At 40.5% G+C, this 72,089-nt stretch overlaps 1 protein-coding gene across 2 annotated transcripts; it reads left to right on the top strand.

The window, feature by feature from the left end:
* The first annotated feature begins 18,653 nt into the window (after window positions 1–18,653).
* On the top strand, window positions 18,654–29,257 carry ZIC3 (Zic family member 3). 2 transcript variants are annotated; one of them, XM_045839408.1, is made up of 3 exons: window positions 18,654–19,722; window positions 20,818–20,981; window positions 28,945–29,257. In XM_045839408.1, the coding sequence occupies exons 1-3, from the start codon at window positions 18,654–18,656 to the stop codon at window positions 29,095–29,097; spliced, it is 1,386 nt and encodes a 461-aa protein (XP_045695364.1). In that variant the 3' UTR covers window positions 29,098–29,257. The 2 variants fall into 2 exon arrangements, with proteins under 2 accessions (XP_045695364.1, XP_045695363.1); XM_045839407.1 differs by lacking the exon at window positions 28,945–29,257 and adding an exon at window positions 21,799–22,260.
* Window positions 29,258–72,089: the final 42,832 nt, after the last annotated feature.

Raw genomic sequence — 72,089 nt, 5'->3', positions numbered from 1 at the left:
TCAAAGCTTGTGCACTGGCAGAAAACTGTACTTGAACAACAATTAAAATTTTTTAAAAATCCTGTGCACTGACCACAGGACATTTGAGACTGAAAGAATAAAGTGTGTGTGGGGGGGAGAGTGTGTGAAAGAGACAGGAAGACACACACACACACACACAGAGAGAGAGAGAGAGAGAGAGAGAGAGAGAGAGAGAGAGAGAGAGTGAGGAGGTAGAAAAGGAGAGATTGTTCTGGGATGGAGAGGTCAGACTGGAATCCCCATAATCTCAATTTGCACAGAGTATAGGAGCCAGTTAAAGCTAGCATTCTGAAGTGAGGGAGGCTGGGCCACTGACCCCCATGCCAGGTGGACTAACAGCAAAAGCTACTGCTTCCCCCAAAGCACCCTGAGTTCCCATCCCAAAGCCCCTCAGGATCTGTGCCAGATGTGTTTGTCAAGACTAACAGCAATATTTATTCACTTATTTACTCATTCCTCTGTACCCCATCCAGAGATACTACAATAATAAAAAAGTACCACAACTTTTTCTACTTTAACTTTTTCAAAGCAAAAACCTGTGCTCATTTCCCCACTTGAAGGTAAGAGCGCTCAAGGCTAGGTTGAGTGTTGTCTGCTTGGTTGGAAAGACTCTGTCACCGTGGTGCTATCATGCACCCAAATGTTTCCTGTGTACAAGTTTTCTGGAATGTCTACAAGAAACCATGTGTAGGAAGGCACTCCTGTTTACACCTGACGCCTCGCTTTACAGACCCAAACAGGTTATAGCCCCAAGTGAGTTTGAAATACTAAGCAGAGTAGTGGGGTGCTCTGCAAATCAAGGCATTTTCCAAACAACCTGTCTTACCAGGTGCACCCTGTAACTCTCCCACAGACTCTCTGTGTACTACAATAAGCTTTCAGATCACAGATTGTGCAGAGTCATGCTCCAGAGGCAGCTCCAAGAGGTCAGGGGACTTCCCAGCCAAGGTCTTTGCAAGCTCGCCTCAGGAGATGGAGACTACTGGTGTCAAGGCCAGCATCCAAAGTGAAAAAGAACCCTCAAATTCTGAATTAGTCCTCCAAGATCAGTGAATTTCAACAGTGCATTGTACAGGACAGTATCACAGACATATTCTCCTCTGATTCTGACATCAACCCAATGAAGTGGTAGGCGGCAGGGGGGCGGGGAGGAGATTAACATTACTCACAATTTAAAGATGAGGAAGAAACCGAGAGGTAATGTGAAGTCCTCAAGGACCATGACTGGTCAGCAGCATTGTAGACATGACTCCAGATCTTGAACGTCACACCAGGCTGTTGCTGAGGCTAGATGAGGTGAACAATTATTTCTCCCACCCAAAGCCTCTCCTTCAATTCTGGCACTTTCCAGCCTCAGGAGGTAAAGAGGTTAAGGGCCACAACCCAAGTTAAGAGAAGACTTCATATTTGGGTGAAGTTCAGTGGAGGAGGGGCCTACTAGATTCTAAACACTTGGAGGCAATACACTTCAGCCCTGTGCTTCAGTTTCTTTATATGTAGAGTGAGAGATAACAGTACCAACTTTGGAGAGCTGTGGAGGGAATTTCTTGAAACAATTTATCTTCAGCACCTTATATTTAATAGATGCTAAATATAATCACTGCTTTATTGCTCCCCCAGAGCACTCTTATTTTTTACAAAGTTGTGAAGTCATTTTCTAAATGAGTCCAAAGTCAAAGGTGAGGTAGAGAAGCGGATAGAGGAGGTAACTTTAATCTGGCTGGAAGCAGATGTTAATCGGGGGAAACTAATTCACATGGAAGTCTAAGAAAATTATAAATGTAAAAGGAAAAAGGCCAGTTGGTTGGTGCACTGGACAGACCAGAGGATGGTTTTTTGGAGGCCAAACTGGCATAGAGGAACCAGATTGGGAGCAGTTAGAGGAGGGGTGTTGGTGCCAGAGCCTTTCAGGTTCATCAGGCCTCCTGTGCAGAGCACCACATGTTTGCTCCAGGCTTGCTCGTTCCTGATCATTGACCCTGGGGAGAGCAAGGGACATGTTTCTCCCACCTGCCTCTTGGCCTGGAATGCAGTGCGCAACAAGGCAGGTGAAAGCAAAAGGAGAAGACGAAGTCTAGGAAACAGCGGCAGGGTCAGGATCTGAACATCTGGGTAGTGGGGAGCATTCCACGCCACACCAGCATCGTGTTTCGAGGGAATTCAGCAGACTGCGGGAATCTCTGTCTATTGCCTTTTCCTAGTGCATGAGGCACAACAGGTCCCACCGAAGAAATGGTCACATGGTGCAGGAAAGGTGCTATTTGTGTCTGATGTTCACCATTGCTGTGGTTTTATAACCAGACAGCAATCTGGCCCGACAGTGGAGAGGCAGCAGAATGTTGAATCTGCACGCTCTTGGACTGCTCAGAGTTGGTTGGGCCCAGTCTGAGATACACTGCATCTTTTTAGCAGGAGTTTGGATCGCTTTATTGTTATTATCCTTAAACTTACAAAGCCCCCACTTTTGGAGAGGCAGATCAGGAGCAAAGTGGCCCTCTGTCCCCCAGAGAGTGGGTGCGGTCAACCCCTTTAGGTCGAAGTCCAGGGAAGGAATGGCATGGCCAGATGAGCCAAATGAGCCCCCACTCCACCCCTGCTGCTGCGGAGAGGTTATCTCTGGCCTTCAGGATAGCCAGGCTCAGGAACTGAGGTGAGAGAGGTGCTGCACTGCCAAATTCCCAGCAACCCCTGGCTGCTGCAGTGAAAAACTACAGTCCTGCGGGCTGTGCTCTGAAGACAGAGGAGGTAGTAGAAGAGTAAGTCCATTTAGAGGACAAATGGGCTCAAAGAAAATTTTTAGAAAACCTTATGAGAGGGGAGTAAGGGGGACAGACTGGAGTCTATTCATTTGCTCAAATCTATGGCAAGATGTACACCCTTGAGAAAAGGACCCTTCCTTTTACATTTGGAGAAATTGAGGCCTGGACAGGGGTCAGGATTAGCCCAATGTCATTTAATTTATAGGAGCCTAAGTGAGGCTGGAAGCTAGCTCCTAATTGCAACTTGAATGATGTGTGACACTGTTCCTTCCCTCAAAATTTGATTTCACACACCTTGCCACACATACACCTTCCCCATCCTCCAAGAGAAGAGCTAGATCATCAATGGAGGCCACCTTGTTTGCCCAAGCAGCAGTAAATCTTAGCTCCATGGCTTGGGGCCTTCACTGCCAGCCACTCCTCTGGGTTTGTCCTAAGACAACAGCAGGCTCTGGAGAGGAAGTGGTGCAGGTGGCTGGCTTCTGCAAGCCAAGGTGAAAGCCAGCTGTGGGACGCAAACGCTAGGAGTGGCAGCTCAGGCAGGGTTCTGAGTTCTTTCCGGGCTTCCTGGCTTGGTCCCTGGGACTCTCAGCAAGAACTGGTCAAGTACTTAGGCAGTTGGAGAGAACCCAGGAAGGATGAGTGTGAGGGTGGGAGGGGCATTTGTCTGGGTCCCAGGTGGCTGGAGAGAGCAGCTGGGGAAAGATCCAATGCTAGCTTTTGTTTAGGCTCTTTTGCCAGTGTTCCGGTAGCCACAAGGCTTCCCTGAGGACCTTAGCTGGTCGCCCGCGTGCGTGTAAGTGCTTGTTTTCCTGTCATGGCTGTTGACAAACTGCCTATTACAGCCTCTAGTTCACACTTGAACTGCTTTGCGCCTGGAAATAGAAACCTAAATACTTGCCCCTATCTTCAGAGCCATGATGTAATATTTTAAAAAGGGTAATAACCTGTTAGAAGGAGGCAACACGTAGTTTCTCGCATTGAAAGAATCCATTTTCAGGTTTTTTGAAAGGAGATTATTATTATTATTATTCCTCATCTGAGGCAAGGTTCACTGATCTTAGAGAAGGGGAAAGGAGGGACAGAAAGAAAATTTGATGTGAGACGGGCACCTCTAGCAGGAGCCCTGACCAGGGACTGAACCACAACCCATGCATGTGCCCCTACTGTGAATCGAACCCGAGAGCATTCTATCCAGCGGACGATGCTCCAATCTACTGAGTCACGCGGGCTAGGGTCATTTTCAGGATTTTTTCATTTGAACATACCTGTATACCAAGAATTCACTCCGCTCCCCATTGCACCCAGCATTTCAGGAATTTCTGTGTGATCTGCCCGTCAGAAACTGCACCAGCATGGCCCGAGAGACACGGCAAAATCCCAATCCTGTCAATTTGCTAAACCAAGGCTGGCGAAAACCCTCGACCCTGCATCCCATTGTGGACAGTCTCCTGAGCACCCAGCAATGGGGCTACTTTCTGACTTGCAAACTTCGCCAAAAGCAAAACCCACCCTTTGTGTTACAAAGCTGGGAAGGGGAGCAAGCCCCAAGGCAGGCTTCCTGGCTGACTCCTCAGGCCTCCCCGGGTACACCAGGCAGCAGCAACTTTCCTCCTTACTGCTGCAGCGGAGGAAGGAGCGACCCTCTTCCACGCCGCGGCCTTACGTGCAAGGATACGGGGAAGAAACTCTAAAGAAGGTACCAACCAGCAGGGACTGCTCTTCGCGGATCAGGCCGTGGAGAAATGATGAGGGGAGCCCTTGGGAACCGTAAAGCGCCTGGCAGTGTTGGGCGAGGATTCTGGCTGATCAGCGTCCCAACCACCACCTGGGACCAGACCCAAAGGCGGGGCTGTAAGGGAGGCTGGGAGGTTCTTCTTTCCTTGTTTTTGGGTCAGCCTGAGGAGCTGACCGTCACTGAGAAGATCCCTGGAAAAGCACTGGGGTGGATTTCACTTCCAACGAGACAGAGCCTGGGAAATCAGCAAAAATTCGGGGGAGCTGAGCTCTCCCCTCTCCTCGTCATTGGCTCTTGGATGGACTCAGGCCCCTACCAACAAGTGATATGTCCTTTAGGAAATGCTAGAGAAAAAGATTGACAGAAGAGGGAAAGAGCTGCGCTGGGGCGCTGGAGCGAGGCGGTGTCCTATTCTCGTGGAAATCGAAAACGTGCGCAGAGTGTAATCGGAGACAAGGAGATAGAGAAGTAACAGCGGAGGGGTAGAACGGATGGATAGATAATACTGGATGACAATTTCGAAATTCAGAGTTTGGTCTATTCTACAGACGCGTAAGTATCACACAGCTTGCACTTGTTCATACCCTGAGACCTTAGCCAAACCGCAGTCTCCTGGTTCAATTTCGAAATGAAAGTGGAAACAAAAGCAGGCAACGATTCCCGGCGCTGCCGGAAAGGAGGACCACAAAGCCTCTTCCCGTGTCTCCCCTCCCGGAACGGGGGAGCCAACCAGAAGATCAAAAGCTTCCACATCACCACACTGGGGAGAGCTCCCAGCCCTAAAAGAGGCTGACTAAAGGGAGTGGAAGGGGGAGGAATGTGTGATACTCTGGAGCTGGGCGGCTCCTGACAACCTTTTCTTGCATGCAGGAGAGGCGCGGGCGTAGGCCCTTTCTCCCTTGAGTTCTCTCTTGGCAGTGGTTTACGAGTTTATACCTGGCCTTTCAGGGCCACCCGCACCTGCCCCACAGCTCTGTGGTCCCCAAGGCTCCGACTGGCAACTGTAGGCTTGGCCCCGCCCGGGGCCACCAATTGGGTCTCTAGCTGGGCCTCTCTTTCAGGGCTAGGATTCTTCAAGTACTGCCAGGGTCTACGGTTTTTCGTGGCCCCTCAAGGGAAGAATGGCCTTTCTTGGAAGGCTGGGGCAGGGAGAGAAGAAAACTGCTGTTTGCTAGAAACCAACGCCCTATAGCCTAAGCCTAGACAAGGCCATATAAAGACACCTCTTTCATGGGGGTGACTGTCCGTGATTCCTCCCCACCACTCCCCTGGGGAGTTAAGCACATCCCGAGGGGTCCCGCAAGCCCCCGTGGTCAAGGTGCAGCGCCAGGCTGAGCTGGGTCGTGGTTCCTTGGAGCAGACCGTTCAGAAGAGCGGCTATTAAGCCGATCAAGGCCAGTGATTGCCGAGTGGAAGCGATCCCATAGCCATAATAAGCCAGGTCCCCAGCCTCAACCCGAGTTGACGTCGGGATACCCCGCGAAGTTCCCGCCACGTGAGAAAACCTGGATCGTGCACAATGCGGTGGCGCCTGTTTAGGGCCGGGTGGGCACTCGAGCCAACCCTGCACAGTCCGCAGCCTCATCATTCATTCCCCTGGACGTGTCGGTAAAAATGCATCAAAACAGACTGCGGAGCGCGGTATAAAAGCACAGCGGGATGAGCTGCTTTCCAAAAAGGATCTCAGTGATTGGACCGGGCTCGGTGTGATTGACAAGAGCTTAGTTTGGTAAAGGGAAGACACGCAAGCTTTCACAGCGGGATAGCTTTTCTAAAATATATCACACTATCCTTTGAAAAGCGCCGCACACTATAAGGAAATAACGTTTCATGGCTTGCTTTACCGTGCGATGACATTTCTTTAAAACACAGCGAAGATCAAAAAAGGGAGAGAGAAATCAAATGTGTTGCAAACACAATGTTTTAATTAGTTTATTCAGCATGTTGCTTTTATCTGACGTATACATTGCGGGTTCCCGTTTAATTAAAGAGCCCCTCTCGAGCGGCAACGGGCAAGGAAAACTGCCGAGGCGCTGCGGCCCTAGGTTCCGTTTAGGAAAAACGGAAGGGCTGACCGGCCCCAGAGCCAAGCTCCCAGGCCCCGATGCCCTATGGGCCAAGATCAGCAGGCTGAGACTTTGGTGGTTCGGGAAGCAACGGGACCCGAGCGCCCCACGGAGGTAGTGAAGATGGAGGGAAAGAAGAAGAAAAGAAAGGGAAGGGGGTCTCCCCCTCCAGGGACCGCAATGTAAAGAAGGCTGTTGGAGTAGTTCGGCTCAGCGCCAACCTGTAATCCCATCCCCCACCAGGCTGCTCCTCCCCCCCCGCCACCCCCAGCCCTCCTCACCGCCTGGCCACAGCCAACAGCCCAAGTCCCTCCTCCCCAGGCCCTGTCTCTGGTCTCCAGGTTGGGGCGGGGAATAATAGGTACCAAAAGAGCTCTGGAGGTTCTGCCCTCTCCCCAGTTTTCGGACTCCAACTTCCGATACTTCGCCCTCTCTGGGTCCAAAAGTAACGAAGCTTTTGATTCCTGACCTACAGGAAAAGACTTCGCAAGCATCTGCTCACTGAAAGCGCCGGCGCCTGAGGCACTGTCATAAGTGGCACCTCAAGAACGGTGAGGGAGAAGTAATGGTAGTCCTGGAGGCCTAGTTTTACACACACGCAATACAAGCTTACTTCTTGAGAAGCTCTACAGATTTCATCTCCACGTATAACCAACCTCTTCCTCCCACACATGACAGCAGCCTGGCTTCAGTGTCATCATAGCCCTTAATCCTGGCACAGTGTCAGCCCATGCAGCACTCTCTCAACAGTATTCGCTGCCCAGGCTTGTAGGTAGTGGTGGTATGTATGTATATTGTAGCCTTAAACTCATAGGACATTGTTTGTCCATTCAGCTGGTAAGATCAGAAAACAATATATAAATCTGAGGAGTCTGTTGAAGAGAAGGATAAGTATAGATTTGGCTCTTTAGACAAACCCCAGAACACAGCTCAGTAAAATGAAGGACTGGCCATAAGACTTCCTCTCCTGTCCAAATTTGTTCCTTCCTCTGAAACTGGGAATGGACGTGAAGATATTCAACCTGAGAAAAAAAAATGCAAAAAAAAAAAAAAAAGATTTTCAGCCTGGGAGCAAGGATGGGGGTAAAGGCAGCTACCAAATGGCTGGCATGCCTCTTTTCCATCCTTTGCTCAGAAGAAAATTACCTTCTGACAACTTTCCACTCAAGTTGATGAGACAGAAATCAGGGTGAGCTGCAGATACCTTTGTCACTTGATTTGGTAAGCAAAGAGGTCTGAGATGTTTCCTCTCTTGGAGAAAGGGGAAAACTCATGATTTTTCTCACCAAATATTTTTAAGTATGGTGGTTAAAATATTGGGATTTGTGTAAATGTCTGAAATTTATGACCTTTATTATCAAGGATTCTTTTTAAAATTGTATGCACACTCTCCATGTAATAGTACACATAAGCAGCATATATGTTTGGATGGGACTTTTAAAACAACTGCAAGGATCACTTGATAATAAACAAAACAATTCTTTTAATATGTGGTTAGAAATCAGAATTCAGAGAATTCAGTATTACAGAGTATATGCACAAAATGCTTTCTCCATTGTAGTTTCCTTTAAAGGCTCTTTTCCCTCCATTAAATTATTTGGCATGGACTTACATTATAAAAAAATCAATAAAATTAAAGGCTATGTGATCACTGGTAGAGTAGTACCACACCAGCTTCTGGAGGAGTTTGCCTCCCAACTTTTCTGAGCATTACATTCAAAATAATGATTTTATCCTACCACAGCTATAGAATGACAACATAGCTCAAGAAACAAAACTCATATGTGGAACTCACCTATAAATCACTCTCATATAGCTAGTCTTCTGTGTCTGTGTGTCTGTGTGTTTACGGGGAGTTATGGAATTGTAAAATTAAGAATTATAATAAGCCTCAAATTGTTACCAAGTGATCTTTAAAATTGCTTTAAAGGGTCAGAATGTAAGCAGTATTAAATGGAGTCTTTGATTTGGGAGACTAAATATTGCAGAACAGGTCAAAAGTAGAATATGATGAAAGAGGCCATTCCCCAAATTGGGAAAATAACGAACTCAAGCTGATTTCTTTCTTGCTTACCAACAGATAAACTCTTCTAAAAAAGTTCCATTTGGGTATTCATCCCAGGAAACTGCAGTAACATATCAGGATTGGAAAAGATATAACATAGCATCGTGTTTTTTAAAAATAATAAAGAAGCTCTGATAGTTACTCCAAACATTCAAATAATCAATATAATATTCATGACAGATTTATTCTAAAACATTAAATCACGCATTTGTTTTCCTTGTGTTAAAATGTTTGTAGGTCTGTGTGCATGAGTCAGTCATGATATTATTTACTCATATTTATCCACAATACCTAAGACAGTGTCTTGAATATAGCAGGCAAGCTATAAATATTTTTTTTAAATAGAGGAAATCAGGTAAGTATTGCTCTTGTAAATAATTTTTTTGCTAAGAAAAAACAGGTTAAGTTTCAAATTACTCTGCAACTTCATTTTGTGCCTATTTCTTTCTGCTTTCCACAACTTCAGGGAATTGTCTCTGAAGCCTGACCAAACTGCATGATCCCTGAACAGCTCTGTTCCTTGTAATTATCTAGAACCTAAGAGGTATAATGTTCCCCCTCACCAGTCCTGGGAGTCCACCTAGGGTAAAAGGGGAAAGCAAAACATTTTTTTCCTGGAGAAAAATTCCAAGTGAGAAGAAATGTCTCCCCATTTCCATCCCCTTTTCCTTCTTTCTGGAAGGAGATCAAGACTAGACTGGGTAAGATGGAGAGAAGTGGGATCGGCAGAACACCTCTTTTGTTCCAGTGACTCTATCCCCTACTGTCTTCCAGTAGAAATTTTACTCTGTAACTGCAAGAGTGTAGCTCTTTAGTTGAAATAAAACAAATGGGACCATGCCCAGGGGCAAACCAGTTCTTGACTAGAAGCCCTTGGTTTCTTGCATCTCACACCAAGGCATGTCAAGGACATAGAAAGCAGAGGAGGCAGGAGTTGAAGGTGAGGTGTTTCTTCATGGGAACATCTGATGGGCAAAAGAAACAGATAGGGATAGCAGTCTGGAGCAGGGAACCAAAGTTTAATCTCAGAGCATACCAAAATGGTGTATCTTAGAATTGGATACTGATGCCAAAGCTAAAAATGTAAGCCTGGAGCTTTGGCTGGTGTGGCTCAGTGGACTGAATGACAGCCTGAGAACCAAATGGTTGCTGGTTGGATCACGCCTGGGTTGTGGGCCAGGTCTCTGGTTGGGGGTGCTTGAGAAGCAACCACATATCGATGTTTCTCTCCCTCTCTTTCTCCCTCCCTATCCCTCTCTCTAAAAATAAGTAAATAAAATCTTTTTTAAAAAATGTAAGCCTGGAAAGACTGCAGAGTAGGAGCAAAGGGGCTCCAGATATTGACCTACTCTAGCTTAGCTATTCCTTATTAGAACACCCTGAAGAGCTTTTTAAAATCATAATATGGCACCCCTCCTTAGATCAAATGAGTCAGAAGCTCTGGGGTGGGTCTCAGCATCTGAATATTTCAAAGATTTTCAGGAGATTCCAATGTGGATCCAAAGGAAATGGGTCCCCCTTCACTGCTAGGGGTGTCTTAGAAACTGTGGAGGACAAGCAAGTGTGTACAGATGTCACAGTGGTTAAGTAAGGGCTATATACACTACTGAGGCAGCTAGTTTGCATCAGTAGGAAGTATAGGCTCCCTTTGCTTCAGAAATACTTAGAGGCTAAAGCCACTTCAGGAAAAAAAAGGAAAAGGTAAAAAAAAAATCATGAGCTTTTTTGTAAAGTGGGAAAGACATATTTAGGTGGCAGTAGTAGAGGGGTCTTCTGGAGTGTTCTTGAGGCCACTGAAATGTGGTAGATTTGGCCCTTACAACTAGTGCTGAGGTAATAGGGAAAAAGGTGTTCTAGGCCTCATTTTTTTCACCTTCATTTAATAGGTAGATAGATGAAGGGCCTTTATGGGGTGGAGAAGGTGAAGGAGAAAAAAACAAATGTTTGCTGATAAAATGTGTTTCAAGAGGCCCTTGGTCCTAAGGAAATCTTGACCTTTAGCCTTGGATGCCTGCAGAGGGGCTTCTGCACAGCTAGTGTTGACTGAAGCCTGTATGTTGAGGTCAAGAGAAGGACATGTCTGGGAAGGGAAACCAAAGGCTCTGAGAACTCTTGTTGACTGTGCTCAAGGGCCCATGGGGGTGTTCTTGCTCAAATAAGGCTCTTCAATACTTAAAGGACTCTGTTAAAGTGAGAAAAAAGGGGAGAGAAAGCAAAGCACATAGGTGTTGGTGGGCTAGGTCAGCAGCATGGAACTTGGACTCTGTGGGAGGAAGGAAAGGTGTCCTTGGATGTACATAGTCTGAACAAATTAGCAAAGGATGCACACAGAAGACCCCAACCTCCAGTTTCTATGGGGGTGGCATGAGGTTAATACACTGGATTTCAACCTGCAATGCATGGGACCTCAAAGTCCCCAGTGAATTGGTCCTCAACTTCTGCAGTGTATTAGACCTTGTGGTAGTAGTACACACACAGGGCTTCCTTCAAAAGAAGTTAAGTGCCTGTTCTAAAGGGAGGGGCAGGAGCCCTAGGGGGTGGGGCTTGAGGGTGGGGCAGTACCAGAATGTGCTAATCCCTAAATTCTGCTGTCTTCTTCAACCTCCCAAGAGTTGAGGGTTTCTCTAGGCTGTGCCAGGAGAATACTCCCTTTAAATTTCATGTCCTCCACAACAATCTCACAAAAATGGTTCTGGCCCTATTGAAGAGAATAGAAATGTCACCTGGGCCTTTCTTGGGCTTGTCTTTTTTCTTGGCCTTGCTAGGATAATCCAATCCCCAAGCTGGTTTTCCACAAATGGCCCCTCTGGAAAAGCCTAGTTGAAGTGTAATCTACCAAAGCTGAGTTTGAGGGGGCAAGGGTTGAGGGCAGGGGGAATTTTAACCTTAAAGAGAAATTCCTGATAGGGCCAGAGTTGTAGAGGAAAGAGAAGGGAGGGGGAGCAAAATGCCTAAAAGGACAAAGGCAGTAGCTAACCAACTGGGTTGTTAGGAGCACTTTGGAACTTGTATATTAACCTACCCTTATAGTTTAAAGGAGGGCATTTAAGTAGGGATCCTAAAATTCTTGTCCAAGTGTACTGGCAGATGACATTTATGGGGGGGGGGAGGAGTGTTTCTGGGAGAGAAAGAAGAGATTGGTGAAATCCAAGCCCTCCCTGAGGAAGAGCAGTTAAATTGGGGAGGAGTCCACTCTTAGGCCTGGGGAATTAGGGTTACTTCCTTCCAGCTTCCTGAAGGCAGGCTGTTCATCTGCCTTAGCCTGGACTTAAAGGTCTTGCTTGGTTTGGCCCCTGAAGTTGCCCCTCAGGGCTCAGTCAAGCAGAAAGGGTCAATAAACTATGTATCTGTAGCCAAAGAAGAAAGACAATAAAACCAGCCTTGGGGTCAGAGGTCACCTAGTTGAGGATTGAGATATTCACAATTTTTTTTCCTCTCTCCTCCTTGTCTCTTCTTTCTCCCATGAGTTCATTTTCCCTTGATTCTTTATTTTTCACCTTTCTCCAAAGTCAAATTTATCCCTGGAAATAATTGAGGGGTAAGGCTGGAAAAAATTATGTCATGTAAAATGAAGCTTGAAAAATAGAGAGTGATGGTGGATAAAGCACACCACCGATTAAGAATACTTAGCCTGTGCTAAGGCTGTCATCCAATCTTAGTTGAGGGGTCTGCAAACTTTTTCTGTAATGGGTCAGATAGAAAATATTTCAGGCTTTGTGGGACACATTCAGTTACTGTAGCATAATCTCTCCCTGCCCCTTCCTTTTCCTCTTTCTTTTTCTACTTCTAACCATTTAAAGATTAAAACACACATTCTTGGCTCCTGGGGTCATACAAACATATCAGGCTATGGGCCAGATTTGGCCTGAAAGCTGTCAAAGCACATTCATACTAGGAGTTACTCTAATTCACCCCCACTATCTCTTGTTTGGGGTTAGAGGAAAGAAAAGGGGAAGAAATGAGGCATCATATTTTTAAATATGAAATCCCTTCCCCCATCTAGGAAAGAATTAAATGAGTGACTCCAAACCAAATGCAAAAACAACAGACAATTCAATTTTACAAAATGCCATTCCTGAACTATATGAAGTTCTTCAGGAGTTGAAAGAGCTGGGAAGAATATTTTTAGGTGTAACTCTCATTCTCAGTTTGGGCAAAAGAGAAGATATTCATGTGATGCAGGCTCTGCCCCAGGGAGGAAGGGAGGAAGAAGAGGGTATGGTGGGATAGGTCCCAACCAGGAAAATAAAGCTTGAGAACAGATAGCTTCGAGGGGCCCCAAACCTAGGCATCAGGGATGAGAGTCACTGCCAGAACACGTTGTGTGGTCCATAGGTAATTTTGGGTGCAGGATCCTGTCTCAAGGTAGAGGAATGAATGAGCAAAAATGTCTGGATAGTCAAATGCTTCTCTCTACTTGTTTTGGAGCTGAAATAACCTATATTTTAGAACACATGGAGAATTTAGCAGCTAGAAGGAACATGGATTCCTGGGTAAATGTGCTTCAGAATGTTAGGCAAGCTTCATACCCCAAATTCATTCTCCTTACCCCATCTCTTCAGATCTCTGGGGAAGAACTTGTAAACACAAATGAAATACATGATTGCATATTTCTTTCTCTGCCTTGATCTCCTTGCCTGGAAACTTCCCACCTGAAAGGGGTTCTGATCCTAAAGGAAAGGGAAGTACTCTTCCAATGTGACTTTTTCTTCTGGTACCCAGAGTTACTGCCAGTGTACCTTAGAGCCCCGGGGCTAATATCTAAGCACCCTCAGAGTAGTAAAGGTACTCACTGGTACAAGACCTGGCTGGCCACGACCACACCTCACCATGAGCCTTGCACCTAGACTTGGCTAGTTACCAAGTAATGTCCAAACCCCTATGATTTCACTCCATTTCCTGTATTTCCAGGCCTCTCTTCATTATCTGAAACTAAATTCTGGTAGCTTTAGTTCAACTCCTTGCTTTCCTTCTCCAGATTCAACCCTATTTACTTCGGATGGTGTCTCTGAAGTTTAACACACACACACACACACACACACACACACACACCCTTGATTGACAAGTACAATGAAAATGTCTCATTACTGACTTTTTTGCTTTTCATTACATTGGGCAGTGATATGCCTTGGACTACAAAAGACAAAGGCAAAACATATTTTTAATAGAGTTGATTAACAATGATTATTTGTTTATTCTATATTTACTTTTAAAGATATTTAGAGTTTATAAAATATTTGTGAAATGATGGGACTGTAGCAAAAACTGTAATGTAGCTGATAAAGCCTGGAGTCCAAATGAATGGTTGGTGAGTGTGTCTGAGGTCCCGGAGCTCTGGAGATAGATAGTTCAGCTCAGCCCCTGAAACCAGTTAAGAGCTTTATCTTAGCATAAAAATAAAGAGGAGTTTAAAACGCATTCCTTTCCCAGCTTTCTTCCCCCTTCATTTTTTAATTTCGATTGCAGTTTTTCCTTTTAAAAAGATTTGGGACTCTGAAGAGAGGGCGGGGGCTTATGTAAAGAAAGTGTCATTTACCAGAAAAAAAAAAAATCCAATAATGGAGAGTTTCAAAGACGTGTTTCAACGAGAAACACTTCGTGCTCCACTAAGGAGAGGTAGGGGCACCCAAATTCAGTGTCTTTGAATAATTCCCTTCCTGGATTCAAAGATTCATTTATTGAAATAAATCAGGAAGCATTGGCAGAACGGAAATCCGCTTGCTGGGTTTAAAGGGTCTTTAAAATGTTGCGAGTGTTAGATTGCAAGTCTTTTCTAAATAAAAAACAGAAGACTGCAGTGTTTCCCTTGGACTTAGAGAAAATTGCTAGGTCTCCGACTTAGGATTATTTCATGTTCGCCACAGAAAATGTGTTTAAGAAGAAATCCTGCCCGATAATAGAACTTGCTGTATGTGTTTTGTTTCTTAGGATGCTGGAGTGCAGAGATAAGTGCTGCAGAATGGGGCTTTGGGTTGTACAGAGAAACCATCTCTCTTGCCCCTCTGGACATTCTGTTTTCCTCCTGCTTCTCCAAGATGAATCTCAAAAACTAGGGCTCAAAGGTTTGCTAATTTGGCAATGATCAGTTTCTCTGATTTTATTTGTTGCTTCAGATTTGGACATAAAAATAAATCTTCTTCTTATTTACTGTTGGAGCTCAGCGTGAGGGAAAGGATCCCATTATATTTCCTATCCATGCAGACATGTGGATATTTAGACCAGACCACATACAACTGGGGGACGCATAAAACAGATTTATTGGTTAATTTACACCGCCTAACACACATGTAAACCCCAGTAAGCCAAAGCTGCCCAGAGAGCCTCGGTTACAGCGTAAAATAAGAACCACGACCCCTGGGTTCAAACTGCCCAGCCCTGCCCAGCCCAGCCCAGCCCAGCCCAGCCCAGCCCAGCCCAGCCCAGCCCAGCCCAGCCCAGCGAGTGCTTTCACCACCAGAGAAATGAAGAAACGGGAGTTTTCATTTGCCCCAGCCTATGTGCAAGAAAAACTTTTCTGTGCTCTCCTCTTTTAGTCACCACTCTGCTCTCAGATTAACTTCAACAAAGCCCCCTGTCCCCCGAAGTTGTTCCTAGGGTCTCCTCCGAAAAGAGAGTTGAGAGGTAGGGACTTCAGGTAATCAGGAAAACTTCGCATTATTATTATTACCTTACGGGAGTGGTTTGCTGGGGGAGGGCGTCTTTGTTTTCACATGCAGTAACTTGCTGTATCTGGAGATATTTCGATTTCTACTATGTTTCAAGGGTCAGGGTTCCCCTTCCCCCAAAAGGAAACCTCCACCCAAACCAACCTAAATAGAATTCGAAATAGCCTGCCTCTGCCTTGCTGTTCACAAAGCCGCCAGACTGTCCTTTCGGGGGCATCTGGATTCCCCGCAACACACGCAGCGACGACATCTCCTCAGAGTCGCACCCTCTGGCTGGGCCAGGCTGCCCTAGGAAAGGCTCCACCGCCCGCGGTTTTGGCCTGGCTGAACCGCCTCAGGTCGGCCCCTTAACAAGCATCTCCCCTCCCCACTTCGCGGTTGATGATCTAATTGAATTATGCCTTTTTTGTTCCTGTGACCACAGAGCACGTGCTGGAGGCAATTAATTATCGGAATGTGGCCATATCAAAACGGACCCTGGGCACGGTGTAGGTCATCCGCGGCAACATCCCCCTCTTCCCTGTGTTAGGGACCCTCCCCGCAAAGGGGCAGGTTGGGCTCCCTCCACCGCCCTCTGTCCTCAGCCTGACTCCCAAACTCTCAAGGTCCCTAGTACTAGGGATACCTGACGGGGCTTCCCGGAAACCCTTGGCCAAGCTAGAGCTCGACAGTCACCGCTTCCCTGCCCCCGAGCCTTGAGCCTTCAGAATCGCTCTCCTCAGGACAGGCACTGTGAGGAAATCCAAACTTTTTCAAACCAATTACCCCCGCCCAAGGTCCGTGGGGGTTGGTGGAAGGTGAAGAGAGGTAAAGGGGAAAGTGAATAGAGAGGAGAAAAAGAAAGAAAAGCAGTCCTCCCTTTTTGTAAACCTGACTCCAGGGAATTTATTTGCATGATTTAGGCGTATTGTTCTCCTCTGAACCCCACTCCCTCCTCCTACCCAAAGAAACACTCTGCTGAGCGACACTGAAACGATTAGTGTAGAGCCAGTTCTCAGTAAAGTAATAATTTAACTTAGCAGTGAACTCACCTTCTAACCTGGAGCGAGAGTTCGATGTAGAGGGAGAACTGGGGCGAATTTGATGGGAGGGGGTAAGTACTGTAAGTGTGCTACTGGCAGGTTCTCCTCCCAGCAAACGGGCAAAGAAAGAAGGTGAAGTGTTGGTCTGGCCAAGCAGACTGGGGAGCAGGAAGTGAAAGGCTGCTGTTATAAAGTGCTGCTTGAGGCGGTCTCTCCGAGCGCCTCTGAACTTGATCAGATGTTTCCTACAGAGAGATGGCGGCCAGGCTGTGAGGCTTTCTCAAGGCGCAGACTTTGGGGCTTGGCCCTGTTAGGGATGTGACTATCACAGCCATCTTTTTCCTGGCCTTTTCTTTCCACTCTCACTTGCCTGTATTCTTTGCAAATGCCCCACCAGACCAAAAAAAAAAAAAATGAGTGGATTTATAGCTTTGTCTGAACCTGTCATTATGTCTGGAAAGACTACACCAGATAGAAGTGGGGAGCGGTCCCATACACAACCCTGGAAAGTATATCCTTAATGGATAAGAATTCCCGTTCCTGCTCCGGATAGAAGTAGAAGATAGCAAAGCCTTGGCTGTTGGAGGGGTGTATGTGGGACGGGGGGAGGGATTCCATCTTACAGTGTTCATTCCACTCCCTCCTACAGTTGCTTTTGAAAATGTTGAAAATTCGAGGCTGATTAACCCCGTGGTTTGAAAACTGCGCGGATCCTGTTTGTGTCTAGTGAGTTTCCCATATAGTGCGTTTAGCTTTTTGTGTGCATGTTTTGTTTACACTGTCAAAGCTAAGTGCATTCTGTGCATATTTAGTATTTATGTTTGTGTGTGCATTTGCTGTTAATGTGTGCGTATTTACTCCCTTTTCTGTGAGGTTTGTTTTGTCACTGGCTTGTGCGCTTACTGTTATTTGGTTGTGTGCGTATTTAGTGTGGTGTGTTCGTTTTTACTGTGTTTCGTGCATGTTTCCTGCTGCGTGCATGTATCTACTGTGTTATAGGCTTGTTGTGTTGTGTCTAGTGTTCCATGGGGAAAGGGTGGACAGCGGCAACTTATAGCCACTACTCAAAACTAAAGATTCAACGCTTGGTTTAGAGGGGAGAGAAATCAGCTCTAATTGTAATCATTTCTCCTTTCTTGGGTGTCAAACAGCCGGCAGCAGCTCAGGCACAGACGGTGAGCTGGCCAACCTCATTCCGTGGTCTCTGGACCATCAGGGCCCACGGTGGCATGGAGGCAGGAGACAGCTAGTGAGCCGTGAGCGCGGAACTGCTGAGCTTGTCCGGGGATCGGCGCCCCGTGGCCGCCGAGGGGGCACATTCTCGGGATGGTGAGACGCCTCGCCGACAGAGGGAACGATCCTTGCGAGGCAAAGAGTTCATTTGGTGAAAGCGAGTACAGCGCACCCGAGGGGTGCTTGCCAGCTTCGGGACGGAGGGAAGTCGAGGAGAGGCCTGACTCTGCCCTGCCGGTTCCTGGCTGGAGCCTGGCTCCAGTTCTCTACAGCAGCGTGAACCCAACCGAGCCCACTCGCGGGCGCTCGGCCTCAGCCGCCTCACCTGCCAAGCGCTTGGTCACGGTCCAATCAGAGGTGGTCGCTGGACCGCGGCTGCCATGTTCCCCACTCCGCGCTGCCAATCAGTGTGGCGGTGGCCAATGGGCTGCAGGGCCGGGGGTCAGGTGACCGCGGGACAGCTGGCTTCCCATTGGCGCGCGCTGCCTGGCCTCCCGCTCTGTTTATGTGAAAGGAGTGAGTGATTGACTTTATCAGTCCAAGGACATTACTCAAGAGGCAAGAAGGCTGAGACTCGCGCGGTGAGCGGCGCGGACTGAGCCTGCCTCTTGCCTACTGCCCGCCCGGCGGTCGTGAACCGGCTCTGCCATTTAGCGTAGCCCAGGCTGCAGACCCGTGTGGAGAGAGCCTCCTGGACCCGCGGTTGTGCTCTCGGGGAGAGGAGGGGTGCTTGGGACAGGATTGACAAACTCCGCCCTCCACTTGTTATTTTGCTTATTTTTCTTTGTGCGCGCCTTTTACTTTGTTAAACCAGATCTAGTCCTAGAGTCTTTCTCATCCCTTTCCCTCCCATCCTTCTACCCCCCTCCTCCCTACTCCAGCTCCTTCTACTTCCCCTCCTCCCTCCTATCCCTCTGCAGGAGACTCGCAGCGACGGAAAGTTGCAGCCCCTGGTACTGCCTTGGGGGTCTCCCGGCAGTGTCCAACCGCCGCCACCCCTCTCCGATTACAGCACTTCGGAGGTCTCTTCACCCGCACCTTCGCTCTCTGCAGCCAGGTCGCCTGTACCCAGAACGCCCCACCCATGACGATGCTCCTGGATGGAGGTCCACAGTTCCCTGGGCTCGGAGTGGGCAGCTTCGGCGCGCCGCGCCACCACGAAATGCCCAACCGCGAGCCGGCGGGCATGGGGCTGAGTCCTTTCGGGGACTCGCCCCACGCCGCCGCCGCCGCCGCCGCCGCCGCCGCTGCCTTCAAGCTGAGCCCAGCCGCAGCTCACGATCTATCTTCTGGCCAGAGCTCTGCGTTCACGCCGCAGGGTTCCGGTTACGCAAATGCCCTGGGCCATCACCACCACCACCACCATCATCACCATCATCACCACACCAGCCAGGTGCCCAGCTACGGCGGTGCCGCCTCCGCCGCCTTCAATTCCACGCGCGACTTTCTGTTCCGCCAGCGTGGCTCCGGGCTCAGCGAGGCTGCCTCAGGTGGCGGGCAGCACGCGCTCTTCGCGGGTTCGGCGAGCAGTCTCCATGCTCCAGCTGGTATTCCAGAACCCCCAAGTTATCTACTCTTCCCCGGACTGCATGAGCAGAGCGCCGGGCACCCGTCACCTACAGGGCACGTGGACAACAACCAGGTCCACCTGGGTCTTCGCGGGGAGCTGTTTGGACGTGCGGATCCATACCGCACGGTGGCCAGCCCGCGCACGGATCCCTACACGACGGGCGCACAGTTTCCAAACTACAGCCCGATGAACATGAACATGGGCGTGAACGTGGCGGCCCACCACGGACCTGGCGCCTTCTTCCGTTATATGCGGCAGCCCATCAAGCAGGAGCTGTCGTGCAAGTGGATCGACGAGACTCAGATAAGCCGACCCAAGAAGAGCTGCGACCGGACCTTCAGCACCATGCATGAGTTGGTGACACACGTCACTATGGAGCATGTGGGGGGCCCGGAGCAGAACAACCACGTCTGCTACTGGGAGGAGTGCCCCCGCGAGGGAAAGTCATTCAAGGCGAAGTACAAACTGGTCAACCACATTCGAGTGCACACAGGCGAAAAGCCCTTCCCATGTCCCTTCCCGGGCTGCGGGAAGATCTTTGCCCGCTCCGAGAACCTCAAGATCCACAAGAGGACCCACACAGGTAAGGGAGAAGGGCAGGGATCGCGGGATTCACCGCGGCACAGCGCGGAGGAGCGGACCTTCAGCTTGAGGGCAAGAGAGAGGGGCAGCGTCTCCAGGGCCTTTTGGAAAGGAAGTGCTGTCAGTGTCCCTCTATCTCTCGCCTTTCTCGCCCTGTGGCGCTTTTGCCCACTTCTAACTTCCCGGGCACATTGCTCTGCCGTCTCAAAACCTAATTGGAAACTTCTGGCACCCAGAAACAAACTGGCGCCGCCTCTTCTTGTCCCCCTTTCTGGGTTACTATGAAGGGACTCCGATTGTGTTGAGAGCGTATTGCTTACAAGCGATTTAGCTTTCGGCACACATTCGGGAAAGGCAACCATAGAAATGCTAATGAAAGCTAACTTTCGGTTACTTCCGCTCTTTTTTAACCCATGATTGGCATATCTCCTAATTAAATGACTAATACCTTTGTCAAACTATTTTTATTTGGAGTTCCAGGTTCGATTCAGTCCTTCGGGAGGAAACCTAACGTAGAAAAGGCATCACAGTTTCGTGGCTTGCTCTGAACATCTTGTAAACTGTCTGGAGTCCCTGGATTTATATAGTTTTCTTTCTGAAGGTTAAGTACGACGACTCAAGATTTTTAATACTGGCTTAGCAAAATCGCTGCATTTGAAAGAGGCAAATTAACTGGTACAAAGAAGGAACTGAACCGGATTGTCCCGTCCTAGGTCCATTGTGCGGCCGGGGATTGGTTACATTGCCTAGGTAGTGGCAGAATGTGGCTGGGATTTGGGAACCGTGGACCGGGTAGAGTACAAGTACAATTTAGGGGGAACTTTGGAGGAGCCTGGGGCTTTCCCATCCTGCGCGAGAACAAAGGGTACGGCAGGTTATGAGCCAGCCCTGCCCCACCCCCGCCCATCACTCCCCAAAACCGAGAGCTTAACCAGCGCTCTCCATTTTTCTCCAGGGAAAAGAGATGTTGCAGCCGTTTCCACTCGGCACTCCCTCTCCAGGAAGATCCCGGGGCGCTCCGTTTTCCGCCGCTCGGCTCTAGGAAGCTCCTGGCCCTGACCATATTTCCCCCCCTTTGCGTTTTTGCCTTTTGCAGGTGAGAAACCTTTCAAATGTGAATTTGAAGGCTGTGACAGGCGCTTTGCCAACAGCAGCGACCGCAAGAAGCACATGCACGTGCATACCTCGGACAAGCCCTATATCTGCAAAGTGTGTGACAAGTCCTACACGCACCCGAGCTCTCTGCGCAAGCACATGAAGGTAATTACCTCTTTATTAGCGGTCGGCGGTTTATAAATACTCGGCCCAATATCGGGCCGCGGAACTGAAGCGCCCGTGCCGACCACCTGTATTCTCCACTTTAAATCCGATTTGCTCCAGCCGTGACACCTAGGACCCATTTTGGGGACCCGGAGTGGGGCGGGGGAGAATACTGTAGGGAGGAGGAGGGAGCGGAGGGAACAATTGGTTGTTTACTGGGAAGCTCTTGCCAAGCTCGCCTGGACTGGAGGTTGTAGGGGCTGCCTCTTCCCAGTTCAGTCCGGAGTAGGAAACTAGAGTGCCCGTGCCGAACCCGGGGGTGGGTGGTTCATTCGCTCTCCAGCTTCGCATAAAACAATAGAGCTGACAAGCGAGGTCTGATTCCCACGCATTTATGTCAGACCTAGCAGCGCCTAGGGTGCTCGTGCCATCTTTCTCTGTACCTGCTTTCCCAAGCCAAACCGGGCTTGGTGAAACCTGGGTCCGGAGTATTTTATACGGCCCCAAAAGACTAAGTGTTTGCCCCACTCCATCTGCGGAGAAAACATTTTTGAAGGGGCATGAATAATAAAAACAGTGCCTTATTCTTCTTCCATATGCCAATATTAGGATTGAAACTGTTTTGTTGGGGAACATCTCCGGATTTTCTAGACGTTGGTAATACGGAAATTAAAAACAAACAAAATCAGCAGCGTTTCTCTTTTAAGTGGGTCACTGGGCTGTTTTGTTCTTACAGTGCTCGGATTCTGCTCTTGTTTTTGCTTGCACAATGCCAGTTGGAATTATATTCATTATAATATATACATGTTAATTTTAGGTTCATGAATCTCAAGGGTCAGATTCCTCCCCTGCTGCCAGTTCAGGCTATGAATCTTCCACTCCACCCGCTATAGCTTCTGCAAACAGTAAAGATACCACTAAAACCCCTTCTGCAGTTCAAACTAGCACCAGCCACAACCCTGGACTTCCTCCCAATTTTAACGAATGGTACGTCTGAGGACAAATACAAACACAAACCCTGTTAACCATAGAATGGACCAAATGCATTTTTAAAAGAAAAGTGAGACCAGTCAAATGGAAATGGAGTTTTAAGGCAAGAGGCCATAAATAGGGCTATATCTTGTTAATTGCAATTGTCCAGGAAGGTTTCTGGGTAAGAGCCAAAAGTAGCCATGCCCTTTTCTCAGGATTAGGAAATATGTTTTCACATGTGAAGGATTAAAAAATATTTTCACTGCTTTTTCTTCCACTTTCTCTTGCTCTGCACATCCCATACCTAAACTCCTTCAGTTCATTTTAACATTTGTCCTATTTCCTGAGAGGAAGTTATAGAAGGATTGGTGGTAGAGATGTTAAACTGATGAAAATTCTTCTCCTTAGTGGTGATTGTTTAAACTCTCAGTCTTAAACCGTGCCAAAGTCCTGTTATGTCTTGAACTTTTCCTCAAAGCATTACTCTTGTGAATGTATTTTTGTCTAATGGGGTCAAAACTGTTGTTCAGTATTTTTCAGCCTGAGGATGTGATGTTACTCTACACAGATTGTGACATTTAGTATACAGTTGCCTTTGTAATAACTTTTTTTGTAAATACATATCCATTGATGCCATATTTATCGTTGTAATTTAATTATTGCTACAAGTGCCGGGAACTGAACAATATTTATGGATAAATGTTTTCTAACAAATTCTGTACAGCTTTTGATTATAACTGCTTTAGCGTTAAATTTTATTGTTTTGAAAGAAGAACAAAATTTACAATTTTTGAACCACTGACTCCTTTCTCTTGTTTTGTAACAGCCTCCTACAAAGAGGAGACGTGAGCAGATGAATCTTGTTTGTTGGTATTTATAACTCACTCAGATCCCTTTTTTAAATTGTTAAATTATTTTTCTACTATGGTATAGATTCCTTACATTGTCAGTTTTCACCTGGGAAGACCCTCCTTTCTTTATCTGTAGCTCAGATGGTTCTTTAACTGCAAGTTTAAATATGTTTGTCCCAGATTTTCGGCATGCAAGTCAAATATTACTGATCAATTCAGTTAGTGGCCATGACATCTCAATCTTGTACTTCAAAGACTGAGAACTGGATTTAATCATCCCTGTCCTGCATATATAAACATAAAGTTACCTAATGAGTTTTATGTCCCTTAGTTTTTTATTGCCTTACATAAAAATGAACATTGTAGCAGGATGAATGTCTGTCTATTCTGTCAAGAGATCACCCATATACCCACATATGTTTGTATCTATGATTTATCTAATCTATCAAATCTATTTAGCTATCTATATATTTTCAAAAGTAAGCATATGTCTGAAACAGTGGTGATGAATAAGGCCAGTTGAGCTGTGCTTACTATGGTTAAAGTGCTTAAAAAAACCATAGTCCATTTATAAATTTGGAAGGCAAAGGGATGTGTTTTGCTGTATATAATCAATAATTTTCACAATTATTCATAACATTTTATAGCAATGTGATAACTAAAGCAGTTCTGAAATTATATTATGGAAAGGAAAACATTTGCAAAATATGTATTTTTAAAGTTCATGGTTTGTAGGCAAAGATGTTAAGAGCATTGTTTCCATTAAAATCAATAACAATGAAAAATGGTTGTTTGCTTTGTGATAAAATATTAACAATCCATTTAATCTTCAGTGAAACAACTCATTTAGACAGACAGTTGTTTTACAGTTATATGAAAAAGAATCTTACTATTTTGGAGGGCTGGAGTGGGTATAGTATTAAGAGACTTTTTTAAATAAATGAGGGTGCTATTTAATATTGAGAGCCCAATTTCTGCATGAATAACCAGCTTGCAAATCAGTTAATAGAATGTTGGAGATAAGGAATTGTAAAGAATTTAGAAATGTAATGAATAGGCTTAAGTACCTTTTCTTGAAAGGACAATGCTCTAGGTTTTTCTGGTGGCAGTCAATTTGGTAATATAAATAATCATTTTGAATTCTAGAATTCTGTTTATTGTTATTTTTGAAGAAATAAAGTCTTGGCACATCTTATTTATAACATTTTTGTATTTGGTGCCTGATTTTTTTCAAACGTTTAAATAAATCAACCTTAAATTGACATGCTCAGAGAACTGATGATTAAAAGAAATTTTGATTCCCTGGATACAGTTGAAGCAGTATATTTTAAGTTACCTACTGAGGCTTATCAACAGACAATTATTAACAGTTTCTAATTGTAAATTCCTTTGGATGAAATTTTTTGTTTGTGGAGAATGGAGGGTTTTTTTGTTTTTGTTTGTTTGTTTGTTTTTTCATTTTCCTCTACCAGTAGAAAAGGCAAGGGCCTGAGTAACATGAACAGAGATTGGGATGACTTCACAAGTGAGGAGCAAGTAACCTGGTCAGTCTGCCATACCACTCCTACCCCAGACATTCCACTCTTGACCTTGACATTGAGGGTGCTGGAGCAAATTCCTATTTCAGGATTTTTCCTTCACTTCACACCAGAGTGTTTTAAATGGTCAGCAAACTTTCAGAAAGTGTATGTTCACAAGATTGGGTGTGAATATGTTCTAACTAAAATCTAAATAGAATAGTTTTTTTTTGTGAAATATTAAGTGAACTTCAACAGTTCACTGTTTTCTTCATGGATTTCTTCTCCACCCCCACCCCAACTTAAACCTAACCTTAAATGGGAGTAGAGTGGGGGGTTTGATGCAAGATTTTTGGAAACTTGTTTCACCTCCACCCCCATTACATATATTAAATATCTTCTTAGGAGACGTAAAGAAGAGTTTCATCGTTCCTGAGTAGGCTTGAAATTGTTTTACCAAAAATTCTACTGTAAAGCACTGTGTTCTAACAGGAGAAAATGCCAATTGACAATGATGATAACAATATTAAGATAATGTAAAAGTTTTGCCCCCTACACAATTTCCTCTAATTTGGGTGTAGCATCATATTTGTTAAATAGCAAATAGTCTATGTCCCGTCCCCGCCTTCTCTCCCCCAAGAAAAACTTATTTTACTAGTAGGACACTTTTCACAGATTTTCTTCCTATAATTTGAATCTGAGAGTGTATATTTATATTCTTGAATTTTCAGAAAATATCTTAAAAGAATAAGCATCCTCACCCACTCCCCAAACAAAATCTTGCAATCCTAAAGATGGATCTGTGGAAACCATGAATGTTAGTTAGGTTCTAAGTCTAAGTAGTCTACCTCGAATTTCATTCTTGCTCCTGGTAAGAACTTTGTTAAAAAGTCCACTATCTTCCAAAGTGGGCGGTTTAGCTTAAGATTTCTACTGTTGGGTGGGGAAGGGGGAGGTATATACTTCAACACAGAAGTTTGTCGTTCATCTACTTTGGAAGGTTAAAGATCTGGGTCCAGGCTAAGCAGGGTAGTCAGTTTTAGCTACTTCCAAGGTTGGAGAGCCAGTGGGGACAGCCTCCGTTCACAAAGCCTCCCAGGAAAGTTGGGTCCAGGACTTCCTTGTCCTTCCCCCTTCTCGCTGCCTGCTGTCTCCTTCTCCCCTGGCCCCCTCTCATCCCCTGTATAACTACCCGCCCCATCCAAACAAGCGAAAAAAGTCTAAGGGTATCTTTCCCCTTAGGTTTCCCAAAGAATTGCCACTGGCGTGCCCATCCCCTGAAGAGCGGTTCTCCGCTTGGTAGGTGGGCTGATATTTCTCTCGAAATATCTGACCGTCGAGGCTCAAGTGTGTAGTCAGGTTTTGCCCACGATGAGACCAGGCGTTCTGGAAGGCAGGACTCCCGCTCTGCTAGTCTTTCAGGCTCCTCGGAGGGGCGTCCAGATTCTCCGTCCACACAAGTAGAAGCTGGAGCTGGGAGCGGGGCGGGGTCAGGGGTGGACCTCATTTCCTACGGTTGATTCTCAGGCGGCCTCGGCCCGATGACCCTTTGACCTCCACCTACCGGGCCCTCGGCGCTGTAAGCCGGCGGTCGCCTGGGCTCCGAGCGCGCTTCGCGCCCCATCACCTCCCGGCGTCATTAGGCCGACGGGGCTGTAAAGCAGGAATCAGCCGCCGCCTAATCCGGGCCTAGGGTCAATAGGAGCCCAAACAATGGTGAGCTCCGAAGGCACGGCATAACGCTGGCCACAAATTTTGTGTTCCATTCCTCCTCCTAAGGCAGGGGTGGGAGGAGGAGAAGGAGGAAGGTACTTGTACACCCGAAAACTGCTCTGAGTTCCCGGGGCTCTTAAGCGAGTGTCCTTTACCTTGGCCCTCCGGTCTCTTAGCAGTGTTAGGGATTGGAAGGGTTGGCGAGGCCCGGGACCTGGTTGGAGGCCCGTGCGAGAGCCTGCCCCTGCGGGGAGAACAGACTTTGAAGTGGGTTTTTAGCGCGCACTTGTGAGAGGCGGGCCAGGGCCAAGCAAGGACCTGCTGGCAGGAAAGCAGAGGCTCGGTCCGGGCCCCGACCCCTCCCCCGCTCCCCGTAGCTCGAGCTTTTTCAAGCCACTGCCCGGAGCCTGCTGTCCCCTCCCCACTCCTGCACCTTCGCCCCGCGCATGCGCACAACCCGCAGCCGTCGAGTCGGATTTTGCTGCTAGGTGGTGGAGGGCAAAGTTGAAAGTGCCTTTACTGCGCCGCGGACTCCGCTGAGCCACAAGGGAAGAGAAAACGAGGCATGTGCGAAAAGGGGGGTCGATTTTGGGGCGGCTCTTGAGTTGTGAACATTGCGGGCGCATGCGAACCCCCGCGGAGCTTAGCAAAGCTCAGACTGTGAGCTGCAGAACTGTTGTGTAGTTTAAACTCTTGTTATTCCCCAGTTCACAGAGTCCCGCAGGAGAATGTAGGTCGTGGTGGCCGCACACAAAATTGTTAAAAAACAAAAACTCGCGGAAGCAAATAAGTTCTTCCAGGGCATTTTGGGAGTGAGAAGTTGGAGAGCCTTCTGGGGGTTGGGGTTCCCAGGGGGACTTGGATGTGAAACCTGCCAGAGGCCAACCCACCTTCCCGTCCCGACTTAAAACAGCCCTCATGGGTGGGGAATGCCATTTTGAGTTATCGTGTACAGGTCGGAATTCCACAGCACTTTCCACCCTTTAAAAATGCCAATGAGTGGGCACACGCTGTGTTATAGGACAATGGCGAGGCCCATGAAGCGAGTACGTAGGCACCATTTCCAAATAAAATGGCCCAGGTTATCAACACAGGCATGCCATTTCGACTTTGAACTCACCACGTTGCCCAGGCCCCCGTTTTCTGCACATCTCATTTAAACGTGGGCCTATGAAAAATGTCGCTGTTGAAGCTCTTGTGTGTTCTACAACAGCTGCTGGTTTTACGTTAAAAATAAAAAGGCCACGATCTCTAAAGCTTTCATTCCCCTTTTGCTTAACTGCCTTAATGCTGCGTGTGAAAGAACTCCTGGTAGCTCTTGGATCTTGAACTCGTGTTTTCTCCGCCGAAAAATGCTACAGATTCAGTAAAATGTGGGATTAAAAATTGTGGTTATTGACCTCCGGCTCCTATAGGAAAATAAGCGGCACAAATTCTTTCGCCTTGGGTGTTCGTGAAGGCCAACAGCTACGCGAAAAGGCAACTTTTTCGGGGCTGTCCACTATCAAGTATTTGGGTTCCTGAAGGTTTGGGGCAGTTCCTTTAGGTCACTTTGGGGAGGCCCCCAGGTGGGTGGGCAGGTCATTAGCAAAGCTGGCCTAGATCTGGGGGAAATCTGCAAAACAGTGCCTTTATCTGCGGAGAACAATTGATGAGGTTGTCTTTCCTCCTTTTCAGTGCACAAAGAATACGGCTTTGGAGCAAGAATTTGGAATATGCATTTAAGTTGTCGCGCTTTGCTGGAAACCCCTGAGCAATTAAAATAAGCATGCTCTGTAGTATTTTCTGCCCTTTTCTTATGTGTGATTCCTTCAAGTCAAAGGGACTGCAGACAGTTTGGAAACTTGTTTTGAAATTGCCACCCAACAGATCTTTCTCTTTTTTTCCCCTTTGGGTGAAGTTTCCTTCCTGGGCTCAGCCACTCCCTTCTATCCCCTCGATGGACTACGGTACTGATATCTTTGAGATCAAAGGAAGTAGCTGGCGCTTGCTGTATACTTATTTTTCCAAGCTGTAGTTCAAACTCTGAAATTTAAAGCTCTTGGTACCAAAAGAGTGGAAAGTGAAATGTTCATTCATTTGAAAAAACTTGAGCTACTGGTTAGGTAGTTTGTCTCTAAGAACTACAGAACCCAGATTTTCTCTTAAATTGACTTTAAAATCAAGCTAAAGATGCACTGCTGAACTGACTCCCCTGGATACCTGTGGTGTTCTTTGGGTCATTTGATATGGTAAAAGTCTGGTTGACTTTCATAGGAGTTAAGTGAATGGAATTTCTGCAAAACCGGAGAATGATAAATTAGTAGAACTCAATTTTTTTTAATGATGACCCCAAAGGGCACTGCTTTCCCCACTGAGGTTTGGTTTGTATGATTGCTATGGAAATTTACAGCTTGAAAAACACTTAGTTTTGCAGAAAGCACTTAAATGGAGTGTTCACAGCATTTGAACTAATAGTAGTTTAGGAACAAAACTCTGAATAAGATTAGAGGAATTCCTCTTTTGAAAGAAAAAATCTGTTAAAACTAAAGAAAATATCTTGCTTTAAAAAATTATCTACCAAAGCAAACAATTTTGTATTTTGTTAATGTGGTGCCAGTTCAGTCTGTTTACAAATTTGATGAGTAGAGAGAAATGTGAGCTTTACAATACTATAAAAATAGCCTTCACCAGGTGGCAGGTTTATAATGTTTGATCTCCAATAGGATGTATATGTTATCTAATGTGTTATTAAAACAACCTATGTAAAGACCATTTGTACATAAAATGTTAAAAAATATCAGATTCCATAATGTTTTATTATAAACTAGCATTTAAAACAAAATATCCAGTAACATTTTATGAAATTTTTCTAAAAGTAAATGTAGCCTATTTGGAGCTATCTGCAGTTCACTTTTTTTTTTTTGCCAGTGTTGTCCTGCTTGGTATCCGGGACAGTCTCTAATTCCTGACGAAGAACTTGATACTGACGTTGGTTTGCAGCAGCCAGACCTCTGTAACACTACCTATGCTAAATGCAGGGTTAATGCCGAACCTACTGTGCAAGAAATGATTTACCGATGAGGTTTCAAAGAAAACCACATCAATTTGATTGTCTGTTACCTTGAAGTGATCATTTTAAGAGTAGTAGCTTTTTCCCTAGGTATAAAAAGACTGTTTTCTTCTTTTGGTGTATTTCATTCTGTGTTGAGCAATCTTTTGTGAAATGAAAAAACAAAAAAGTCCCCCCTGAGAATTATAAATTAGAGGATGGAGGTGAAGAGGGGTCTAATTTATAACCCAGTATGTATTATCTCATGCATTGTGTTGACCTTGTCGAAAATCTCTTTCAAATATCTGCATTCATCGTGTAGAACTAAAGTGTTTTAAACTTAGAAACATGAACACTTGTTTTACTAATTTCATGTTTGTGTTCAAAAAGCAATACCCAGGATCCCTACAGCTGTTGTTTGACCTAAATAAAACCATTAAAATTATTTTGTGATTATTGTCTTATTACAGTGACGATAGCCTCTAAATAACCTTGATTAACGTATTGAATTGGGGCAATTTTTATTCTATTCATATTTCTCAAAATATAGCTGGGAATTCCCTGAGCAATACATTTTGAGGAAAAAAAAACCACTGAACAAATCCCAACCAACTGTTTTGACCTCTCAGTTTTTTCCTTGAGGGACTCGCCAGGTGCTGGGGAGGTCAGGGGAGGAATTCAGAGTCAAGGATTGATTAGGGTGATTAGAAGGAAGAACTGCAGGAAGTGGTTTTGAGAGAAAAAAAAGAGCATTTGAACACCACTACTTGAGTGAGAAAGAGAGAGAAAGACAAAGCTGAAGATAACCTCAAAGGAGAAAGGGAGGCCTCTGGAGAGGAGGCATTGCAGCATAGCACATTACATGTACATTATTTAGAAGCCCCAAAGTAGTTCATGAGGCATATAATTTGCAACCATTGATTAGAACACTTATAGAATCGTGGAATATAGGTGTTATTAAAAAACAAGTTGTCATTAATTGACTGTAGTGTTAGACCAGATGAAGACACTTCAGAAAGATTCTTGGAACTCTAGATACTTGATGTCTCATTTTAAATTTAACATCTCTAATCTGTGAGTGGTCATCATTCTATTTATTTAGCATGATTATGCCATGATGAGGTATTATAAAATTGTAGGCTGATAGAGTATATTCCTACAGGTTTTTTAGATCCAGTTTTATTAAAATTTCTACTATGTAGACTGATGATACTGTCATTTTTAAGTAAAGGGAAAACTATTCACCTCTCTCTGATTTTTTATGTTCATTTATTTTGGAGCAGGAATATAGGCCAGTCAAGAAAAACTATAATCCATTGATTCTTAGCTCCCTAAAACTTGACACTTTAGTATCCCTATAACAATATTGGTAATTTTTTTGGTTTTTAAGAAAAAGAGCTGTTCTTTCACACAGACAGCACAGTATTATAATGGGATTATTTTTAAAGCCCTTAGAAAGGTAAACTACAAAGTTGTGCATGAGTCAGCTGCATTGTAATAATAATACCTCCTAAGTTTATTCTAAGGATTAAGCAAGAAAATACCCACAAAGAGTCTGGCACAGAATCATCTGTGAGCAGATGTTGTTTCCCTTCTTTTCCTCTTGTAGGTAGCTTTTGATTTTTGCTTTGGGTAAAATTTCTTATTTTTAATCTTATGGAATATTTTACTAAAGACATAGTTATTTGTACTGGAGTGAAAATGCAATCTTCATAAAATAGATGGAGACTTAAGGGCATATAAGAAATATAGCATTTCATAAGCATGATCACTAGATCAGGCATGTGGGTATATAAACATAGCTATGAATATTTAAACACACACAATTAAAATGTTATTAAATGCCTGTTTTTCATTATCTTCTAATAAATACATTTATGCTTAGATAAAAATAAGTTGTGTACTTAAAATATGTAGACATAGTAATTTAATGGTTTACTTTGATTTGATAAAACTTTTAATCAACAACCTTATTCTTACTATATTTACATTAAGTGACAATTCTATAATGTGAAGATTGGTATTTGCATTTAAAAGATTAAGTTTTATGACATGTTAAATAATTCAGTTTCCAGCTACTAAATTTATGTTATTATTACATGGGTGAGACTACAGAGTAATGAGACTGATTTTCTTGTGGATCTTGAAAGGTAGCTCTGAAAGCAATTCCCAAAGAGGAGTCCCTGGAATGTTTTGACCAATGTCAGCGTCCTTAGAATAAATTTATAGACTCCCTAGGTGATGGCCTCACTCAAGATAAAAAACAAAGCAAGCAACAGCTACCAGGATTATTACTTTAAAGCTATACTTTTGGTTTTATTATGTTTTAAAAAGATACCCTGATTATTTTATGTTAAGAAAATTGAGGCTGGATGGAAAGTGTAGAAATGCTGTATTATAGCATTATGAAATATATTTTTCTCAGTTATATGTCGATTTATGCAGTAAAACAAAACAAAAACAGCAATATGCTAAACTCTTCTCAGATGAACTGAGTGGTGAGTATGAGTATTTTTTTCCTTCCCACCAATTTTGGGGACCTGGAGATTCCCAGAGAGTTTGTATTGCTGAATGATAATGGCTTTTGCACAGAGGCCTTGGAGACTTTTCATTATTTCCTTTGTCTCTCTCTTTCTTTAAGATTTTATTTATGTTTAGACAAAGGGGAAGGGAGGGAGAAAGAGAATGACACAAACATCAATGTGTGGTTGCCTCTCGTGCACCCCCTATTGGGGGCATGTGCCCTAGACTCTGAATCCAGCCCGCGACCCTTTGGTTCAAAGGCCAGCACTCAATCCACTGAGCCACACCAGCTAGTGACTGACCCTACCCTATTAAATGTGTGGGTCAGCTATGTTAAACTTAAATGTTAAGTATTTGTTGTGTGTTACCTAGTAAAAGCAAAGTTATATTAAATGACCAGTTTCAATAATGATAGCTAGTGTAGTGCTGTAGTGCCTCCTGTGGATATATTCTCCTATAGGTGCACTCACTCTGTAGTCTGAAGGATCAAGTCAGTCAGTCAGTACGGTCTTCCCATAGAACAGTGATGGGGGTGTGGGGTGGGGGCTGAAGAACAAATTTATAGATTTTTAAAGAAGTATTCCTGCTCCTGTTGCCTTTTATTGTGCTTTCCTTAGGGGAACAGTCTTTTGGTCACCAGAAACTTCATGAGTGAAATGATAAAAATGTTATTGCCAACAACTTTCTCTGTAAATGGCCCAAAGTCAATAATAGGAAACTATTTGTGGTATAGATAAATAAATGAATTTTAACATTTTGATAGAAATTTATTGCATAAAAACTGTTTACAAATGATTCACTAATGTTACCCAGCCAGAACTTACACAGAAAAGCTACACTCATATTTTTACAGCTAATCATCAGCAGAGTTTGTAACTGGTTGGCCAGCTGATAACATTTCTTTGGAAGCTTCACTATTCTTAAAAAAATATTTAGCCAGGATACCTACTGAAATGTAACATCTTATTGGATGTGGTGATAACCCAAAACAGAAGGTATTTCGTTAACTTCTGACCATTGATATATTAAAGGAAGACATTCAGTTTAGCAACATCAGTGATTTCAATTGATTCATCAATTGCCAGTATATAGCAGCCATCGTGTTTCACTTTGCTAACAAGCTGATATCCCACATCTGATGCCAACAGCTCTGGACTTTCAAACAAATGACATGTTTGATGAAGAAATCTTTTCAGAATCATTATGCACTTCAGCATTTGTCTTTTCTTCCAGCACAGCATCTGTGCATCTGTTCCATCAGGCATCTATTCCTTGATCATTTCTGAGCCTTCCATGGTTTTAAAGATTGATTTGAGGGTATATCAAAGATGTGAAATGAAGCTTCTTCTATTGAATGTTACATTATTGAACACTGAAACACAATGTTTATGTCCAAGGCACTAGATTTAATCTTGTGAATGAGACTGCCCGGAAGCGACTTTCTGAGAAGACATCATTGTGAAAGAAGTTGAGTACAGGAGGGAAAAGAAGCCCTAATTAGGGAAAACTATTAAGGACATCTTTTCTTTTGTCGTTTTTGCTATGGGTACTTAAAACTTCACACCATCTTCACAGTGTTGAAAAGCTTCCAAGCTTTAAGGCATTTCTCCGAACTGGTGAAATGAAAATTCACTGGTCGAACTGCTTAAAAATGGATGCAATTCATACTTTAGTGAGCCTCGTTTAACTGGATAATTTGCTTATATGCATAAAACTGAGAATGTCTTAATCTCCAGTTTGCATGTGTCTGGATTGCTTGCATCTGGCTCCATTAGATTCCCTGTAATTGCATATTGACTAATTGCATAATACAGCTATTTGAACACTGAATTTAGGCCCAAATGCTTCCATTAATGCTGTAATCACTTCAGATAAGTGAATGAATATTTGGAATATAGTACTTGAAAATCCGAACACAGGCCAATAAGCACTTCCCTATTTTAAAATAAAAACTATAAAATAAACTTTGAATTTATATTTAACCAGTATGGTTTTCTATTGGGCAAATATTAAATCAGAAAATCAACTGACAATTGATAAATATGAAATCTTGATACCCAATAAATATTTTATCAAATCTACACTTGCTTTTAAGTGTTTTAAACTGAGCATCTACATATAACATAAATGTTAATTAAGATTAAATTATTTTTTAAAAGCAATTGTGCATTTGTTTTTAATTTGCAATCATTTCTTTAAATGTGTGGCCTTTGGTATTTTTTGTTGGGGTGGAAGAGGATTGCTTCTATAGTCTACACAAATTAAAACTTATTTGGTACATATGTGGTGTTTAATAAAGAAGTCATGGCTTCTGTGTGCACATGTATACATTAATTTAGATTAAAAGTATGTGTTCACAGTAGTTTGGTGTGCAAAACTGAAATTCCTGGTAGAATCTTTAGATAAAATAGATGATAAAACTCATTTATGCAGTGCTATAAAAATATTATAATTTCTATGTTAACTGTAAATTGAGCATCTCAAATAGTTATGTTTGATTGTTAAATGAATTGTCTAGAATAAAGAAGTGGAGGACCTCACAGATCCTCAAGCTGAGCATTAACCTCAATCATATGTGGTGTGTCACAGGCTTTCACCCCTCTTAAATGGTTAAATTCAGGACACAATCTAAGGATCATTTTAGGAACTTTTCTACTTTAAACTCTGAATTATATTCCTTGGTTTCATTAGGGTAGCTATACCAAATTGAAGCCGAAACTTCAGCCTTTTCAAAAAACATTCAATATTAATGGCGAAGTTATTGTGTATATTTAAACTAGTTGATTCATTAAATTTACTGGATGTTCTGGCATTGTGCAGACAATTGTGTTTATAAGGACAAAATGAAGTGAGGAATTATACAGATAGCTGGATGTTTCAAAAAACCTGACTTTTGTACCTACCATGTCTCTGGCTTGGCACAATGTCCACCAATAAATGAGTGTTGAGTAACTCAAAGTTTGTTTATATAAATTATACTATGCAACTTAGCTGACAGTTTAGTTTTTGCTTATTTATATACTTCCACAGAATTATAGGGCAAGGAGGCTACCTGATGAATGGCTTGTGAGTTGCCAGTATCAATGTTTCTCAGACTCAGCTCAGATAAACCAAATCAAACTTATCTGGATGCCTTTTAAACAAGTGTTCCAGGTGAATCTGATACCAAAAGGTCGAGAAGCAATGATATATAGGAAAGTTTTAGAATTACTGTTTTACAGAGAATGTCAAAACTCTTTACTATCAATTTATCTATGTGTTCACCCATTTGATATACTGACTCTTTTAAGAGTCAGTATATCAAAATGGCCTGCTCAATTAATAAACTTCAAAATGACTTTTGTCTGAGACAATTTTTTTTTCCACTGTGGACAATTGTCTCAAATTCTCTCTCCTTCATTTTGCCAAAGCAGAACTGTCAACCATTCAGAAACACATAGATGTAACTCTGAGGACAAATTGGCATCTACAATCAGGGGGTAGAATCCTCAGCATGTGTTTGTTTGATTTAACATTTACCTTAAATGCAAAACCCAAGCCTTTTTGTATTTCTGATCATTTCCCGTTAATTATGCCAAAAGTCTTTCTCCATATTTCTGCAACTTTCTGTGTCAATGATCATGATATATTAAAAATGGTAATGATATAACTACTGTGCTGTCTTAAGAATTCTAGCACTTCCTGAATCATAAAATAATGCCCTAGCTTTGTCTATAATGAGTAAGAACAATTATTCTTTCATCTTCCCTGTACTTTTATTAGCCAGACATCACAATAGTTTTAGTTGGAAGAAAAAATCAACTCTAATGTTAACTATTAGCATTATAGGTGCTAAAAGATTGTTTTTTCATTATATTAAAGAAAATACCAAATGCATCTAGTAGAGATGTTTAGTTCTCTGCACTTTCTAAGTTACAGAATGCTTCTGCTGAGTCTTTTCATTACAGGTAGTTCCAACAAATAATAAGCTATGTTCCAAAATTTGCTTTTGAAGTTTTAGGTTATTTTAACTCACAATTTATCCTCTTTAGAATCAGTCCCTGGATTACCTCACAGAAAGTTTTAAAAAATTATTGTATTTAAACTTTAACTCACAATGTAGTCAGACAATGGAACCATAATAGTGCTTGGTGACTCAACTACAGATGCCAAATGCAGCCCTTGGCTCTTCTTCCCCAGCTGCTTAGACAGAATGGGGGCAGCAATGGTGGAGGTAGGAAAAGAGGACAGCACTCTAGTCTTCTGTATCATCCTCCTTGTGGTTAGAGTAGGCCTGAGAAGAGTTCTAGAACAGGAGTGTGCATTGAACTGGGTTTCTGATGTAGGATCCAGGCTTTAACTGATGGTAAGGAATGGAGAATGGGAATAAATTGGCATGTGTGTTGGAATTTGCAAGGCAGGGGGCTTTGTAAGGCAACATCTTCCTTCTTTTGAGAACCACATCCCCTACCCTCTCTTTTTCCTATTCTGCTTTGAAAAGCTCTCCTTTATCTTGGTTAAAAGCTTTGGTTTCCAGTCAGATAAAAAGTAAACTCACTGAATCTACCTAAATGAGAGTATAATGAAGGAGTGAAAGAAAAGCATTTTAGCAGTAATTGATTATTTTTTCACTCCAAAAAGGGAACTGTACCCTTGATTTAATTTTTATATTTTTGTTTTGGCAGTAACCAATTATTTCTCATTCCAAAAAGAAAAAAAAAACATGCTCAACTTTGTGTGTGCATTTTTGTCCCATATGTTTTCAAAACATGAACATTTCCTCAAAAGAGTACATTAATTCATATCAAGTCTATTCTATCATGCGGACAAACTACAATGATGTTTAAATAAATAGTGTTTGCAGGAAAAATTTACAAAATTAGAGAGAAAGTACTATTTTTGTCTGTGGCTTCTGGATTTTTTTAGCTCTGTTTTTCTAGGTTACAATTCCCTGAAAGTTTTAAGTTCTCTAAAATCAGTTCATCTAATAAAAAAGCTCAACCTGTAAAAGTTTTAGTTGTATGTTTCCTAATTTTAGGCTTATTTTGTAAATATTCCAATTTCTTATGTTTTCAGTATTGTTTTTTGTGGTTTTCAATGTCACATTTTCTGCTAAAGGTGTCAGAACAATTTTTAATGAGACAAATAATGAAATAAATATAATAAATTTGTAATAATTTGCAATAAATGTGTCTCATTTAACTCCAACCTGATGTTAAAGAGAACCCAGGTATGACAAACCAGGGTATTTCTAACAGCTTTGGAACTCATCGCTAAATTCCTACATATTAAGAAATGTAATTGAAAGGCCACCCTTACAGGCTGCTCTTATGAAATGTCTTATTCTTTCTTGTCCCTGGGATTCTGGAGAGGATTAGGGAGGTAGCTGCTTGTTAATGTATACTCAGTAAATGGCCCCCTTCTTAGTGGTGCTGCCTCCAAGTAGTTTTCATTGGCAGTTTGTGAACTTTCTTGGATTTTTAAAGACTCTCCTTATTGTTCCATAAAATGCAATTTCCTTTGTCTTTTCAGTTCCATTTCTGTTCTTAGAATAGGGCTTAAAAGTAAGATAAAAGGCCTGATACTTTCCATCATAAAAAGTTGTAATGACAGGTCTCACTAATTAAAGTGTAACAATAGAAAAAAAAGTGTAACAATGGGAAGATTAGCCTTTCAGTTAGCTTTGTGTTGAATCAAAACAGTATTTTCAAAAGTCGTAACTCAGAACATATTGGAGCACAACATCTTTAAAATATATACATTCACACATGGATTTTATTATAGTATGCACACCAAAGAGTGGCATGGACAGTAGGGCTTTCATAATGCAGTAAATAGGAGAACTTCCTATTTAGGTATAAATTTTTGTGGTAGTAACCAGTCTACTACTAAAGTAAGAAAAACCATCCGGAGAGTTGGAGGGGTATACTGTGGAACCAGGCTCTATGCTAATTTTGTAAGATGAGGTTTCCTCTGACTTCCTTGGTATCAGAGAAGTTTAGCATATGTTCTTTTAACTGTGTGTGCTTCCTTCCCTCAATGAACAAGCATATCTTCAACCCTGCCTTAATAAAGGAATATTCCTTTCTTGTGGCTTCAGTACCACCATAACATGCCTAACACATTATTGGAACATTAGTAATCCCAAATATTTGAAGCTATGGAAAAGTATTCAATGTGTAAAACATGGTACACAATGGCTATTTTTGTCATTGTGCATCATAAGATAACATTGTTCTGAGTAGTATCTAACCATGTACTTTTCTGGAGATATAAAAATAATTAGAAGAGACCTAGAAAAATCCAATGAAGAAGTGCTAATAGGAAAGGTGAGAGAGTAAACAGGAGATAAAGTATGAGTATGATATGAGTATGTTTACATCAGGCTTCAAAAAAAGTGTAATTTAGGCTTTAAAATATTTTTAAAATTAGTAATTAGGTCTTCATTAACAAAGAAATAAATGTAATTCTTTTTGTTTAAACTTTTAGGTTTGGTCCAAGATCCTAACTTTAATACAAGTTAAATATTGCTTGTTTTCTATAATATGCTGTTTTAAAAAGAGGTCCCTGATGGCCCAGTTGGTGTAGCTCAGTGGATTGACGGTGGGCCTGCGAACCAAAAGGTCACTGGTTTGATTCCCAGTCAGGGCACATGCCTGGGTTTCCAGCCAGGTCCCCAGTAGGGGGCATGTGAGAAGCAAGCACACATTAATGTTTCTTTCCCTCTCTTTCTCCCTCCTTTCCCTTCTCTCTAAAAATAAATAAATTAAATCTTTAAAAAAATAAAGAGGTCACTGATTCACACTTTGTCACCATTAATTTCAGTGTATTTGAGACATTACTCAAGCTGAAGTGTCTGAATCAGGCAGAAACATTGGGTATGTTTTACTATATTTCAGCCCCAAAGATTTAATATTGTGACTTTGTTCCAATTTGGAATGATCACAATTCTAATTTTTAAATGTTTGTGTTCCTTAGAAAAATTGAAACATTTAACAGAAATGCCCTGTCCTATGTAAGGTGACTGTAGCTCAGTCACATGGGGGAAAGGAGACAAGAATGGCAACAGACAAGAGAAAAGGGTTGTCAAGTAAAACTAGGCTTATTTTGCATAATATTGAGAGATTACCTTTTCTTCTTTAACTATCAAAATTGACTTAGGAGGATTGTATTGACATTCTTTCTTTATTTAAAAAGTATTTCATTGTTTATGCTATCACAGTTGTCCCAATTTTTCCCTCGTTCCCTTACACCCAGCCCATCCCCCACATCCATAGTCAATCCCCACACTTGACTTTCTTTCTTAATGATTTTGTAATCATCCCCTCTTTCTTGCACATTTACCTTCTTTCTTCAAGCTGTAATTACCCTTTATCCTGGACTATTTATTGTCTTTCCTTACTAACTGGTTTTCCCCCTTCAGGCTCTCACCAGTCTCATTTTACACCTTACTGTCAGATTAATGTTCCTAATACCAAACACTGATCTTGTCATTTCTGTGATCAAGAACCTTCAATACCATCCCACTGCTTATCAAATTAAGTACAAATTTCCTATCTTGATACATAAGGCCCTCCTAACTTAGGCCTGGCCTTATTTTATCATATACTTTCCCCACACATCATCTGGTCCAGTCAAAATAGACTCCTTGGAAAGTAGTTTAAAATAATATCTAGAAGTGTTCTGGCCTCATTAATCAGTTGGTTAGAGCATCATCCCAATATACCATGATTGTGGGCTTGATTGCAGGTCAGGGCACATACCAATGAATGAATCAATCCATGAATCCATAAATAAGTGGAACAACAAATCAATGTTTCTCTCTCTCTAAAAATCAATAAATTGAAAATTAAAAATAACTTGGTGCTTTTGTGTAACCCAGCTGTGTGACCCCAGGATATCTGCTTACCTTTCTAATCTCAGTTTCCTCATCGATGTAATGAGGATAATGCCAACATCTGCCATATAGGGTTGTTGTGAGGACTGAACACATGATATAAACTTCATAGACATTTTTGGGAGCAGCCAGTTATTTTCAATTATTTCTATCAACCACTCAATGGTTACTTGTTGTGTGACAAGCACAGATAAGTCCTGGGGAGGAATACAGAACTGGCTTTCAGATGATCTAAAGAAGCCTGGGGAGATGCCCACATGGACATTCTTTAAGCAGCTAATGATCAAATGGGGGTGGTAGTGGTGACAGATATTTATACCCAAAGTTAAATTATAAAAGAACTCAAAAGTTTAGGGCAATATTACAAGAATAGTCTCAAGTTTTGAAATTATGTGTGAAAAATTGCCAGATGAACATGATAAATTTCTGTGATTCAGTGAAAGGCAATATCCTGGTGGTCCAGTGTGGTCAGGGAAGGCTTCCTGGAAGAAGAGGGATTTGAGCTGAATAGGTATTAGATAGGAGGAAAAGTGTGAAGGGGCTGGAAGGAACATACTTCAAGGGTAGCATGTTCTGGCTTTGTTTGGGGGAGCTCCACCTCAGTGAACTCCTTTTGTTATAAAAGCCTTCAGTCTTTGTTCAGGAGGGACCTTATTTCAGAGTGAGATGCTAATCAATCTGTTTGGTGATGTAAATTGAGTTTCAACAAACTATTCTCCAATAGAGTTAGAGAATTTCTGTTTTTCTAAAGATGGATTAAGCTTGGATTCCCCCCTCACCCAGATGGATATGGCTTTTGCTCTGGGATCCTACCCCCACATGTACACAAAAGATTTGGAAGTGAAAGCAAGAGTGGTGTTGCAGGTTTGATTTTTCCTTAACCTTAATAAATTGGAAGAAAGCTGTGATGAGCAACTGAGTTACACCTGGCTTAGTGCTAGCTAGGTTATATGAAAGATGACCTTACTTGGTATTATTTCAGACTAAATATGCCAGCCTTTGGGAAATGGAGTGTATAGTCTTGATTATTTGTCAGGGTTATGGTACCTGGAGATGAGGAGTGGGGCTTCCCCAGGAGTACATGGAGAATATCAGTGTCAGCCACTATGGGATAGGAAAGTGGACCAATGATCTTAGATGGCAAGACAGGAGTTTCTCCTTTTGCTGGAGCCAATGGGAACTGGGGCTGGAATCCTACACGTGGGAATTCCTAGAGATTTCTATTGGTGTGGATTTTGAGCTGCCACCTGCTTTGAGGATACTTCCAGAAGGTGGGCTGGAAATTAAATGTGGATTGTAAAATATAAGCTAGTAGTTGTAAGTTACAACCTCAGTTGTCTCTATGCCACCCTGCATACATTCTGTAATGTAAAGTTCTGTTAAATATTACAGCCTGTATTAGAGGAATTAGGGAGAGCAAAGTCCTCATCTAGAGGTAGGAGGTGATCTGAAATAGGGTCTGTCAAAGTTCTTACTGCCAGAGATTCTGACTCAGTAAGTCTGAGATAGGGTTTTTTAATCTGTAGTTTTAGCAAATTCAGGTGGTTCTGATGCACAGTCAGGTTTGGGATCCACTTCTCTAGGCTGAAAATATTACCACCATTCCTTAGTGGGTTTTTATATAGTCTTTATTATATTTTTCCATTACCATATGAAATGTTAGAATGCTTTTAACCTGAAGAGAAGTTATGAAAGTCATATTCAGGATAAAGAGAGTTTCCTATGTTAGACTTTAAATCATTTTGATATTTTACAAGAATATGTTCATGCTGTAATAAAAATATAGTAAAGATGAAAGAAAATATAGTTGATAAATTTTGTTCTGGTCCCTCTCTCACAGATCTGCCAGAAACACATGAGGGGTGGATGGGAGAGGAGCAAGGCTAGAACAGTGCAAACTGTCATACAAATCTCAAGTGCTTGTTAGTGATAAGCATTATTTTTATAATCAGAAAAGGATATGAAAGTGGTATTTTTAAAAAATACAACCAAAAAAAGAAAAGTTATGAGAAAATATATTTTTGTAAGCCCTGGCTGGCATAGCTTAGTGGATTGAGCGTGGGCTGTGAACCAGTGTCGCAGGTTCGATTCCCAGTCAGGGTACATGCCTGGGTTACAGGCCATGACCCCCAGCAACCGCACATTGATGTTTCTCTCTCTCTCTCTCTCTCTCTCTCTCTCTCTCTCTCTCTCCCCCCCTCCATTCCCTCTCTAAAAATAAAATGAATAAAATCTTTAAAAAAAAGAAAATATATTTTTGTAAATCTCATTACTCTATAGAGGATGAGGATCCTTTTGTCATGCAAATAATCACTCCCTGTTTCTCCTGTGTATAGCTACAAAACTATTTATGGTGTTATCCTTGAATGAGACCCATATTAACAGAGAATGCCCTAGGAATTCCAAAAATGTTTATATAAATATAATTTGAGAAAGTTTGACACCTACTACACAAAGTTTGGCAACTTCTAATGTTATATCCACCACTAAAGTATGCATTTCAGACAATCAGGTTTTTTCCTTACATACACCACATCTTATCAATGACTAGATGTCACAAGAAGTAACTAACCTATTTTATATGATTTGAAAGTGTTTCTTTTACTAAGACTATTGAAGAATATGCAGAGTTACCTTCTGCCTTTTATAAAGTCAGAGTTTTTCTATCTTTCAGGTATTTTAAAAAGAAACCCCAGTTAGATTTCCCTGCATTTGAATCTTTACTGTGAGCCTTTCATACCACCAGGTTTACTTGACCTTGGGTCTAATGGATAGAAAGCCCAAGTGGGAAAACTTCTTTCCCAGAGCTGTAACTTCAAAGCCTCAGGGAACCACTTGAGTGGTAATATTGTTAAGCACTAAGAAACAAACACTCCTAAACTATCTTCTGACCATCCTTCCAATGCACTTTTGCATGAAGAACATTTTTCCATTTATTCCTAGCTGAACTTCTCTGTGCAACTTCAGGTTAAGAAAGCATTTCTTTGATTGTTTTACTTCCCCAATTCCCTCCTTGTGAGAATTGCATTAGGGACCCCAATTCTCCCCTTGTGAGAATTGTATTGGGGAGCTCTTTTTTGCCTAGCAGATGGATACAAAGAAACTTTGAGGTGTGAGCTGACCTCTCTTGAAATTTGAGATCAACTTCTACTTGAATTTGAACTTTGAAGACCTAGAGATAGGAAGTTTCCATATAAGGATCAAAACACATCAGAGTAGGACAAATTGATTTGGGCTGGCAACCCTAGCAGGTAGAATTGCTTTGCTCAACAGCTCAGAACCGTGTATCCTGATCACTGAAAACCACCTCACAAATGTCTGCTTATGAATCCCAATGGTGACTGGAGACAGCCTGAGGATAAATCAGTGCAACCTATCTCCACCACTGGAAAAACAAATCAAAGCATGTCATAGTAAATATCATCCTTCATTCAACAGTAATGTCTGTGAGAGACTGTTAGTTCACAGCAGTGTGGCAAGCACAAAGAAATATAACTATAGTGGTGTCTGCAGGAGGCTGGTGCCTAGTGAACACAGTGGTGCCCAGTGGGGGACACTGGTGCCTGGCAGGGGTTGAGAGCAGGAAATGAGGAAAGAAATGGTGTATGCTACATGGTAGTGGACCTTGACGGCTGACAGGAGCTTGATCATAAACAAAGGTGAGATGCTGCTAGTCCCAGAACCGCTTGAAGGGCCCTTTGCTGGAGGGCACATTCCCACATAAGCAGTATAGATTTTCGTGACCCTATTGTACTTACAGGCTGGCAAAGCCTGAGGAAATTCAGGTTATGTAATCTATTAATTAGTGTAACAGACATGGTATCCACTTTTGAGGAGATTCTACACACATCTTAGAGGTTTACTTACATAGCAATAAAAGAAAGATTATAAAAAGTGACAACTGAGGAGTTTGGTGAGGAAGATTTCGCTGAGGCCCATAAAAGTAAGTGGGTTCTCATAGTGCTGCAAGTGGGTACTAAATAATAAGTGGTATTCAGAGAGCTGGAAAGGAAGAAAGGGCCTTCCAGATAGGGAACCTCCTGACCAGATAAGTTGAACCCATCACCATGTGGGGTCCTCTGAGTAATGCCTGGAACTGTAGACTGGACCAGGCTGCAGGAGGGTACCCAATTGCCCAGTTTTCCTTTGGAGTTGGAAGGTGTATCAATGGAAAGCACTGAAGGCTTTGGACTGGCACACTGCTGTATGTTAGGTAGACCCTCTATAGGACAGAGGAAGGGTTTGTGGGCTGGAAAGAGAAATTATAGGCTGGGAGATTTGCTAGGAGTTAACTACAATAATTGAGGATTGAAGTGTTAAAGGCCTGGAAGACCAGATAGAGAAAGTGGAAATGAAAAGAAAGGAAAAGAAAACCAAGAGAGTTGGTGAGATAGAATTGATAAGACTAACCAAAATTGACAGACTGGGAACTGACTCCCAAGAAAGAGGTCAGTCAGAGAGAATGGAGATTTAAGCCTGACCAATTGGGAGACAGATTGATAGAAAAAGGGAGGGGCTACTTGACATTAGAACTACATATTTTTAAAATTAAACAACTTGATTTAATTAATATCTACAAGTCACTAAACCCAACTATATACATATTCTTTTCAAGTGCATATGGAACATTTATCAAATGTACCAAGCTATTAATAAATCTCAGTATATTTGAAAGGACTGAAATCCTAATAAACATTTATCTGAATGTTTTTAATAAGTTTAACAACACATCTGCTTGTCAGACTACTAAATATAGCCCCATCTTCCCTTCCACCTGCCTTCCCTCCCTCCCAACACCACAACTCCAGCCTTGCTTAAATTTCTACAATTTTTAAACAAATGCTGGTGATTTTATTTTCAACACAAATGGGAGCATGACATATATATTGTCCTACAACTCATTGATTAACAATATATCATGGATATCTTTCAGTGTTATTGCACATAGATTTTTTCTCAATCTTTCTAATAGCTATGTTGCAGTCCATTATATGGTTGTACCATTGTTTATTTTACCAATACTCCATTGGTACACATTTATATTGTTTCCAAATATATATTCTTATAACCAATGCTTCCATTAACATGTTCATATACTTGGGCAAATGTCAAGGACAAATTCCTAGAAGAGAAATTGCTGGGTCAAAGGAAATACACAATTTAATATCATTTGATACATATTGCAAAATTGCTTTCCAGAATATTAATCTGATTTAATTCTTCCACTAACAGGTTAATCAGGACCTCTTTGTGGATGTCTGTGGCAATTTGTCAACCTGCTTTTCCTACAACTACAATAAATAATAGCTTTCCCCATTGGAAGGGATTATATTAGTCAACAGAATTCTAATGAATGAAGGGTTTCTTAATTAAAATAACCAGAAAGTCATTACTTGTAAATATATAAACAAGTTGATTATAGCAAGAGGTTGAATACTTCTAATAAGCATGTGTGGATATTAAATTAACCATGGTTCACAAACCATCCATGGATGCATGGTTGATTGGAAATAACTACTTCACAGTGTTTATCCAATTCCTCTTTGCTAACTGCCACATGATATTCCTGTTTGTTTGATTTTATGGTTTGAAATAGCTCATGACACTCCCAAACACATATATATGTTAAGTAAAAGTATGTTTTTAGTGTATATTTAAGAAATTGAAATACCCAATGGAGGATTAGGAAACTAGTTTATTTATTATTTTTTAATTCAACTGAAATTAGTTCACTGTGTACAATATACTAAGAAAGTACTTATTAATTGCTTTAGAGGATATGTAGATAAGTAAAACCTGGTTTTGTCCTCAAAATGCTGATAGGGAACAGACAGGGGCATAGGATGAATATAAAAATAAATAGAAAAATGACTATACAGGCAAGGCAAAATAAGAAAGGTGCTTAAAGAGAAGCACAAGGAAACTACTATGAAAATTCAAAAGACAACAAATGCATTTTGTTAAGGGGGCAATAGAAAAATAGGTGATATTGGGGAGATGCATTAAAGAGAAGCTTTAAAAAATTGTTAGGAATTTTTCTGCTAAGACGGTCACTTTTGGAACCTCAAGGCCACCATGCTATGGGAATCCAAAGCTACAGAGGCAGTCCATGTATAGCCACTTCTGTCAACAGCACAGTTGAGTGGAATTTTCTAGTCCACCCAGCCCAGGTGCCAGATGTGAGTGAATTTTCCAGTGGGGTAATTTCTAGTGAGTGAAGATAACTTCTGGCCATTCCCAGCCCCTAGCCATTGAATCACCCAAGCTATTTAAATCTTCTCAGCTAAGTTCTCTGCCACTATAGAGCAGAGATAAGTCATGCCTGCTGTGCCCTAGTTACATTTCTGCCTCATAGAATTCATGAATATGAAAAATGGTTGTTACAGACACACAGAAACACACAGAGACACATGGATAGGATTCCACAGGTAAGCTGGATGTGGTGAGTATTTCCAGCAAAGGAAATCATATGAGCAGAGTCCCTGAGATGAGAGACCATGACTGTTTACAGAAAAAAGAACAGTCCAGGTAGGTTGCCATCAAGAGTTTAAAGAGGGAATAGGAGGAGATCAGAGGAGGTCTGAAAATGGAGAAGGTCAAATGGTAAGCAAATGTACCCTTTTTGGTAGGCAAGAGCTATCCAGCAAAAGCTGAGCATCAGGCTGTTGCTTTTTGAGCTATGAAGAGAAACATTAACAAATTCTGCACAAAAATTAAATTTCATATTATTTTCTTCTTGCAACTCATCTTTTAAATTAATAAAAATGTTCAACCTGCCTTGATTGGTATGACTGAGCACTGGCCTGTCAACCAAAGGGTCACTGGTTGGATTCCCATTCAGGGCATATGCCTGGGTTGCAGTCCAGGTCCCCAGTAGGGCATGCAAGAAGCAACCACCCACTGATCTTTCTCTCCCTCTCTTTCTCCCTCCCTTCCACTCTGTCTAAAATAAATAAATAAAATCTTTTAAAAGATGTTCAACCTGATATTCATTCAACATATAAATGTTGAATGTTTCCACAAACGTAAAATTACTAAATATACTTAAATTACATATTAAGTTTAGATAAGCCATTTGTTTCTTATCTTTAATGTTAACTTGTGTGATGTTTACCATTAAAATGGTTTTCTGTCTTCTACTCACTTTTGTGGAGGAAAAAAGAGTCACACCATCAGGACTGTGAGTAGGTTCTTTCCATGACACAAGTGAAATCCTTGTTAGTAAAGATAAAAATACTATTGTATAAAAAGGAAAGATTTATTTTTTAGTTTATTTTTAAGTAGAGTCAGATTTTTCACTATTGGGACTAAAACATACAATATGACTAAATTTCAAAAGAGGCTATGTGGAAGTACTTTGGAAAGTATAAAAGCAATACTCAAATGCAAATTATTTCTATTGCTGAGTTGTATTCTTTTTTAAGTGTTGAATAAATTGTTTGCTTAGCTGAATATTCTCATTTTATTTTTATTGAACTTAATGGGGTGACATCAATTCATAAAACCATACAGGTTTCAAGTGTACAATTAAATTTATTGGGGTGACATTGGTTAATAAGATTATATAAATTTCAAATGTATAATTCTATGAGACATCTCCTGTATATTTTATTGTATGCCCACCACTCAAAGTCAGATCTTTCATCACCATATATTTGACACTCTTTACCCATTACCCTTTATTACCTCACCCCCTTATGAGCTTTTGTTTGTTTTTCTTGCTTGTTTATTTGCTGCTTTCAGTTTTATACCCCACATATAAGTGAAATCATATAGTTATTAATTTTTTCTGTCTGAATTATTTGGCTTAGGATGCTATTCCCAAGATCCATACATGTTGTCAAAAATGATAGTATTTCATCTTTTTTATCGCTGGGTAGTATTCCTTTGTATATGGGACCACATCTTCTTTATCTAATCATTTATCGAAGTACACTTTGGTTTCCATATCTTGGCTACTGTGAATAAATCTGCAGTGAATATAGGGGTACATATATCTTTGCAAATAAATGTTTTCAAATTTTTATTTTTATTTAAAAAATTTATTTACTTTGTTTTCAGAGAGAGGGGAAGGGCAGGAGAAACAAAGGGAGAGAAACATCAAATGGTTGCCTCTCACATGCCCCTAACCAGGGACCCAGCCCGCAACCCAGGCATGTGCAGTGACCGGGAATAGAACCAGTGACCTTTCAGTTCACAAGCTGGCCCTCAGTCCACTGAGCCATACCAGCCAGGACTCAAATTTTTTTGAGTAGATACCCAGAAGAGGGTTTGCTGGGTCATATGTTAACTCTCTTTTTAACTTTTTGAGGAGTCTCCATAGTGTTTTCCACAGTGGCTGTATCAGTTTACATTCCCACCAGCAGCCATCCAAACCCTCTCAAAAACTTGTTACTACTTGTCTTGCTGATAATAGTTATTCTAACAGGTGTGAGGTAGTATCTCATTGTAGTTTTGATTTGCATTTCCCCAATAGCTAGTGAAGTTAAGCATCTGTTCATGTATCTGTTGGCCATTTGTATGTTCCTTACTGAGTTGTATTACTGAAGCATAGAGATCAACATCATATTGCCTATATTCCTTCTTTAGATGATTTTAACTTTGTGCCTTGCTAAAAAGAATATTGCCTCAAAATAAAAACAAACATACAGCCCTGGCTGGTGTGGCTCACTGGAGTGAGTGCTGGACTGCAAACTCAAGGGTCACCAATTCAATTCCCAGTCAGGGCACATGCCTGGGTTGTGGGCCAGGTCCCTAGTTGGAGGCATGTGAGAGGTAACCCATCTATGTTTCTCTTGCACATAGTTTCTCTCCCTCTCTTTCTCCTTTCCCCCTCTCTAAAAATGAATAAATGAAATATTTTAAAATATTTGAAATTTGTCCCAGAACAATAAAATTTCTTAAATTTCAAAACAACTGCTGTTTATTAAGCATTTACTATTTATTTTTAAAGAATATTCTATTTATTTATTTTTAGAGAGGGGAAAGGAGGGAGAAAGAGAGAAACATCAATGTATGGTTGGCTGTCGCTGCCCCCTACTGGGGACCTGGCCTGCAACCCAGGCATGTGCCCTAGACTGGGAATCAAACCTGCGACCCTTTGGTTCACAGGCCGGCACTCAATCCATTGAGCCACATCAGCCAGGGCAGCATTTACTATTTCTATGCATCAAGTATTGTGCCAAGTACTTTATGCAATATCTCATTTAAAACTTACAGCAACCCCAGAAGTTAAGTACTATTAAGAGGAAACTAAGATAAAGGTAATTTAAATAATATTTTTAAGGTCACCCAATTAGTAAATAGAATTAAAATAAAATGCAGTCAAAACAAAGGTGTCCTAAACCCCAGGTACTGTTAATTAAAAGGTATTTTAATGACTTTTGAATTAATGACTTTGAATTACTTAAAATAAACAAACAAAATAGAAACAGACTAATAGATGCAGCAAACAGACTGACAGCTGTCAGAGTGGTGGGGTGTTGCAAGGCTGGATGAAAAAGGTGAAGGGATTAAGATAAAAAAAAACTCATAGACACAGACTACAGTATTGTGATTACCAGAGGGAAAGGAGGATGAGGAGAGGTGGGAGAAGGTAAAGTGGGGATAAAGGAGACTTGACTTTGGGTGATGTACACACAATATAATATACTATACAGATGATGTATTATAGTCTTGTACCTCTGAAGCCTGTATAGTTTTATTAACCAATGTCACCCCAATAAATGCAATATAAAAATAAGAGCTTCTGACTGTGAGAAGGAACTTTAAAAGTCATCTAAAATAACTTTAAAAATCTTTGAAGACTTCTCAGTAAGTTTTTTTTTACTTTTTAAAAAGATTTATTTATTTATTTTTAAAGGGGGGAAGGGAGGGAAAGAGAGAGAGAGAGAAACAGCAATGTGTGGTTGCCTTTCACATGGTCCCCACTGGGGACCTGGCTTGCAACCCAGGCATGTGCCCTGACTGGGAATTGAACCCTTTGGTTTGCAGCCTGTCCTCAATCCACTGAGCTACGCCAGCCAGGGGTTCATCTAAAATAACTTAAATTAGAGGGACAGGTGTTGGTAAAATGATAGGAGGATGTCAAAGAAACCTTAACTGTTTTGAAAATTGCTCAGTTCCAGCCCTTCAACAGGCAATGTAGAGGAACTCTCATCACTGAATGTGGAGTAAATAAACATTACTTTTATCTCTCTCTGTCCTCTTATCTGTTGGCCATTGGTGGAGTGCAGGACATAATACCCCAAAATATGGCACTTTGGCATATGGATTTCAAGTAGAAGAAATTTGAAAAATGGCATGTGCAGGAAGGATTTTCTGATCTTGCCCTGAAGCAGGTCATAAGACCCTTATGTGAGAGGTCACATCCCTATTCCTGAAGGAAAGGAGCATCCTTATCTCCAAAGAGAAATGGATGCGGAAAGGAATCTAAATGAGCAGACCTTGCTGTTTTCCCTCATTTACTACATTTATCTCATACTCTTTTTTGTCCTTTCACATTTTTCCACTACTCTCTACTCTTCACCAAACCTAGCATACAAACACAGATTTAGGACCTGGCTGGTGTGGCTCAATGGGTGAGTGAAAGCCTGTGAACTAAAGGGTTGCCAGTTCAATTCCTAGTCACAGCACATGCCTGGGTTGTGGGCCAGGTCCCTAGTGGGGGGTGCATGAGAGGCAACCACACATTGATGTTTCTCTCACTTTCTTTCTCACTCCCTTCCCCTCTCTCTAAAGATAAACAAAGTCTTTTAAAAACTCACAGGTTTAACTGCTTCTTTGCATCTTCATTTCCTTATGAAAGCTCCTGCAAGGATGCAGACCCTAGCCTGTGGGGTCTGTGTTGTGGCTGCAACGGACAAGTTCACATGGACTACAGAAGTCCTATGGAGAAAAAGGGATGGCATGGATGGCCACTCCCTTGAGTGAGAGAGTGTCCCGACCCCTGCCTGGACAAGCTTTTACTGCTTTTCTGGGCACATTACATTAAGGATGGTCCTCATTTACCATGCACAGGTTCACTTTAGGTGGTTACCTTTCACAGAAAACAAAGGAGATGATGTTGCTAATTATATTGAAGAAGAAGGATATTTGCAAATGGAAAGGGAAGAGTGGTTGAGCTTGTTACACTCGTCCTTGGGAGGTTTAGCATAGATTTAAGAAGTTACTTTAAAGATTTGCAGTAAACATTTGCTGCCTAAATTCAGGGTGAGAGAGTTTTAGAAAAAGCAAGCCTCAAAGCAGCTTAGGTACAATGCAGGCCTGATTCCCCACAGGAGAACCAATCCCTGGGCTCAGTTCCTGTGTGCCGGACCTAGCTCCCCACTGGCCTGTCTGAGTGGGGGCTGGGGTACATTTCCCATGCCACGAGGAACAGTTCCCTATACTGAATCATGTAAAACTTATATTAAATAAATTTTTATGTCTTATTAATCTATAGGGGTTTTTTGTTGTTGTTATGGGGCCACAGCCTATAACTTACAAGGGTAGAGGAAAAGATTTTTCCTCTTTTACACTATATGCAGGCAATGGGAAGTGCTGCATCAGGACAGGGAAAGGAATGCTCCAGTTTTCTGGCCAGAGGATTGTAAAGGAGGGTCTCAGAGAGGCAGAAACTTAACCTGGAGAGAAATCCTGTAAACTGGTGTGTGAGCTCCTGGGCACATCTCTCAGTTGCAAAGCAAAGACTGCTAGATTGAGTGGTGCATATGCAAGACAGATTCAAATAATTGCAAATGCTCTGAAAATTAAACTGACATTGGAACCACATTCCACAGAATTTGGGTCAGAACTTGCAGCTTGAACCTAACAGACAAAATAACGCAATTACGCAAAAACAAAATAATACACAAAAGAGGAAAAAACACAAAACCATAAAAATTTTCTTAGAAATCAAACAAGATCTAGACTCTCATAATATAACACTCAAAATGTGCAGGATACAATACAAAATTACCCAACATATGAACATATCAGAAACCTCCACTTCAAGGGAAAAAAAACCAAAATGATTATCAGATATTGATTCCAAGATGACACATATGTTAGAATTATGACAATACTTTGAAGCATCTATCATAACCATGGCTCAGTAAATAAGGGCAAATACTCTTTGTCTTTCTTTTTCTGCCTTCCTTGTTTTAATTACATATTTTATGATTCCATTTTTTCTCCTCTCAGCATATCAATTATACTTCTTTTTTAAAAACCTTTTTAGTGGTTGTTCTAGAGTTTGCAGTGTATATCAACAACTAATTCCATTTCAAATAATACTGTACTACTTCACACGTAGTGCAGGCACCTTGTAACAAAGTATTCCCAATTCCTCCCTCCCACCCTTATAATATTGCTCTCATTCATTTCACTTACCAATAAACTATAATCACCAGATACATTGAGCTATTATTATTTTAACAAACTGTTATATAAATTAAGAGTAAGGAAAATAAAAAGACTTCATATTTATTAATTTCTTATTTAACCATCTTCCTTTCTTTATATAGAACTGAGTTTCTGACCTTTATAATTTTACTTTTCTCTGAAGAACTTCTATAATTTCTTGCAGTATAGGCAACTGGTGACAAATTCCCTCAATTTTTGTCTGTCTGAGAAAGTAAAATATTTTTGAAAAAATAAAAAGATAGATGGTTTCAGCAAAGAAATAGAAAACATAAAGAACTAAATGGAAATTTTGGAACTGAAAAATACAATAATCATGTAAAAATTTACTAGATGTGGTCAATAACAGAATGAAGTTTTAAAAGGAAAAGTTCAGTCTACTTCAATGTACATCTGTAAAAATTATCTAAAATGAACAATGTAAATAAAAGTGATTAGCCCTGGCTTCTGTGGCTCAGTGGGTTGAGTGGCAGTCTGTGAACCAAAGGGTCATCATCTTGATTCCTGGTCAGGGCACATGCCTGAGTTGCGGGCCAGGTCAGGTCTCTAGTAGGTGGGTGTGCAAGAGGAAACCACACATTGATGTTTCTATCCCTCTCTTTCTCCCTCCCTTCCCCTCTGTCTAAAATAAATAAATAACATCAGGGGTCTCAAAATGGTGGCTGGCCACTACCAGTGTTTTCTTAAACTCTAAGTAATGGCCAGTGGACAACACCAAACAGGTGGAGACTTGGGCGCTTACCTTTGGCAGTGGGTAGCACAGGCCTTTTGGGAGGGAGAGAACACAGAGATTGCAGAGCCTGAGGCCTGCGAGCAGAGGTACCAGAGTTTAGCCTGAATCTGTTTAAACTATTGTAAACATAAGTACCCTCACCCCAGAGACACCAGCTTCAGTGGCCTGTTGTTGGAAAAGTATAAAGTGATCCTCTCCACAGACACCCTGGGAGAGTTCAAGGAAATGAATAAAGGCATGTGGAAGAAACTACAGGTGAAGTTTGCCCCCAGGAGTCCTGAGGAGAAGCATAAGGCCTGGGCGCAGGCTGTATCAAGCCCATGAACCTAAGCAAGGAGTCTTGTATGTTGCCATTATAAATAAAACTGCCCTGGTTCCCCTCATAAAAAATATAAATATAAATAAGTAAGTAAGTAAGTAAATAACATCTTTTAAAAAATCTCTTTTAAGAACAATTAAAAAGAATGAACAGAAATGGTAATGGAAAAATACAATAAAACAATTAAAAATAATAATAAAAAGAATGAACAGAAACTTAGAAATCTGTGAAATAATATATAAAAATCTAACATTTGCTTTTTCAGAGTTCCAGAGGACAGAAAAAGATTGTGGTACAGAAAGAACACTTCAGAACTTCCCAAATTTAGCAAAGGACATTGATTTATGCTTTCCAGTAGCTCAGTGAATGCCACCAGATAAACTCAAGGATGTTCACATATGGACACAAAACAATAACACTACATAAAACTAAATATGACAAAAATATTGAAAGAAGCCAGAGAAAAACACCACACTACGTATAGTGGTATGATGACAGTAGATTTCTCATCATACACTATGGAGGTGAGAAAGACATGCCATAGCATTTTAAAAATGCCTGTAGAGGTAAATTGTTAATGCAGAATTTTGTATCCAATAAAAATATCCTCCTGGAATGAAGGTAATATAAAAATGTTCTCAGGTGAAGAAAAACTGAGAAAATTCATCATCAGAATGCCTATTCCAAAAGAAATGCTAAAGGACATTCTTCAGATGGAAAGAAAATTTTATATCAGAGGAAAACTTGGAATATCAGGAATAGAAGAGCAACAGAAATGGTTACTATCTGGGTAAATAGGTTCTTAAAAATATTATGAGGTTGAAAACAAAAATTATCACATTGACTGATGGGGTTTTCAATGTCTATAAAATGAAGTGTGTAAGATAAGTACAGCATAAAGTGAGGAAGGTAAAGGGAACTACATATTGGTAAAGTTTCTACATTTCACTTGAAATAGTAAAATATTTATTCTAAGTAGACTGTGTTGCATATGTATATGGTAATCTTTAGAATAACCACTTAGCTTGTTGTCAATGACTGTCATTATCTGATCCTCATGACAGCTAAGCTTGAGTACTACCCTGAAGGTACTCTGTATCCTCTGGTGTAGCTGTTCCTGTTGTTTCCTATCCTGTAAAGGTGTCAGGGTCAAGAAATATCTTCCCAGCAAAGTATCTGTGAGGCTGAAAAGTATAACTGGAAAACTAAGTTCAGCATTCCTCTTTCTACAATGGGTGGCTCTAGACTCAATTCCCATTCTACCCTTGACAATGGGATACAACCACTTTCTCTATCCCTAGGAATTCTCACAATTTTAATTTTGGGTTCTGGGATCTCAAACCTTCCTCTCCTCTATACACACAAACATCTAGATAATTTCCAGGGCTGGACTGAGGAGAAGGGACCAGCAACCTGTGCAATTCTCTGTCATGTTAGAAACTGGAAGGCCAACTTTAATATCATTTTTAAAAGAGTTATTGGAATAGAAAAAAACAAACCTCATAATTTCTTTTCTTAAAGTATATTTTATTGATTATGCTATTACAGTTGTCCCAATTTTCCCCTTTGCCCCACTCCACTCAGTACCCCCTGCACTCCAGCAATCCCCCCAGCATAGTTCATGTCCATGGACTGTACATATAAGTTGTTTGGCTTCTCTATTTCCTATACTATTCTTAACATCCCCTGTCTATTTTGGACCTACCAATTATGCTTCTTAATCCCCGAACCTTTTCCCACATTCTCCCCCCTCTCCCTCCCAGCTGATAACTCTCCAAATGATCTCCATACCTATGATCCTCTTTGTGTTCTAGTTGCTTGCTTAGCTTGTTTTTGTTTTTTAGATTCAGTTGTTGATAGTTGCGAGCTTGTTATAATTTTAATGTTCATAGTTTTGATCTTCTTTTTTTAAAATAAGTCCCTTTAACATTTCATATAATAAAGGCTCGGTGATGATGAACTCCTATAGCTTTACTTTGCTGGGAAGCACTTTATCTGCCCTTCCATTCTAAATGATAGCTTTGCTGGATAGAGTAATGTTGGTTGTAGATGCTTGTTTGTTTGTTTTTTTATCACTTTGAATGGTTCTTGCCAGTACCTTCTCACCTACAAATTTTTTTTTTGAGAAATCAGCTGATAGTCCTATGGGAGCTCTTTTGTAGGTAATTCTCTTCTTTTCTCTTGCTGTTTTTAAGATTCTCTCTTTATCTTTAAACTTTGGCATTTTAATTATGATGTGTCTTGTTGTAACCCTCTTTGGGTTCACCTTATTTGGGACTGTCTGTGCTTCCTAATTTTGTATATCTAGTTCCTTTGCCAAATTAGGGAAGTTTTCTTTCATTACCTGTTTTCATGTAAGTGTTCAAGTTCTTGTTCTTCCTCTTCTCCTTCTGGCATCCCTATGATTCAGATGTTGGCACTTTTGGAGATATTCCATAGTCTTCTTATTCTCTCTTCTTTTTTAAAAAAGGTTTTATTTATTTATTTTTAGAGAGAGAGGAAGGGATGGAGAAAAAGAGGGAAACATTGATGTGTGGTTGCCTCTTGCGCACCCCCCATCGGGGACCTGGCCTGAAACCCAGGCGTGTGCCTTGATCAGGAATTAAACTGCAACCCCTTGGTTCGCAGGCCACCACTCAGTCCACTGAGCCACACCAGCCAGGGCTCTGTCTCTCCTTTTTTGAATTCTTGTTTCTTCATTCTGTTCTGATTGAATGTTTATTTCTTCCTCATCTTCCAAATTGTTGATTTAAACCCTGGCTCCCTTCCCTTTACTGTTGGTTCCCTGTGGATTTTTCTTTATTTTACTTAGTGTAGCCTTAATTTCTTCCCTTATGCTTTTGCCATACTCAGTGAGTTCTCTGAGCATCCTCATCACTAGTGTTCTGAACTCTACATCTGATAGGTTGGCTATCTCTACCTCTATATCATTCACTGCTTTTACTAAGGTTTTGTTCTGTCCTTTCATCTGGGCCATATTTCTTTGTTTTCCCCAATTTGGCAGCCTCGTTGTATTTATTTCTATGTATTAGGTAGAGCTAACTTGACTCCCTGTCTTAGTGCACCTGTTAAGTTGTATGGGGCGGAGCCTTAGGTATCTGCCAGGGTGGGGCAATCCACTTCACTATTTTGTGGCTCTGTATGTAGGGAAGGAGCCAGAGAGAGAACAATGTCACTACCTGGCTGCTGGAGGCTTGCTTAGCAGTCGCCTGCTTCCATTCACTTCACCCACTTCCTGCATGCAACTGGTGCCCCTCTAGCTATTGCCCTGGTGTTGGTTCCCAGAGCGGGTTGGTTTGCCTATATTCTAGGACAGTGTGGACCCTTTAAATGGACTCTCCTGAGAGACTGGCAGTTTATTCTGCCACCCTAACCCCCATTGGTTTTTACAGCTAGAAGTTATGAGGCTTTATTTTCCTGGCTCTAGAACCCTGGGCTGCACAGTCTGAACTGGTGATTTTATCGCTTGCTCCCCAAGTATCCTACCCAATTTTTATCCACTACATGTGAATGTGAGACCACCTGTTCCTCTGGCTGCTGCCACTACCACACCACATCCTTTCTGCTCCAGCTCCCCATCTCTGCTCCTCCTACCCATCTGGATGAATATGGCTTCTTTAAATCCTTGGTTGTTGGAGAGACTTCTGGACAAGATGGAGGCATTAGGTAGACACACTGTGCCTTCTTGCACAACCAAAAGAAGGACAACAAGAAATTTAAAAACTAGAGCCCTGGCTGGCATAGCTCAGTGGATTGAGCGCGGGCTTGCGAACCAAAGTGTCGCAGGTTCGATTCCCAGCCAGGGTACATTCCTAGGGTGCCCGCCATAACCCCAGCAACTGCACATTGCTGTTTCTCTCTCTCTCTATCTCCCTCCCTTCCCTCTCCAAACATAAATAAATAAAATAAAAAAGAAATTTAAAAACAAACAAAAAAACCCAACAACTAGAAAATCAAACTGGATGGAAGTCTGACAACCAAAGAGTTAAAGAGGAAACATTCATCCAGACCAGTAGGAGGGGCAGAGATGGGCAGCCCTATGTAGAGGACTCACAGCAAGGCAGAGGCTGGATTATCGTGGCGGGCAAGGCAGTTGCTGGCAGACTGAGTGAGGTGGTGGCTTGTGGACTGGGTGGTCCTACATGTGTGTATATATAAACTGGGAGGAACAACTGGGTAGTGAGAGAGACTGCGCAACCCGGGGTTCCAGAATGGGGAAATAAAGCCTCAAAACCTCTGACTGAAAAAACCTGTGAGGGTTGTGGCATCAGGAGAAACCTGCAGCCTCACAGGTGAGTTCGCTGAAGAGACCCACAGGGTCCTAGAATGTACAAAAGCCCACCCACCCAGGAATCAGCACCAGAAGAGTCCAATTTGCTTGTGAGTAGCCCCAGAAGTGACTAAAAACTGTCAGAGAGTGGAGCAAATGGAGTTGTTCCCTCTCAGACCCCTCACCTGCTGGCAGTGTCACAACACAGTGACTTGGGTTGCCCCGCCCTGGTGAACACCTAAGGCTCCACCTCTTACTATAACAGGCTCACCAAGACAAAAAATGGCCCAAATGAAAGAACAGATTAAAGCTCCAGAAAAAATACAACTAAGCGATGAAGAGGTAGCCAACCTATCTGATGAACAGTTCAAAACACTGGAAATCAGGAAGCTCACAGAATTGTTTGAGTATGGTTGCAAACTAGAGGCTATGAAAAGTGAAATAAAGGAAAATGTATAGGGAACCAACAGTAATAGGAAGTTAACTGGGACTCAAATCAATGGTTGGGAGCAGAAGAAAGAAAGGAACATTCAACCAGAACAGAATGAAAAAACAAAAATAAAAAAATTGAGGAGAGGCAGAGGAACCTCTAAGACTTTAAATGTTCCAACATTCAAATTACAGAAGTGGCATAAGGGGAAGAGGAAGAGCAAGAAATTGAGAACTTATTTGAACAAATAATAAAGGAGAACTTCCCTAATCTGGCAAAGGAAATAGACTTCCAGGAAGTCCAGGAAGCTCAGAGAGTCCCAAAGAAGTTGGACCCAAGGAGGAACACACCAAAACACATCATAATGACATTAGCCAAGATTAAAGATAAGGAGAGAATATTCATAGCAGAAAGAGAAAAGGAGGCACCTACAATGGAGTTCCCATGAAACTATCAACTGGTTTTTTAAAAGAAATCTTGTAGGCAAGAAGGGGCTGGAAAGAAGCATTCCAAGTCATGAAAGGCAAGGACTTACATCCAAGATTGCTCTATCCAGCAAAGCTATCACTTAGAATGGAAGGGCAGATAAAGTGCTTCTCAAATAAGGTCTAGTTAAAGGAGTTCATCATCACCAAGCCATTATTATATACAATGTTAAAGGGACTTATCTAAGAAAAAGAAGCTCAAAACTATGAACACTAAAATGACAACAAACTCACAGCTATTAACAACTGAACCTAAAAAAACAAACAAACAAAAACAAAGTAAACAACTAGAACAGGAACAGAACCACAAAAATGGAGATCACATGGAGGGCTAGCAACAGGAGAGTGGGAGGGGGGTTAGAGGGGGAAAAGGTACAGGAAATAAGTAGCATAAATGGTAGTTAGAAAATAGACAGGGGGAGGTTTAGAATAGTATAGGAAATATAGAAGCCAAGGAACTTATATGTATGACCCATGGACAGGAACTAAAGTGGCAGGGGGATACAGGTGGGAGGGGGTGTACAGAGTAGAGAGGAATAAAGGGGGGAATGGGACAACTGTAATAGCATAATCAATAAAATATATTTTAAAAAATTAATAAATCTTTGGTTGTTGGACTTCTATACAGTTCAATTTTGGGGCAATTCACGGTGTTTTTGTTTTATTCTGTTTTGTTTTGTTTTTTAGTTTAATGTGACCCTTCTTATGGTTGTGCAAGGAAGCAAAGCATGTTTACATACACCTCCATCTTGGCTGGAAGTCCAATCCTCAGGATTCCTTTATGACAAAATCCTAAATTACAAAGTCAGAACAAATGACTTACTTGTTCATTATATTTCTTTGGGAAATACTTTGCATTGTGCTATTGATGACTGATGCTTATACCATAAGGTGTACACTTGTAAAAACACATTGTTTTTTTATCATCCTTTAAAAAGTATTGTATATACAAGTCTGTGATTTTAAGACAAAATTTTAAAAGTCTAATTTCATGTTTCAAATTTTTCTAGTGATTAATGTCACTGCTAGGCAGAAGTTTCTAAGTTTGGATTATATTGTAACGAGGAATAAAAATCAAATAAAAATATTAATGAAAAAACTACTAAATGTGAGACTATCAATATGTAATATTTCATGTCAATGTAAATTCTACCCCCATTCTTCCATAAAATGAAGTAGTTGAAAAATTTTAACTTTTACTTGCCTGTAGTGTAAAGTTATAATTATAACTTTTAAAGAAATTTAATACTCACATATATACAACAATCGCTCCAAGTTTACATTTTATATGAAAAGTTTCAGTGTATATATCTAAATTTTAACCTTGGAAAATAAGCTGTATAGAATTTCTCCCTGGGTTTAAGAAACACCACTATAAATAAGTTTGGGCACCTGCTATAAATTTGTAGTGCTCTTAAAGCTGCAAAATTATAACAGGTCAGGCATAAAGAACCAAAGATGTTCTTGTATTATCTTATTGAACAATTCAGGTTACAAATATAGTAAGAAATATGTCACCTTTATGTATTTGACATATATTGATTTTAGGCTTAGCATTAAATCCAATCACACACATACAAAATGCCTTTCCAATGAAACTCTCTACATAGTAAAATAATATCTAAGTCCCAGCCAATTATCAATCCAGTTGTTTTCAGAAATATTTGATGCATGAAAATTCTGATTTAGCTCACATACTTGAATTGTTCTCTTTGCCAAAGAGTTTTTGCATCCCACTCTCAAAATTCTAGTTTCATTGCAAGAGACCAACAATTCCCACTTTGTTCATGTATCTGAATTGTGCAGTGCTTGAATATCCAACTGAGCTAGCCATATAATGATTTCTGGAGGTGTGTTAGGAAGATATAAATTCTGCTTCTATTAGGATTTTAATTTGATCATGTATCTTTGGAACCCATAAGCAGCTACCATAAAATAAATGTGAAATTAAGTACTTATAGCACAAAGCAGGTCAGGCCACATCTTTGGGAAGAAATGTTGACTTATAAGGACCTACATAACCACCATAAGTCTTTGGATGTTTAGCAACTTAATTTAATACCATTAACTTTGTTCATATCAGCTCCTTTAAGAGTAACACCACTTAATGCTGTGTGACTATGTTTGGGGATATTTTATTTAAAAATTGATTACTTTAAATTTTCATTGGGATTTCCACAGTTTGTTTAGAAATAAATCCAATCCCTCATTCTGCAATCTAGAAATACCTGTTAAAGACTGTTTCAGTAAAATAAGCTGAGGTGAAATGGTATGGACATAGCTCGGAAGGGTGAGTGAAGCAAGGTGAAAAAGAGGGATTGTATAGGAATCACTTCTGAAAATGACTAGGGTAGGTCTCAGAGTTAAATTGAGACCATGATGGTATCACTATCAAAGACGACATTCATTACCAATGTTGTGTTTATGTTTATAATTTTGGGTAGCTTCATGGTTCTAACAGTCATTTAAAAGCCTATCCTTAATCATACATTTGTTTTTTATTCAGAATCTAATTATCAGCACAGTTGTAATTTCTGCATATATAGGTAAAAGGCAGCTACATTAATTTAATCCTGTAATGATGTGCACATTTCCCAAACAAGTTTTGTTTTTTGAGGGACTTCACTTTAATTCAAAATATGGCTGAATAGCCTTACCAGAAAATAATCAGTTTGGTTGAGTAGTTTGGTATGTGATTTATTCCTGCCATGTAGTATTTCTTGTTTTATTCCCACCAAACAGAAAATTGTTTTTCATATCATATTTTTGAAAACATTGTGCACTGGTGGATATAGCAATATAGAGAGTTGTTTCTAAACATTCTAGAATGGAAGTTCTTAAATTTTTTTCCTAATACTCCCCCAGCTCTACAGTGGTCTCAATTCGCCGGCAGTGCTATTGCCAGGGCAGTTTTATGTCTGGAGCTGCTACCCTGGCAAGCTGGCTCAATGGGAGAAACATATTTTTGGTGACAAAACTATACTATGCTTCTGATCACCAATCACTTCTGTACTCTGTGGCTGGGTGGGCTTATCAATGATACCCAAAGAGTGACTAGATTTCAATAATTCTACTACAAAATGGGGTTAACTTGGTTATGCTCATGCCTACTCACAATGGAGTGGGCTTTTGGCAATAGGTTGTTTAGTTAACTTCCATTTATTGAGCAATTACTACTTTGCAGACACTGTGCTAGGTACTTTACATACATTATTTTATTTAATCCTTGCAGCAGCTGTGTAACAGGTACTATATCTCATTTATACATGTCAGAATTGAAGCTAAGAGAGTTAAAATAATTTTTGAAGATGACACAGCTGAAAAAGAGTGAATCTAGTATTTGAACCCAGGTCAGTTTCACTCTGGGTTCTCTCTTCTTAATCTCTACACATGAAGTCTCTCCAGGTTATTTATTAACTTGGGTAAAGGAGGGGGATCTAGTTTAAGAGATTATAGCTTGGGAAGTGAGCCCCAATTAGTAGAGAATGCAGGTATCAAATCAGTAACCATTGAATGCTCGAGTCCCTCAAGGCTCAGTCCTAGGTTACCTTTTTACTTTTACCCTCTTTGTGATTTTTTTTATAAAGATTTTACTTATTTATTTTTAGAGAGAGTGGAAGGGAGGGAGAAGGAGACAAAGAGAATCCTCTCACACTTCTCCTACTGGGGGCCTGGCTGAAACTCAGGCATGTGCCCTGACTGGGAATCAAACCAGCAACCTTTTGGTTTGCAGGCCGGCACTTAATCCACTGAGCCACACCAGCCAGGGCTCTCTTATCAATCTTATCTAGCTTCTGTGACATCTATATACCCATGACTCTTAAATTGTATCTGTAATCTAGACCTCTTCTCAACGTCCCAGACCCAAACACCCAATTGCTTGTCTATCAGCCATCTCTGCATTCACCTGTACATTGTCAACTCCTCCCTTTTCTTCAGATCCCTTCTTAATCATCACTTGCTAAGTGGTGTGCCATCACTATGGCACATTTCTACCTTTCCTTTATTTATGACCTAGGCAAGGGTCCTTTGTTACATATTTTCATGTATTTTATTCTTTTCCCTCAAAGCGTTCATGTTGGTTTCATGATGCTTAATGTCTGTTTCTCCCACTAGGCAGTTGGTCCCTAGAGGACAGTGGCTTTGCCTCTTTTGCCCATTGTTGGATCCCCAGTTTCTAGCATAATGCCTCACACATGGTAGGTACTCAGTTAATATCAATTTAATAGAGAGAGGGACATTGGATAGATGACTATAAGCAGAAAATATTCAGAAAAATAAGGATAGATTTGTCAAGTCAGTGTCACTCCCTTCTTTTTATCTTCTATCTTCCTCCTTTCTTTCTAATTGGAGATAAACTCTATCAATGAGGGACATCTGGGAAGATGCACTGCAATAGGCAGTACAGTTTTGAATTTTGACATTGGACCATGCAAATTTTGCTAATCATGAGGTAGAAAGTCATAGTGTTTCTAACAGATTTGATATGTGATTTAGAGTGTCCTGGCATGAATTTTAGAAGCTATGCATATAAGTGGGATTGAAATAATAGAAATAATAGTCATGATGATGAACATGATTGTGATAAATATGCTATACTATAATGATAATTATGGTGATTCTGATTTACAGATGAGGACAGTAAAGCTCAGAAAAATTAAGTGACTTGCCATATGATCATATAGCTATAATTAATGGTGTGCTGCAGCTAGCTTGTAGTAACTTGTGAGCCAAGTGCTAATTTTTTAAGAATCTTGTGAGATGGTTGATGTCTTTTAGTATCTTAAAATTGGCAGGATGGGTGTATTTATACCATAGAAATTCGCAAATTCTGTAAATCAGAATTCTTGCCCCCTGCAATTTACTAGGAGAACACTGGCTATATCTGTCTAGTTTAATCATTATTTTTTAATTATAGCCAAATTAACCACTATTTTTTATTATCTACTCATGTGCTCTATTTTAAGCTTCTCAAAGATTTTCTGACTCAAGTTATTTACAAAAAGAAGTCACTAAATGGCAAGGCAACTGAGATAACTACTAGATGGTACATTTCTTATAACTACCCCTTCTCATCTCCAAGATCAATTATTTATTTTTAATCTTGTAAGCAGAGATTTATCATAAATGAAATGAACAAATATTGGGTTAAGGTGGCTGCATGTTATAAAATAGTTGCCTATGTTGTAAGTTTGAGGATGTGTGGTGAACAGAAATTGTGTGTGTGTACACATGTGTGTGTGAGCCTGCACATGTATATTGCAAGGTAGGGAAAGAACAGTCTTTGATAAATATACCAATTTAAGAAATTTGTTTTTTTCTCTTTCTTATTTCTCCTTCTCTTATCTTGTCCTTATATCTGGTCTTTCCATTGCTTATTTGTCTCTTCTCTTAAAGAATGTTTTTGTTAGGGTCACATGAAGGACCTGAACAAATGGAACTGTTGCTGATACTGTTCACTTCACCCATGTGAATTCTATTCTAGTCACCTTCATTATCATAATCAGTTCCAGTTGCTGTAGGACGCAATCTACAATTCTTGGTTATAGAGCATGACCAAATAACATACTTAAAAATGGAAATATTGGTATTTTGCCACAAATACCAAGGGAATTCCATGTGAAACAGCTCACCGAGCCATGTAAATGAATTGTAGAGTAATTACTAAATTCAATAGAAACCTACTTCATAAAAAGCCATTTCCTTTATTCTGCTGAAACATATGGAATAATTTGGATCAGTTCATTCACATCTGAAAGAGGTTGATATCAATATGTGGGAAGGACCCCTATCTACTTATAATCCATGTAGTACAAGAGTCCCTCAGCAATGCTTTTATTATTCATGAATGTAATAGTAGATAGAAGAACTTAACATTTATTGAGTACTACTATGTGTCATGTATTGGGCTCTGTATTTTCTCTTAATTCTAGCAACAAAATATATGAAGAAAGTGTTTTCTTTATCTCTCATTTTACAGACAAACTGAGTTTCAGAGTTTAAAAAACTTGCCCAGGTAGTAAACAGAGACACAATTTGAACCTGGGTAATCTGCCTCTGGAATGCTGCTTCTTTACTACTATATTCTTTTGCCTCCTGTTTCTATAGTTCTTTTTTTAAGGCTTAAGCTTTTAATTTACATTATTTCATTTATTCTTATCTTTTCCATTAAAATGGTTCTTCATTACGGTTTCATGCCTAGGGAAAGTTTGCTAGAAGTTTGTTAAATGAATGGCCTGCACAGTTAATTGGCAATATACCCGACACATTGTTCTTCTGCTGTCTTCTACAAATCCAATTTTAAATTCTTTCAATTGACTAGATAAGCTACGACCATAAAGTCTTAAGATGCATCTATAAACATGGCTTAAGAAAGGTAGTCTTGTTACCTTTTGGTCATGTCATATCTGTTGTTACTGTTCATCTTGTCCACAATCTCTTACACAATGCTACTTTCTGAGTGAAGGCATTCTTATCTACATATTGTTATCAGAAATATTGTTTCTGTTTTGTGTCAATTTTAGGAAAATATGATATTCCCTTGCTGTACCCAAAGAAAAGAGTTTTATCATTTATTCATTTGAGTATTAGCACAGCTGCATGTACATTTTCAATTACTTTTCTTTCTTTTTGTTGCTATTTAAAAAAATATATTTTATTGATTATGCTATTACAGTTGTCCCATTTCCCCCCTTTATTCCCCTCCACTCTGTACACCCACTCCCACCTGCATCCCCCCCCACTTTAGTTCCTGTCCATGGGTCATAAATATAAGTTCCTTGCCTTCTATAATTCCTATACTATTCTTAACCTCCCCCTTGTCTATTTTCTACCTACCATTTATGCTTATTCCCTGTACCTTTTCCCCTTCTAACCCCCTCCCACTCCCCCGATGATAACCCTCCATGTGATCTCCATTTCTGTGATTCTGTTCCTGTTCCAGTTGTTTGCTTAGTTTGTTTTTGTTTTTGTTTTAGGTTCGCTTGTTAATAACTGTAAGTTAGCTGTCATTTTACTGTTCATATTTTTTATCTCCTTTCTCTTAGATAAATCCCTTTAACATTGCATATAATAATGGCTTGGTGATGATGAACTCCTTTAATTTGACCTTATTTGAGAAGCACTTTATCTGACCTTCCATTCTAAATGAAAGCTTTGCTGGATAGAGCAGTCTTGGATGTAAGTCCTTGCCTTTTATGAGTTTGGATACTTCTTTCCAGCCCCTTCTTTGCCTGCAAGGTCTCTTTTGAGAAATCAGCTGACAGTCTGATGGGAACTCCATTGTAGGTGACTCTCTCCTTATCTCTTGCTGATTCTAGGATTCTCTCCTTCATTTTAATCTTGGCTAATGTAATTATGATGTGCCTTGGTGTGTTCCTCCTTGGGTCCAACTTCTTTGGGACTCTCTGAGCTTCCTGGACTTCCTGGAAGTCTTTTTTCCTTTGCCAGATTAGGGAAGTTCTCCTTTATTATTTGTTCAAATAACTTTTCCACTTGTTGGTCTTCCTCTTCCCCTTCTGGTACCCCTATAACTTGGATGTTGGAATGTTTAAAGATGTCCTGGAGGTTCCTAAGCTTCTCCTCATTTTTTTGAATTCTTGTTTCTTCATTCTTTTCTGTTTGGTTGTTTCTTTCTTCCTTCTGGTCCACTCCATTGATTTGACTCCCAGTTTCCTTCCCATCATTATTGGTTCCCCGTACATTTTCCTTTGTTTCACTTAGCATAGCCTTCATTTTTTTTATCTAATTTACAACCGAATTCAACCAATTCTGTGAGCATCCTGATCACCAGTGCTTTGAACTGTGCATCTGATAGGTTGGCTATCTCTTCATCATTTCGTTGTATTTTTTCCAGAGCTTTGATCTGCTGTTTCATTTGGGTCATTTTTTTTTGTCATGATGCACCTGTTATGTAGTGAGGGGTGGAGCCTTAGGTGTTCACCAGGGTGAAAAACCCACATTGTTGTGCTGTGATGCTGTATGTGGGGGAGGGGTCTGAGAGGGAACAATGGCTTGCTCCACTCTCTGCCGGTTTTCAGTGACTTCCCCTGCTTCCCACAAGCAAATTAGGCTCTTCTGGTGCTGGCTCCTGCGTGGGTGTGTGTGTGTACATTCTAGGACCCTGTGGGTCTCTCCAGTGAACTCTCCTGTGAGGTTGGGAGTTTCTCCCACTGCTGTGTCAACCCCCACAGGTGTTTTCAATCAGTGGTTTGAGACTCTATTTCTCCGGGCTAGGGCCCTCTGTTTCGCAGTCTGTACCACTCTCCAGGTGTTCCTCCTGGTGTATGTGCACATGGTACATATGTGGTACTATCCATTCTACAATCTGCCGCCTCACTTGGTCCACCAGCCGCAGCCTCTCAGCAAGTTCTCTCTGCCTGCCTGCCTACCTGTCTCCACCCCTCCTACTGGTCTGGATGAGTGTGTCTTCTTTAACTCCTTGGTTGTCAGACTTCTGTACAGTTCAATTTTCTGGCAGTTCTGGTTGTTTTTTGTTTTTAAATTGTTGTCCTTCTTTTGGTTGTGTGAGGAGACACAGTGTGTCTACCCACGCCTCCATCTTGGCCGGAAGTCCTACTTTTTTTTTTCTTATAGAATGGTACTGTAGACTTCTGGGGTATCAGGTCTTTTTCTCATGGGTAATCGATATTTTTCAGTAAAATTACTTGAAAGGATTATCTTCTTGTGCACCTACCATACTGAAATTTCTTTTATAATTTTTCATGTTCATTGTCTTGCCATGGCAATCTAGAGATGTAACATAAATGTTTATATGAAATAGCTTTACTTTGTGAGTGTGTGTTTTCTGTGAATGAGCTGTTCACTGATGATTAGTCAACCTGGATATTGCTATGATGCTGCTGTTTTGTTTATCCAACACAGTAAATTTTAGACTACTGAAAACCAGTTGGAAGATGCCTTTCTACATTCAAAAAGAGTTTTCTGAAGTATATGCTTTTCAATTACTATGTCTTTTTTTTTGAGAGACAAAGGAAATATGCTAAATTGACTTTAGATGAGCACCCATCCATATTGTACAATCTCACATATTCCCGGAATCTAGGTGTGTTTTTCAGAGATCAAAACAATTGAAAAATAATGTTAAATGTCATCAGGAGCAAAATCTAGTGCTAGGATAGCATGAGAATTATGTTCTCTGCTTTCCAGTATTTGTTACTTTAATCACTGATTCATTTATTCATTCATCAGATATTTATTCAGTGTTTATCATGTGCAAGGGCCTATCTAGGACCTAAGGAAGATGAAAAATGCACAAAACAAAAAACAAACAATCCAACAATCCACACTTTTAAAATAGATTCAAATGTACTAAAACACATCAGTGGAATCTGTATTATGAATCAATTTATATTCTTGGGCTTAGGAAATTATAATTGTCAAGCTTACAACAGGAGTCTTTTCCTTATTCTATCTGCAGCTTATGTCGTTCACACATGAGAATCAAAGGAATTGTCCAAAACAAAAGTTTCTGACATAGGCATTTTTAATAGCACAGCATAATTAAACCATACATGGCACATAACTGACTCTCTTTATTTTCTATATTGTGGGTGTTTATTATAGGTACCAGTATATGTTTATATTGTTCATGTTGTCTGCATATCATGCTAGAAATTCTACTGAGTGATATATTTTGGATTATATTTGTCCATTTTCTTTCTATGCTCTAGATCCCAAAGTCTGATCAATTAATCCTCTCACTGTTGAAATGTTCAATATTATCATCATCAGTTGTTCCTGAAGGTACAAGTTGAGCTCCTTTATCCTTGATGGTGGGTCCCCTGTTTTATTTCCATGTTTTGTTTCCCCTATGCTCAGGAAAAATGACTGATTTCTTACCACCAAAGGGGTGACTCATGTTGGGTCCTAATCTATCATGCTCATTCCACTCATCCTCCACACACACTGCCCACCTCCTATCGATTAGTCTATATATGTATATAAGGCTGATACATGACAAACACCGAGTGAGTCTCATTTTAAAGGCCCCATATTTTGATACTTTAGACAAGAAATATCACTGCTCTCTTAAGGAGTTTATTACATAATTGGTAGATGAAACATGTACATGAAAAAATATATAAGTCAGTAATAATGCTAAATGTCAAATAAGCTTTACAAACAATAAGGTCCATAGAAATTAAAAGGAAGGAAAGACTACTTTTTAAACTCTACCTTGGAGGTCCCCTGTGAAAATGTGTTGTTGGTGGTAGAAACAATTATTCTTATCTCTATTGATAGAATGAATTTATAATCTTCAATTGCTGTGATGAAGGAATTACAGTTATGAAATAAATAGGCTCTGAATTTTTTAAGATACTTGAAACCATAAATCCCTACTACCTATCAGCAAAACCAAAGTGTGTCCATGGAGGATGTTTGTGTTTTAGTGTGTTTGTTCTTTTATTTTTCTTCTGAATATGCTTTGTTTGATCAATGTAAAGTTTTTTTAAACCACATTGTTTAGTAAGCTAACTGTCCGATACTGTTTTGTAAGAAACAAGTCTCATTACCTAATCTCTTGGACCTTTTCTGAGCATCTGGCCCTCTCCTAAATATCCAAGGAAGACAGTGCAGTGGAGATGAGAACAAGGCCACATAATGAGATTTTAAAAGAATGTAATATGACATCTGTTGCCAGAGAGTTTTAGTGTACAAAAATACCCTGAAGGAAATGAACATTAGAGTTAGGTACTTTAAAATACAAAGTGCTGAAAACACCAGTAATAGTAACTTAGTATCTGACCACCCTAAACAGATTTCTTTTTGTGTACATTATGTTGGTTGTCTATACCAAGAAAGTAGTTTTCCCTCGACTTAAATACACACACACACACAAACACATACCCTCACACAAATATACTTAGTCATTTGTCTCTCAAGGGAGCTTGCTCTCTAAGCTGGGGAAGGATATGATAAGTATGGGAAACATTTGTCAGGTAATTAAAACTGCTTGTGGGAGGGACTTCACAGCTAACTGGCTTTTAACATTTTCCTTTCAAATTGAAAAAAACAAAACACCTGTGAGGGCAAACTAAATAAAAATGGATTCAAAACAGTGTTAAATGAGCATTCAAAACACTTAAAGTCAGGAAGTTTCCAAACATAGTGTGAACTTGGCTGTTTTCTTTGTGAGCTTTAGCTGTTAAAGAAATACTTTGCAAACTTCCATGTAGATCGGGTAGACCAAAGAAGTTGCATAGATGAAAATTCAGTCCCTTTGAAATAGGCCTACTTGTTGAACATCATTATGAAGATGAAATGCTGCTCCTGCAGATCCGTGTGTGAAAAATCAGAGTATAAATAACCATACATGATGCTTCTGTTTTATTTCCAAGAAATTCATGCAGAAGTTTTCATTAACTTTTTCTTAGCATTTCATTTAGAGAAGAATAATGAGTTCTGATCAGTCTTACGTAAACATTTTATTTAGTAACTTTGGGTTATCAATTCCAAAAGAAGAATATTAAAAGCCAGCATGCACCCAGCTTTGTGTTAATAAGCTCTTCTGGTATGTCCTTCTGACACATTTCAGACAGGCATTTTTCAGATAAACTATATAATTTAGCTTGGAAAGGTAGTCATTCTTTTAATTACAAAGTCTAGCAATTTGACTTGATTTTAAAATGCTAGAGATTTTAGTAATATCTTGCAATAAAATATGTTAAGATTCTAGGAGTACACAAATGAAATAAAAATCATTCATCCTGTAAGGATTTTATCATTTAAGACTACTGGATAATTTAAAAAGTTACCTGATCCACACTTTTCTGCATAAGTAAAGAGTTCTTAGTACAGCAAAAAGGTAGTCATGTCCTCTTTAATTTTTTAATCACGTGAAGAAAAGAGGGGAAATAATTTAAAATAGTATTCTTTTTCATACTGTAATGTGCATTTGGTATGTGGCCTCTTTCTCTAAAAACATTCATGCTTGGGACTTTGTGAGAATGCTCTTCTCCTCACTTATCTTTACTTCTCTACCTGAAGTGTGAAACTAAGTATAACACTGAGCACTATAAAGGTATCTTTAAATCAGTGAACTGGCTTTCCCCTTTATGAACACATCATTAAATAACATTCAGATACCTGACTGTGTCTGCAGTCTCGCAAGATAAAATATATTTTCTAAGATCTTGTGAAATATAAGGAATCAATATAAGATGGAGAAAAAATGAGTGAAGTTAGGACAGTCAAACCTAAGAAAAATCCTTAAATAAGATGTCTCTAGCAAATGAAAATTGCTTTGGTTATATTTTGAATCAAATACTGGTGTTCCAACTTTATAGTATAAACCTTTACTAGTCTCATGCCTGTTTCATCACTCACTGAAAAGCCTGATCATTGCTCAGTCACCTTAAAGTGACAACAACCCTTCAGCTTTTGAACCCCTAGGCTTGGGTTGGAATCCAGACTGTATCATAAACTGGCTGAGTGATTTGGGACAAGTCTCTTAATTTCCCTCAACCTTTCTTTCCTTATGTATAAAATAAAGATGGTTACATTTACTTAATAAGATCATTTTTAAAGATTAAATGCGATAACAAAAATGCAGTACAGTGCCTGTTGCATAGTAAGTATACTATCAGTGTTTTTCCTCATTATGTTAACTTTCTGGATTAGCACATTTTTTTAAGTTTCTAATGTAATTGGAATACTAATAAAAAGTAGAATAAAGTATTGTTTTACCAGAAGTATAATATGATCAAATGATAAAAAGTTTTTAAATGTCACCTTATTGATGCTCAGTATATCATAAATGGGAAATTTTAATCTAGATTTTGATACATACGATATTATGAGAGACCTTCTTCTTTCTAGTTCATTTGGAGATAAACTTAGGTTATTTTGACTTGGAACATATACATAAAACTTTTAGTGTTATAATATTTCCCCTGGAACTTTGAAACATTTTTGTGAAAAAAATATTATTATGTAGATTATTGTAAGGAAATTTTGCTTCAGAGCCCCTTGTATTAGAATAATTCTAGTCTGCGGGTTAGTTTTATATAATAATCTTTTGTGTGAGTTTTTGTAAGGCCATACTGAGAGCTTATACACTAAGCCTAAATTACCACCAATGTGGGTTTCTCTGGAAGGAGGGAGTAAAATAAGTTTTTTAAAAGTCAGCTTTATTGAAATATAATATATATACAGTAAAATTCACCCTCTTTAGTATATAGTTCTATGAATTTTGACAAATACCTAATTACTATCAAAGTCAAGACACAAAGTACTTCCATACCCCCCTACAATTCCTCCAGAGCCTTATGTAGTCATCTATGCCCTCTCCATCCAAACTGTGACAACCACTGATCTGTTTTCTACCCTATAGTTTTGTCTTTTCTAAAATTATATGTAAATATAATTTTAAAACTTGTGGCCATTTGAGTCTAGCTTATTTCACTTAATGTAATACTTCAAATGAGACTAATCTATAGTGTTTTCTTTTTTATTGGTGAGTAGTATTCCCTTTTATTGATATACTGCCACAGTTTGTTTACCCATTCATGAGTTGGAGTACCATTAGTGAGTTTTTAATTAAGTAGATAACTTTGTGGTAACTAAAGAGAAAGATTATTATATTTTATCTTTTCTGGAAGAGCAAGTATTGAGAGAAGTAAACACTAATATTTGAAAGTTTCACAACCATTAACTTGATAGTCTCTCTTTTAAGGATTACATTCAAGAGACTCCAATGAAAGAGGTTCTTTCATAGAATCTCTTTCAATGAGATTCTGAATTCAAGAGATTTCATGAAAATGGAATATCTGAAAAATATTTCAGAATGAAACATATGTTTTCAATTAGTCTTTCCCTAGGTATGTCTTGGTATTTAAGAATCTATTCTTTCTTTAGCTTATTTCCAAATAAGTGTGTCACATGATTTAGAACCTTTATCAGGCACAGGCATTATTACTTCAGTCATAAATGAAGAAGTGTGAAGACAGAGGCAGAAGAGAAGTC

The sequence above is a fragment of the Phyllostomus hastatus genome, unplaced genomic scaffold (genome assembly GCF_019186645.2).
Source record: "Phyllostomus hastatus isolate PE091 unplaced genomic scaffold, TTU_PhHast_1.1 phas_contig_30, whole genome shotgun sequence".
NCBI lineage: Eukaryota > Metazoa > Chordata > Mammalia > Chiroptera > Phyllostomidae > Phyllostomus > Phyllostomus hastatus.
The sequence above is the reverse complement of the archived record's forward strand: the minus strand, read 5'-3'. Positions and strand labels throughout refer to the sequence as shown.

Excerpts from the sequence above, each read along its gene's own strand:
- ZIC3 (XM_045839407.1), top strand. The coding sequence starts at position 18,654 with ATGACGATGCTCCTGGATGGAGGTCCACAGTTCCCTGGGCTCGGAGTG. Across the intron at positions 19,723-20,817 it reads CCACAAGAGGACCCACACAG|GTGAGAAACCTTTCAAATGT; the intron begins GTAAGGGAGAAG and ends TGCCTTTTGCAG. Across the intron at positions 20,982-21,798 it reads CTCTGCGCAAGCACATGAAG|GTTCATGAATCTCAAGGGTC; the intron begins GTAATTACCTCT and ends TGTTAATTTTAG.